Source organism: Passer montanus, unplaced genomic scaffold (assembly GCF_014805655.1).
Source record: "Passer montanus isolate IOZ18808 unplaced genomic scaffold, ASM1480565v1 scaffold305, whole genome shotgun sequence".
Lineage (NCBI taxonomy): Eukaryota > Metazoa > Chordata > Aves > Passeriformes > Passeridae > Passer > Passer montanus.
This window is the reverse complement of record NW_024367764.1, coordinates 13,795-77,547: the sequence shown is the minus strand read 5'-3', so window position 1 is coordinate 77,547 and position 63,753 is coordinate 13,795. Positions and strand designations below refer to the sequence as shown.

The 63,753-nt window shown below is 50.8% G+C and overlaps 3 protein-coding genes, 1 long non-coding RNA gene and 1 pseudogene across 7 annotated transcripts in view; 4 read left to right on the top strand and 1 right to left on the bottom strand.

Moving 5' to 3' along the window:
- Nucleotides 1-3,095: 3,095 nt before the first annotated feature.
- Nucleotides 3,096-5,024, bottom strand: LOC120504848 (zinc finger protein 239-like). The gene is made up of 3 exons (XM_039714729.1): nucleotides 4,893-5,024; nucleotides 4,438-4,510; nucleotides 3,096-4,314 (listed from the first exon to the last, which is right to left on the bottom strand). The coding sequence occupies exons 2-3, from the start codon at nucleotides 4,481-4,483 to the stop codon at nucleotides 3,236-3,238; spliced, it is 1,125 nt and encodes a 374-aa protein (XP_039570663.1). The 5' UTR covers nucleotides 4,484-4,510; nucleotides 4,893-5,024; the 3' UTR covers nucleotides 3,096-3,235.
- On the top strand, nucleotides 5,025-41,860 carry LOC120504849 (annotated as a pseudogene).
- Nucleotides 29,820-30,473, top strand: LOC120504847 (zinc finger protein 239-like). Its single transcript, XM_039714728.1, has one exon. It carries the CDS (start codon nucleotides 29,820-29,822, stop codon nucleotides 30,471-30,473), a length of 654 nt encoding a protein of 217 aa, XP_039570662.1.
- Nucleotides 41,861-52,104: 10,244 nt separating the features above from the next.
- Nucleotides 52,105-63,753, top strand: part of LOC120504851 — a 13,468-nt gene continuing 1,819 nt past the window's right edge. The window contains exons 1-2 of one of the 4 annotated variants that reach the window (XR_005628136.1): nucleotides 52,105-56,543; nucleotides 58,298-58,421. This is a non-coding gene — a long non-coding RNA (uncharacterized LOC120504851). The other 3 variants (XR_005628134.1, XR_005628135.1, XR_005628133.1) reach the window with 3 other exon arrangements.
- Nucleotides 61,535-62,802, top strand: LOC120504850. Its single transcript, XM_039714731.1, has 2 exons — nucleotides 61,535-61,888; nucleotides 62,120-62,802. Exons 1-2 carry the CDS (start codon nucleotides 61,572-61,574, stop codon nucleotides 62,532-62,534), a joined length of 732 nt encoding a protein of 243 aa, XP_039570665.1. The 5' UTR covers nucleotides 61,535-61,571; the 3' UTR covers nucleotides 62,535-62,802.

Here is a 63,753-nt window from a genome sequence, read left to right as displayed (position 1 = left end):
TTCCCCTAATTTGTCCTAAACCAGGTCAGAGGATTAGGAAAAGGAGAAGGAACCACAAGGTCGAGCACTCCCTGAATTTGCAGCCCCCACGCATGGGATCATCACCCCCCGTCCTGCAGGTGCCCTGGGAAGGGGAGCTCGGCCCAGATATCCTGGGGGATCCTTGGGTTTGGGGTTTTTTGGGGGGATGTTTGGAGAATGAAGAACTCCAGAACTGAGCGGAAAAGGCCCCTCGGGGGGACATCGGGGGGTGGCGGTGGCAGCTGCCGGCAGAGGCAGACTGGAGGAGCAGAGCCCTGTGTCCCCCAGGAGCCCAAAGTGGGGAGCCCAGAGAGGGGGGAGTGCCGCCATTGGTGGGACCCTCAACAGCCTGGAGAGGGGCAGGGGGGTCTCCTTGGAGCCCCTGCACCCCAAAGCAGAGAATAAGGGGAGAAGGGACCCAGGGACCCCAAAACCCCCAGCATCCCTAAGTGAGGAGATGGAAAAGGGGGGAGCTTTTTGGATTGTTGGGACTCCCAGCACCTTGGGCAGGGCGGGGACCAAGTAGATGAGGGAGCCCCAATACAAGTGTGACCCCCAGCAGCTGGGACAGGGGGAACACCCCTGAACACCAAGAGCCCCTTCTGGGGGTCCTTGGTGGGTTCCTGGTGCTCAGTCCCAGAGCTTGGAGCCCAGTCTGGGGGGTTCTGCTGTCTAGTCCCAGAGCTTGGAGCTCACTGTGGCTGCTCAGGGAGGGGAAGATTTGGGGTCCCTAGAGTGCCCTGGAGTGGAGAAGGGGCAGATTTGGGATCCTCACATGAGAGGATGAGAAATTTAGGGTCCCCCAAAATCCCCTGGAAATGCTGGGGGTGGAGGGGGAAATTTAGGATCCTCGGGTGAGGGGGGATCAAATTTTGAGGTCCCCAAAGTTCCCTGAGATGGGAAATGGGGGCAGATTTAGGGTTCCCAGGTGAAGGGGAGGGTGGTCAGTCACACACTCTGTGCTGTCCCCAGGAATGTCCCCAACTCTCCACCACTCCCCGAGGCAGCTGAGGGGAGGGGTTCCCCCTTTCTCCCCCTGCCACCTTGGGGACATCCTGGGGTGCTTCCCCTTTGTCCCCCCATCCTGACCCTGGTCCCGGTGCCACATGAGTGCTGATCCCATTAAGAGCCTTTGCTCGAGCGGGGGAGGTGACACCATGGCCACCCCTGGCCCACACTGTCCTTGTCACCAGCATTGGCCTGGCCAAGGCCCTGCTGCTTGTCAGGGACCCCCAAAAGTGACACCTGGGTGAGGGGGGTGTCCCCAAATGTCCCCAAGGCGGGAGGGGACATGGGAAATACCAGGAAAGGGGGCTGGGACATCCCGGGATTGTCCCCAACACGGGGTTTTGGGATCCCTAATGGGTTTTTGGCATCCCTAATGAATTTTTAAGTTTTTTGGGATCGTCAGTCCTGGCCACCAAGCGGGACCTGTCCCAGGAGATTCTCATGGGGTTTTTGGGGTCCCTGATGAATTTTTGGGTTCCCTAATTAATTTTTGGGGTCACCGTACTGGCCACCATGTGAGACCTGTTGCAGCACGCTTGGGTTGGGTCTCTAATGGGGTTTTTGGGATCCCTGATGAATTTTTGGGGTCACTGACTGATTTTTGGGGTTGCAGTCCTGGCCACCATGCAGGACCTGTCATGTTGGGGGCCACTGGAGGTGGCAGCTGGGGACACCCTGCAGATCCTGCAGCTCCATGTCACCAGAGACAGCTCCAAGGCTGAGTGCTGGGGGGTGTGGACATCGTAGGTGAGGAATTTTGGGGGGTTTTGGGGTGGTTTGATATGGGACCCAAAACAGGGTGAATGGACCCAAAATGGAGGGGGAAGGACTCAAAAGGACAAAGGGTGTCATGGCATGTCCCTGCCTGTTATGGGGCAGGCACAGATGTTCAGCACCAGAAGCGGGCACGGGGACATCCTGAGGAACACAGTGACACCTCGAGGGACACAGGGACACCCTGCAGGACACACCCATGGGACCTGAGAGAATTTGGGCCTGCTGGGGGTAGGGGACAGGGACATAGGGGGAGGGAGGGGGACACACAGAAGGGGTCAGGGACACATAGGAGAGATGGGGACAGGCACACACATGGGGGACAGGGACACACAGAGGGGTGACAGAGAGCAATGGCAGGGAATTGAGACAAACAGAGGGAGAGGACACAATGCTATGAGGGCACACATCAGGGAACAATGTCACCACACCTGTGAGGACACTGGCACCAGGACAGCTGCGGTGACACCCAGTGCAGGGCCACGTGACCCCGCGGGTGACATTGACCCTTGCTGTGTCCCCAGGGGCGGCTGGGGTCCCCAGAACACAGTGGCTCTGGAACACCCTGGTGGCTGTCACTCGCTTCTGGGTCACTTGTCACCAGCTGAACAAGTTCCTCGTCCTGGCCTGGAGGGGGGTGACATTTGTCTGGGACACTACAGAGGTGACAGTGGGGATGTGGTGCTGTGGCCGAGTTGAAGGTGCTGGTGGCACTGTGGTAGCACAGGTGGTGGCATTGATGCTGTTCCAGTTCATGTCCCCATCCATGGCCATGTCTCCATATGGCCCCACCCATGTCATTGTCCCCCCACATCTCCCCATCCATGCCTAAGTCCAACATCTTTATTTTTACCCCCATTTCAGGGTCTTAAAGGGATGAAGAGAAACCTTTTCCTTTCACAGCCAAAACAAAAGGATTTTCATGTCCCTACCAGCAGAGCATCCATGTGCTTGGCTGGGTGGGCAGAACCTTTTTTGGAAGGGTTTCTAGCCCACTGTCTCCAAAATTGTGGGTTTTGCCCCAGACCATCCCCATTTGGCTATGGAAGATGCCTGTGGGCCAGAAAGAATTAAAAGGATGGATTTATGTTGGAGAAGACCTCAAAGGCCAGCCAGTGTTGCTTGATGCCACCAGAAGATGCAAAAAGTGAGATTTTTCTGGGGTCAGAAGTCGACAAAGCTGCTCTCTACAATGGTACAATGGATTCCTGAGGTTGGTTTGTGGATGTGTCCAGGTGCCCACAGGGAGCCAGGAGGATGTGGAGCTCCCAGCCAGGTGTTTTCCCAACATGGATCACCAGCACCACAGATCACTGCGGCTCTGCCCACCGAAGTCACTGGGGACCATCCAGTGCGGATCCTCCCATGGGGGATGGAGCTGGAGCAGCGCATGGAGCTCTTCCCACACTGGGGGCACTTGGCAGGGCTGCCCTTACCGGTGCCTCCGTTGGTGCTGGGTCAAGTTAGAACTCTGGGTGAAGCTCTTCCCACACTGGGGGCACTCGTAGGGCTTCTCCCCAGTGTGGATGCGCCGGTGCCTGACGAGGTTGGAGTTGTGCTTGAAGCCCTTCCCGCAGTCGGGGCAGCGGAAGGGCCGCTCATCCGTGTGAACCCGCTGGTGCTTGAGGAGCGTGGAGCTGGTCTGAAACCTCTTGCTGCATTTATCACACTCGTAGGGCCTCTCCCCGGTGTGGATGTGCTGGTGCTTGACGAGGTCAGAGTTGACAATGAAGCCCTTCCCACAGTCTTGGCAGCGGAAGGGCCTCTCCCCTGTGTGAATCTTTTGATGCTTGAGGAGGTCGGAGTTGGTCTGAAACCTCTTCCCACACTGCTCACACTCGTAGGGCCGTTCCCCTGTGTGCATCCTCCGGTGTTTGATGAGGTTGGAGCTTGACCTGAAGCTCCTCCCACATTCCCCACACTCATAGGGCCGTTCCCCTGTGTGGCTCCTCTGGTGGACGATCAGGTTGGAGCTTGATCTGAAGCTCTTCCCACACTGGGGACACTCGTAGGGTGTCTCCCCGGTGTGGATGCGCTGGTGGCTGACACGGGCAGAGTGGTTCTTAAAGCCCTTCCCACAGTCGGGACAGCAGAAGGGCCTCTCGTCTGTGTGAATCCGCTGGTGCCTGAGGAGATGGGAGCTGCTCTGAAACCTCTTCTTGCATTTACCACACTCGTAGGGCCGTTCCCCCGTGTGGATTCTTTGGTGGCGGATCAGGTAGGATCTCTGGCTGAAGCTCTTTCCACATTGTGAGCACCTCTGGGGTTTCTCCCCATCGTGATGCAGCTCATGGACCTCTAGCTCTGAGCTCTGGCTGCATCTGTAGCCCAGGGTGGGTCTTTCCTCCTCTGATCCCTGCAGTCTGTGGTTGCAGACCCTCCTCATGTGGAATGTCTCTGGCTTTTCCTCCCCATTGGATTCCTGCACCATGGAGCCACTCAAAACAGCCTCTTCCACGAGGTTCAGCTGCGGGGATTTGTTCTCACTGGTCTCCATCCTCAGCTCCTTGTCTGGGGGAGGAAGGACAAGGAGAGGATGGCATTTGCCTTCGTGCCAGAGGGCAGCCAGGGGCCATGCTGGGCTGGGAGATGGAGCAGGAGAGAGGGGGAAAGGGGCACTGACTTCCTCCTCACCTGCCTGGGTGTCCTGGGGCATCTTCCTCACAGCCTCCTCCTCCATCCGGCCACGGTTTGGGGATGGGAAATCCTGGTTTGGGGGAAACAAGGGGTGAGCGCGTTGGGTTCGATGGTCCCGCTGCCCAAGTGCAGCTGGAGAAGTCACTGCCCCCTTCAGCCTCGGGGGGCCCGGACCCCGCTCATCCCCAGCCTCCCCCTCCCCTCCGGCTCCGGGCGCTCTCCCACTCCGGGGCTCCCGCGTTCCCCCCCGGCTCTCCCGGGGATCCCCAAACCCAACATCGCTCCTCTGCCTGCCGGTACCGGCCATCGCCTCATGGGACCTCCCAAGATCCCTGCGGGGCCATTTCCGGCTCAGCTTTGGGGTCCTGCGAGACCCAAACATCCCCTGCCCTGCCAAACAACCCTGCCGGAGCCCCCCGATGGATTTGGGGCGAGCTTCCCTCCCCGCTCACCGGCGGTTCCGGGGCGATGCCGGCGGAGCCGGGGCAGCCGCGGCCCGAGCGGGGGAACCGCGTGGGGTTGGTGCTGCTGCTCCTCCCGCTGCTCCTCCTCTTCCTGCTCCTCCTTTCCTCTCGATCCTCTCCCTCCCTTTCCTTTCCCTCCCCTCTCCCTCCTCTCCCTCCCGCTCCTGGTCCGCTCCCAGCCCGGCCCGGGCGGTGCCGACACCCAAAAGCAGCCGCGCTCTGCCCGGGGGGTTCCAAAGCGGCCCCGCCCGCCCGGCACTGGGAGCGATACTGGGAGCACTGGGAACGATGGAGAGAGCGCCGGGCAGGAACTGGGAGCGCCGTCCCTGCCAGCCCCGCTCTTACTGAGAGCACTGGGAGCGATGGAGAGAGCACCGGGCAGGAACTGGGAGCGCCGTCCCTGCCAGCCCCGCTCTTACTGGGAGCGCTGGGAGCGAACTGGGAGCAAACAGCGCCCGGAGGCGGCTGCAGCCGGCGGGGGGCGGGACCAGGCCAAAGGGCGTGGTTATGCAAATACGGGAGCTATCGCGCGCTGGGATTGGTGGGCGGGAGCAGCGCGGGGTTTGCACGGTCACGTGAGGGCCGGGGGGAGCCGGAGCGATGGCGGCGGCGTCCGGTGTCCGGTGAGAGGGGACAGGGAACGGGAATGGGAATGGGAATGGGAACGGGAACGGGGACGGGAACGGGGACAGGGAGAGGGAATGTGAATGGGATTGGGGACAGGGACCGGGAATACAAGTCAGGTACAGAGAATGGGGTCCGGAGTGGGATGGGAGCAGGACGGGAATATGATAGAGGGGATGTGGGAACGGGCAGAGGGAACAGGAGTGACAGCGGGAATGGGGCAGCCGCTGCAGGGGACACGAGGCGTTGGGATGGGGGCAGGTGGGGACAGTTCCAGAGCAGGGGCTCCTTGATCAGCTGCCCCAGAACCTCCAGCAGGGTCTCCCAGTGCAGCCGGAGCCGCTCCTGGGGTGCCCAAAGTCCTGAGCAAGCCCCAGGTCCCTCCCAGGAACCCTCAAGTCCCTCAGACCCAGCATCCCCCACATCCCCTGCAGGACCCCCCATGTCCCCATCCTTGTCTTAGCTCAATGTCTCTGTTTTTACTCAGATTTTAAGGGTTTTGAAAGGGCAAAGAGAAATGAAAAGAAAATCCAGGCCATGGGGAGTCAGGAGGATGTGGAGCCCCCAGCCAGGTGTCTTCCCAACATGGATCATTGGCACCAAGGATCACCAGGGCTCTGCCCACTGAGGGCACTGGGGATCACCCAGCGTGGATCCTTCCTTGGGGAATGGAGCTGGAGCAGTGCACAGAGCTCTTCCCGCACTGGGGGCACTCGCAGGGATTCCCTTGGTGGTACCTCTGTTGGTGTTGGGTCAAGGCTGAGTGCTGGGTGAAGCTCTTCCCACACCAGGGACACTTGTAGGACCTGGCACATCACCAGGAGCAGGGCTGGGATGTGCTCTGGTGCCTGGCACATCACCAGGAGCAGGGCTGGGATGTGCTCTGGTGCCTGGGATATCACCAGGAGCGGGGCTGGGATGTGCTCTGGTGCCTGGCACATCACCAGGAGCGGGGCTGGCTCTGATGCTCTCCAGTGCCTGGGACATGGCAGGAGGTGGTGCTGGCTGGGGTTTCTGTGGTGTCTGTGCAATCCCAAGGCAGTGTCACAGGGGCAGCTCTCGGTGTCCCCCCAGGTCACGCTGTGCAGTGCAGCCCGTGCCAGCGGTCACTGCGCACTTGGGGCAGGCTGGGCTGGACGGGGCTTGGGGCACAAACGCTGCCCCCGGGACTGGGCTCTGCCCCTGCCTCTGTGGCCCTGCCCTGCTGGGAGCACCCTGGGCAGGGCACGGGGCTGCTGCTGGCCCAGGGATCTTGGGATCCTCTGGTCAGGTCTGGTTGGGAAGATCCCGAGGTGTGTCTCTGTTAAAAATCTCTTTTCCCCAACCAGCAGCCGAAGAAGGAGTCAAGAAGTCTTCCGTTCACGTTCTCAAGGTTCTTTATTATTTCTTTATCTCAAACATTTTCTGTCTGGCCTGCCAAAGTCTGTTCTGTAGGTTGGTCTGATGCACACACTCCACCTCTTGGGCTGGTGCTGTCTTTTATACTAAAAACTACATATACTATGTTTACAATTATGTTCCAATACCTATCACCTATGTTAGGCAGTGACTTTCTACTCTAAACCAATCGGTGAATGCCAGCATCATCCTGAACATGGATGGCAGGGAGAAGAAAGAAGGACAGGGCCCGCCCAAATTCCTCCATCTTGGAACGCCTGACCCCCATGTACAGAATCCCAAACCCCCCTGTACAAGGTTCAAAACCCCCCTGTACAGTGCTCCAGAATTTTTCCCTTCACCCTGTGATTGCTACTGCTATGCTGCTTAAACTTTTGTGACCTGTAATTCTTCATATAAAGTGGGCAATTTGCTCCATGGGTTGAGATAGAGTTCCCAGGTGTCTTTGGCTTCCTGCCAGGGTCTCCAAGCCCCTGCCAGGGCTTTGAGACATCCAGGGCATCCAGAGAAATGTCCTGGGTTCTGACACAGGGGGACAGGCCTTGCCCCCTGACAGCTGCCCGGGGCCCTCTGATGCCTGTCCCACATCCCTGTGCCTCCTGTCCCTGCTACTCCCCGCCACCTTCACTCCCTCCATCACAGCCCCTCTCAACCTCTTCATGGTGGCCTCTAGAAGGAAAGAAAGAATGAAGGAAAGAAGTGTTGTCTCTTCACCCTGCCTAGATGCCTGGCACCCACCAAGGCTGCTCTCTCACTCAATTCCAGAGATGGGTAGGAGAGAGAAAAGAGAATGAAGGCTTCATGGCTTGAGTTAAGGACTGGGACAGATCACTCAGCAAATGTCATCATGGGCAAAAAGATTTTTGAAATTACAGATATTAATTGAATTTATTGCTATCATGTGCTCTGGTGCCTGGCACATCACCAGGAGCAGGGCTGGGATGTGCTCTGGTGCCTGGCACATCACCAGGAGCAGGGCTGGGATGTGCTCTGGTGCCTGGGATATCACCAGGAGCGGGGCTGGGATGTGCTCTGGTGCCTGGCACATCACCAGGAGCGGGGCTGGCTCTGATGCTCTCCCGTGCCTGGGACATGGCAGGAGGTGGTGCTGGCTGGGGTTTCTGTGGTGTCTGTGCAATCCCAAGGCAGTGTCACAGGGGCAGCTCTCGGTGTCCCCCCAGGTCACGCTGTGCAGTGCAGCCCGTGCCAGCGGTCACTGCGCACTTGGGGCAGGCTGGGCTGGACGGGGCTTGGGGCACAAACGCTGCCCCCGGGACTGGGCTCTGCCCCTGCCTCTGTGGGCCTGCCCTGCTGGGAGCACCCTGGGCAGGGCACGGGGCTGCTGCTGGCCCAGGGATCTTGGGATCCTCTGGTCAGGTCTGGTTGGGAAGATCCCGAGGTGTGTCTCTGTTAAAAATCTCTTTTCCCCAACCAGCAGCCGAAGAAGGAGTCAAGAAGTCTTCCGTTCACGTTCTCAAGGTTCTTTATTATTTCTTTATCTCAAACATTTTCTGTCTGGCCTGCCAAAGTCTGTTCTGTAGGTTGGTCTGATGCACACACTCCACCTCTTGGGCTGGTGCTGTCTTTTATACTAAAAACTACATATACTATGTTTACAATTATGTTCCAATACCTATCACCTATGTTAGGCAGTGACTTTCTACTCTAAACCAATCGGTGAATGCCAGCATCATCCTGAACATGGATGGCAGGGAGAAGAAAGAAGGACAGGGCCCGCCCAAATTCCTCCATCTTGGAACGCCTGACCCCCATGTACAGAATCCCAAACCCCCCTGTACAAGGTTCAAAACCCCCCTGTACAGTGCTCCAGAATTTTTCCCTTCACCCTGTGATTGCTACTGCTATGCTGCTTAAACTTTTGTGACCTGTAATTCTTCATATAAAGTGGGCAATTTGCTCCATGGGTTGAGATAGAGTTCCCAGGTGTCTTTGGCTTCCTGCCAGGGTCTCCAAGCCCCTGCCAGGGCTTTGAGACATCCAGGGCATCCAGAGAAATGTCCTGGGTTCTGACACAGGGGGACAGGCCTTGCCCCCTGACAGCTGCCCGGGGCCCTCTGATGCCTGTCCCACATCCCTGTGCCTCCTGTCCCTGCTACTCCCCGCCACCTTCACTCCCTCCATCACAGCCCCTCTCAACCTCTTCATGGTGGCCTCTAGAAGGAAAGAAAGAATGAAGGAAAGAAGTGTTGTCTCTTCACCCTGCCTAGATGCCTGGCACCCACCAAGGCTGCTCTCTCACTCAATTCCAGAGATGGGTAGGAGAGAGAAAAGAGAATGAAGGCTTCATGGCTTGAGTTAAGGACTGGGACAGATCACTCAGCAAATGTCATCATGGGCAAAAAGATTTTTGAAATTACAGATATTAATTGAATTTATTGCTATCAAAATCAAAGTAGGATAGTGAGAAGTAAAATAAAGCTTTAAGAACACCTGCCCATCTCTCCCTCCTTCCCAGCTCTGCCTCCTCCCCCAGTGGGTGCAGGGAGATAGGCAATGGGGGTTCTGCTCAGTTCATCACCCCTTATTTCTCCTGCTGCTCGGGGAGAGGAGTCGTTCCCTGCTGTGCCAGGGGTCCCTCCCCCAGACACTTCTCCATGAACTTCTCCCAGGTGAGTTCATCTCACGGACAGCAGCTCTTCACAAACTGCTGCAGCGTGGCTCACTCTCCCACGGGCTCACAAGTCCTGCCAGGCCCCTGCTCCAGCCTGGGCTCCTCTCTCCAGGGGTTTGCAGGTCCCTGCCAGGTCCCTGTTCCAGCACAGATTTCTTGTGGGGTCACAGCCCCACTCAGGCACCCCCTGCTCTGGCATGGGCTCCTCCAGGCGCTGCAGGTGCATCTCTGCTCTCCCTGCCCTCCATGGGCTGCAGGACCCGGCTGCCTCCCCCGGGACTGCTCCAGGGAATCTCAGGCAATCAGCTCCACACCTGGAGCAGCTCCTACCCCTCCTCCTGCCCTGCCCTGCCCTGGGGTGTGCAGAGTTGTTCCTTTCACATGTTCTCACCCTGCTCTTCCCTGCTCACAGTTACAGCTACACAATTGCCCATTTTCTTTTTCTTAAAACTTTTTTCCCAAAGGTGTTACCACCATTTCTAACTGGCCCAGCCTTGGTCAGTGGCTGGTCCATCCTGGAGCCGGCTGGAATTGACTCTGTGGGACATGGAGGAGCAGCTGCCTCCAGCATCCTCTCGCAGAAGGTGCTCCTAGAGCCCCTCTATTACCAAAGCCTGGCCATGCAAACCTAGTGTAAGTATTTTAGGGTTTTTATTACCATTATCAATTCTTATTCAATTATCTCTATTTTTGCTATTAATAGTACAGTTGTTATTACTGGTAGTTTTAGTATTTTTGACTCTATATTAATAGTTCTACTATTAGAACTGGGAACAAAGGTTCTTCATTGCAAGTAGAAGTTACAGTTTTGGCAGCCTCTTGCCCTGCCCTGTTCTGTGTTGTTGATGTGTATGAAGCTGCTGCTACCAGGGCTCCCTATTTCCCTGATTTGGGAAATTCCATGGCATTGCTCACATGTCAGAAAGAGAGGTCTCCTTCCAATCAAATGCATTGTCTGAGCTCTTCTAGTCCCAGTGCTGGAAGCTTGTTTTTTAACATTGTTGACTTTCTCAGCTTCTGTTAATATTTGTGATTTTATAACAAAATGTTCTCAAATTTTTCAAGACTCTGTAGTCAGCTGACTCTTTTGCTCTTGGATTTCTTAATGGTGTGTCAGACCTGAATGTAGCATTTTGGGTGGGAAAGCTTCAGTGGGAGCTAGGACTGCCTCAGCAGCAGCTGGTTGTACACATGTGAGCAGAGATAACAGAGATCCCAGGAACAGAATGTTCTGCCTGGTTGGGAGCCCGCAGTGCCCGGCTGGAGGGAGCTGCGCTGGGAGCTGCAGGTTGTGCCGGGGCGGGCAGTGGCCGGAGCCCTGGCAAGGGCCGGCGATGGACACTGACCCTTGGCTGGGCAGGGCTCGGGGCCCTGCGGGGCTGGGCACTTGGTGCTGGTCACAGCGGGCTCTGTGGGAGCCAGAGCAGCAAGAGAGCCCGGGCCGAGCATCAGCAGCGGGGCTGGGAGGGGGCACAGCCCGGGGGTCCTGCAGAGCCTCCCTGCTCCAGAGCCGCAGCTGCGACAGCGGGGCAGCTGCTGGGCTCTCTGGGGCATGGAGGAGCCTCAGGCGGGCGTTCCAAGGGCCTCCTCCGGGGCAGGATTTTGTCCCGATGCACTGGGGCAATTCCCGCGGGCTGGGGCCGCTGCCAAGCACTACTGCCTTTCCCTGGAATGCCCGGGCAGAGCTCTCTGGGTAGACCTGTTGTTGGGGACTGGTCTTGGCCCATAGCTCTTGGGTAGACCTGTTGTCCGCGATCGTTCTTCGGGCCCCGGGGTAGATCTGTTGTCTGCAACCAGCCTTAGCCTACCGGCTATCTCGCCTGCTGTGGGTAGACCTGCTGTCCCTGGTTGGCCTCCACCTGCTGGCAGCCGATCCCTCGGGTGGACTGGCCGTCCTCAATCAGACGCACAGCCCCCCGTGGCCCGGTCCAGGCCTGTGAGCCTGTGCGAGGCGGGTGGCCCACACATCTGGCAGGGTTGTGCCCGCTCCAGGGGCATACACAGCCACTCGCACCCGCCCTTTGCCCCTGAAAGCTGGGGGGTGAAGGCGGCTGACTTATGCTGCCATCTGGGTGCATGCCCCCGCAGACATCCTGCTGACAGCCCGCTGCCCCAACTGAGAGGGAAGGAGAGAGCCTTTAGGCGCCGGCGGCACTGCCGCCGCCCCGTGCCCTGAGCGATGGCAGCCCGGCTCCCAGCTTGATTTCCGCATTGGTCTCTCCCTTCAGTCGCTCTGCCTGCTGCCGTCCTGCCGCAGGCTGGGCCAGGGGTGAGCAGGAGGGAAGGAAGGAACGCCATCAAACCAAAAGGCTCAGCGAGAGACAAACAGAAAGCTTCTTGGAAAAAGGGACAGTGCGCTATGCATGCCGCCACCACCCCCCCACCCTCCCCCCCACTTCTGGAGCAGGCTCTCACCTGCTGGCCGAAGGTCCTGGCTGCCTTGGTGTCGGCCAGCTCCTCACCTTCCGCCGCTGCTGCTGTGTGAACTGGCTGATGGGAGCCTGGACGGGGTGGGAAAAGTCTGGAGGTGGCGCCAGGGAGGCTGATGGGGGAGGGTGGGGCACCCCCAACCATTGTCGTTGGGCAGGCGTCCGTGATGGACAGGGCAGGGGCAAGGGCAGGCGTGGGGGCGAGGAGAGAGGGCATGCGAGAGCGCGCAAGCACACGGGCAGGCGTGCATGTGTGTGTGGCGGGCGTGGAGGGGGCCAGTTGTCCGTGTGTGTGTGCGTGCGTGCGGGGCGGTGTGGTGGTCTGAGAGAGCGGCGTTGGGGTGTGAGTGCGTGGAGTGGGTGTGTGTCACTATGTCTGTCTCTCACTCTTTGTGCGGACAAGGGGTGCTGGCTTCGTGCCAGTCCCAGGCGCCTTGCCACCGATCCCCCCCCCGCCCTCCAGAGCTATGCTGAGTGCTGAAGACCCCTGTGGACTGTGAAAGAACCTGTCTGAAAGTGGCCCTGCCACCACCGCCTCTACCGGTGGGCAGGGCGGGGCAGGCTGAGTCACGGCGGGGGGCGCGGGCAGGGGGTGTGGCAGAAACACAACCAAACCAAATGATAAAAACCAAAAAATCCCCCCAAAGAAACACCAAAAAAAAACCCAACTCACCAACTGAACCACAAGACCCCACCCACCCCCCCCCAAAAAAACAAACAAAAAAACCAAAAAAACCCCAACCACTACCAAAACCGCCAAAACATCAAAAATATGAATTGGTCTTGAAAGTGGGTGGGGGGGGGGCTTCATTGGGTGGGACAGGACTAATAGAGCCATCTGGCTCCAGGGCATTACGAAGCTATGAGCTTCCCCCAGCTGTGGGCTTGCTGGGGCCAGCGGGGCACCCGGCTGCTGGGCAGCGACCGGGGAACAACAGGTTTTCTCTGGCTCCAGGGGGACACCAGATCTACCCTAGCTCCAGAGAGAGCTACAGGTCTACCATGGCTTCAAGGGTGGACAACAGGTCTACCCTAGCTTCAGGAGTGGACAACAGGTCTAGCCCAGCTTTAGGGAGGGACACCAGGTCTACCCCAGTTCCAGAGGGACAACACGTCTACCCTGGCTCTGGGGGGACAGAGGTCTACCCGACTCCAGGCCTGCCGAGGCTCGGCGCGGCACTCAGGTGGCGGGCGCTGACGGGGGACTACAGGTGTACCTCACTCTGGAGGGACTTAGTCAAATTCCGGCAGGTGCCGGGTTGTCGCAGCCGGCTCTGGAAGTTCACCAAGGGGTCGCTGTTTTTGGCCGCCTCCAGCTACATCATGCTAGGAGGCAGCCTGTGGCGGTGCTCCTTCCCGGTCAATTTCCATCGGTTCTCTTGGAGGCATCCGTGGCCTTGGACTCGTCTGTCTGTACTATGGGAGAGAGGTGACAGGCTGCATCCCCGCAGGCTTGACTCTCTGTGCCTGTGTCCGAGGCGGAGAAGGGCGGCTGTGCATGCGGTCGCCAGGATGAAGAAAGTGCCACCTAACTGGGATGAGTCATGTGGCTTCGTTCCTGGTTCCCGTCCTGCCCAGGGAAGTGAGAACAGTTTGAGAGGTGAAAGACCGATCCTGAGAGGCAAGAGAGACGTGGAGACAAAAGGACAGTCCTGAGAGGCGAGAGAGAGAGGGAGACCAAAAGGACAATCCTGAGAGGTGAGACAGAGGGAGATGAAAGATGATCCTGAGAGGGGACAAGAAAGGGAGACAAAACATGGTCCTTGAGAAGTGAGAGAGAGATGAAAGGTGATACGAGAGCCTGCTCAGCCCCAGGTGCCACCGGGCCGTGATGTCGCCGGCCACTGCCGCTGGCGCCATTGGTGCCATGCCGCCACTGTTGCATCTGCGATGCTGCTCCCGCGGGTCGGAGCGGTGAAAGAGCGGGGGTGGTCAGGGTTGGCAGGGCGTTTGCCGGCGGGCCAGGCATCAGTGCGCTCGCGCACTGACATGACTTGTCCTAAGGACAAGAATCGTAAAGGTTGTTTTCACTGATGTCAGGGTGCAAAAACTGACACGACAAGGGGGTTTTGCAGTAAAAATCAAAACAAATGTACTTATATTGAATAACCACAGCAAAGATGCTTTAGGGAGAAGGGGAATGAAGAGAAGGGAAAGAATAAGGAAGAAGAGGGAAGGAAAAGAAAGGAGGGGTATAGCTACCAGACGTGTGGATGACGGGATCCTTCAAAGTCCAGTCGACGGAGCCTGTCACATGCACGTCAGGGGAGATCTCAAGGGTACAAGTTAGCTCTAACCTCTTTTATAGTCTTTTTTGATTGGGGGAAGGGGACGCATTTCAGGCATCGTACAGAAAGTCCATCAGCAGTAGGCAAGAACCATTGTCTTCTTGGTCCAGTGGTCACTTGCAAACTTGCTTTGGTTACCTGGCCTTCCCCACACACACCTTGCCCCGCCCCCCACCTCCTCCCTGCAGTAGGGATTTCAGTCTCAGTCTTTTGGGGAAGAAGGGGGAGCTTTTCCATATAGGGGTCGCATGTCTCAGTCCTTGAGGTGAGAACCTTCTCCCGTCTCAGTCCATCTGTCATGGTGGTTGATGTATGGTGAACGGAGGATCTTTTTGTGGTGACCATCGAGAAGGTCATTCCAGAGAGAAAGTCCAGCCAAGTCAGGAGGGTGGAGAAATTCCAGGCTCAGCATTGCTAAGTGATGCAGGTGAAGAATGGCACAGTGGCCCTTCTCGGGTGCAGTGTTCCATGGGGTGAGCAAACACACCTGTAGTTTGGCTTGGTGGACCAGTCAGAGCTGGATTTTCAGAACAGGATCTTCTCGTTTGCCCAGTGGTCTCGACTTTCATGGTGATCGAGAGGCAAAGAATGAGGGAAATTTTGGACAGATGCTCACAAGAGGTTCCAGCAAACACCAGATCGGGATAGTGCTGCAGCCAGAACCTGGAAATTTACAAATTTTGGCTTTCTGTGCCAGCAAACCACTGAACCTGGGCTGTGCCGGCATCAGGAAGTTTTCAGATGTAGGTGCTGGAACTGCCAGCAAACACCAGATCTGGGTCGTGTCATTGCCAGTGACAGATATCTGCCAGATTTGGGCTCTGCTGGCACCGGAAAATTTCCAAATCTGGCTATTGACACAGCAAACACAAGATGTGGGAGGTGCCAGACCCAGTACCAGCAAGTTGCTGGGTTTTGGATTTCTGTGCCAGCAAATTGCTGGACTTGGGCTGTGCTGCAACGAGGAAATTGCTGGATCTGGGCACTGGCAGTGCTGGGAAACTCCAGGTCTGGGCAATGACAAAGTCAGCAATGGAAAATTGCCAGATTTTGGTTTTCTTTGCAAGCAAATTGCTGGACTTAGGTTGCACCAGAACAGGGAAACTTCTGGATCTGGGCATGGGCAGTTTCCAGAAACAGCAGACTGTGAGAGCTGAAATGAAGGATATGGGACTCCAGGCGGCTCTTCAAAATGCAGTTTATTACATCCAAGACGTTACAGCAGTCCAGGTCGTGGGTGACAGAGCCTGTGCCTACAGCTGTCAGCTCCAGCTGGAAGCAGGCCTGGGGACCCTTGGTTTAGGTTACAAATGCATGATATACTTTGCTGAGCATCTTAATACAGTAGAACCAATCTATACCTTAAGTTTTACCTATAGCCTATCATAACTACTATACTTGTCATATTTATGTTACTATTCTCCAATCACTAAAAGTAGTACATTACAGTTGAAGCTAGAGGTTCTTGCAGTGGAAAATTCAGAGGCCGTTTTCCTCTTGCAACATCTGCTGACTTGTTTGCCTGTGCAATCTTTTTTTTTTTTGGTAAAAACTTCTTGTTTGAGGTGGGTTTATCCTTTGCTCTAAGTGATAAAAACCCCCTTCTAACTAACATACCCTTTGCCTCCTTGGTTATCCAGTAAGACTGGCTCAGCAATTCTTTTCTTCTATATCAAAACATGCTTTCATTTCTATTCCTTCTTCAGATTCTACATGCCAAAATCTTCCTGCCAAGCATACATATGTGTGAGACTTTCTTGTGAAACTTTCATCCTTCCCAACAGCCCAGTACTCACGTTGCACATTTCACCAACACAACGGCATTTTCAGTGTCAGAACACCTCTGGCTTTCCCCATGGATCTTATCACTCAGAGATGCTCTGGGACAGGTTTGCACCCTGGGATGAAGCTCCCAGCTTGGACTGAAATCTCAGAGGGATTTCCAAGTGTCCTTAGGATGGCATTGGATGAAGGGAGATGCAGCTCCTTGCCTGGCTGCACTGACAGCATTGCCCAGAGCCGGGCGCTGGGCACAGCGTCACCCTGAGCCAGCTGTGCCCCCTCCCAGAGCCCCCAGGGCCGGGCAGCTGCTCTCAGCCAGCGTCACCCTGAGCCAGCTGTGCCCCCTCCCAAAGCCCCCAGGGCCGGGCAGCTGCTCCCAGCCCTGTGCTCTGCAGAGGGAACTGGGCCCGGGGCTGCAGAGCTGCCCCACGGCTCTGCTGCAGCTCTGCCTGCACAGGAGGGGCTTCACGCCTTGGAGCCCCGGCCCTGAGGGCAGAGGTTTGGCTGGGGGGACAGGAGGGAGGGGGCTTGTTCAGAGGGAGGGGCTGCACTGGAAGGGATCTTGTGGAGATCTCTAAGCTCTCCTTGCCACAGCATTTCTGGGTTTTGTTTTCTCTCCTTCCCTGATCTTCTCTCTGCTTTCTGGAGATTTTCCTCCTACAGGTGTTTCCCAGTGCCTCATCTCTCCCTGCCAGCACTCACAGACCCCAAATCTCTGTGCACTCTCCTTGGCCCTACAGAACCCTGCCTGTTTGCAGGGCACTGGCTGGGGCCAGGTTCTGTTTGCAGCTTGGAGAAAGGACAGCTCAGACTGAGCCTGATGGGTCCAGCAAAGGTGATGCTGGTGTTGTCCATGGGCAGAGCAGCTGAAATCATATTAGGGATTTCCTGTGAACCTATTGATCACTAGAAGTAACAGTTCAGATGTCTCAGGCACATGTCAAAATTAGTAATTAATAATTCATAATCAACCTTTTTTATTTATCCTCACTCCATGCCATTCTCCAATAGTAGGAAACAGAATAGAATATCTTAGCAAATTTCCTCATATTTATCAGAACCCCTGTCTTACAAATATTCTATGACTGACCAGAACCCCTCAGCTTGTCAGAGCTTCATGAGAATTTCACCACCCCTGCACCAGAAATACTCAGAGTTGTACTCACAGAGTCTGTGGGCAATGGGATGTCCCAGCTTTAGGAGATGGCTCCAGGAGCTGGAGCAGTCTGTGCAATCATGGCCCCAATTATCTACTTTAACAAGTCCCTTGTGAGCTTTGCACTGACACTCAGTGGGGCTCATTCATACTTTGAGATACTCAAGATTTTTAAAGTACTTTGAATTTTCCTTTCCACCCTGAGTCTTTTAGAAGTTTTTATGCCATCCTGGCCTCTAATTCTCTCCTCCAAGGAGTCCATGAGGAGCCTGTGCTGGGGATGGACCTCAGTGGGACCCATTCATGCTTTGAGACACTTTGGGGTTTTTCTTCTGACTTTGACTCCTGGAAAGGTTTGTGCAATCTCACCTCAGGCCCTGAGGTTCAAGGGCTCAGCTCCAAAAGTACCATGAGGCTCATTAGGATCAAGAAGTCCTGACAAACCATGGCTCTGACTTGATTTCCCTCTGGTCTAGAGCAATTGATCAGGAAGGTTTCCTGCTGCAGTTATGGAGAAATATTTCAAAGACCTTCTATGAAATATGCATTTCTATTTTAAAGGGTGTATTTTATTAGCACTCTCTTTAGAGAAGTGTGATTGAAGCATTCAGTGACTGATATTGATCTAGGGACTCTCCTAAGGAGGTCTGACCTGCTCAGAGAAGCTGTGTCTTGAGCTCTGACCCAGTGTGGACAACTTTGCTCCACATTCCCCAACCGCATTCTCTCTCTCCTCACTCACCTGGGACCTGCTTTGCTTGGAGAACTGGCTGCACTCCAGGAAACCATGTTTTTCTTCTTTTTCTTTTTTTTAAGTAATCTAAAACTCTGAATTTCCCCGTTGAAAACAGACACCCTCCGTGAGCATGTTCCGAGCCCAAGTTGCCTCCAAGGAGGTTCCTCTTCCCCAAGGCAGAGATACACAAGGAATGTTTTATACCTTTGGACTCCCTTGTTTGACGAGGCTTTCTTGTGTCACCATGGATCCTTGGTTCTGTGAGGTTCTGTTGTGTCACAATGGATATTTGGTTCCATGGGGCCCCACAGTGTCACATGGTCTTTTTGGTTGTGTCAGAAAGAATGCTGAATTTCAAAGACTTTAAAATATTTATTAAAACATTGTCAAAATAGAACAGAAAACTGAATAAGGAAAAAAATACAGTGCCAGGAACAAAGGACACAATCACAATGTTCTGCCTTTTATACCTGTGGCCCCTCCCAAAGTCCTGTCAATCAACTCCCTCTTTGCTGTCCAATGGTGGAGATCACTTTCTCACATCTTGATTGGAGGTCAAGTGCTGCCATGGTAACAAGCTCACCCTCCCCAATGCCCTGACTAGGCTATCCCATGACAATAATGCAAGAGGGAGGGGAAACATAACTATACATCTACCAAACTTCTCTTAAAATACTTTTAATATTGGCCCCTTAATTGTGAGAGGCAACCATAGGATTACTCATCTATAACAAACCCCCCTTTTCTTTTTCTAGAAGTCATTTGCTTGAAAAATTAAGTAAAAAAAATTCTCTTTCTCTTGAATGAGTTATACCAGCATCTGTTGATGTGGGCAAAGACAGTGGGAACACGAGAAAAAAATCCCAGGTTTTCCTTAGACTTCTTTGGAATGGACGAAAGGGCATCACAGAGGTCCAGTATGGCTTTGACTCCCATCTACCATGCCTATGGGGTTGCTACCAATAGTTGTTGTATCTTAGGGATGAGTACAGAGGCCAACTCGGTCTTGCCCTCTAGTCCCTGTTGTATTAAAATACAATTGAGGAATTATAGAGGTCTGGTATGGCCTTTTGTCTGTACCTTACCATGCCTATGGGGTTGCTACCCGCAGTAGGGCTATGAGCCTTCTTGGTAGAAAACAAAGGGGCCAACTCAGTCTTGCCCTCCTTCCTTTGTCTTATTTTCTCAAAGAAGCTGCCCCATTACTTTTTATGATCCCTTGTGTACTTCCCCTCAACAGATGCTGGTAATTCTCACCCATTAAACAGGAACACAGTTCTCAAGCTGGTTGGTGGAAGCCTGAACTCTACTTTTTGGGCGTCTTGGTGTTTTTCTGGTTTTCTTTAACTCTCTGCTTGAGAGTCAATCTCGTTTCACCTGGCCTGGATATTAAAGTCCACTCTTTGGAGTCTTCTACTGAGCCTTTGACTCTGTTGGCATGAGTCCGTCCCCGTTCTGCAGTTCCCACAGCTGATTCAGTAGTGAGCCGTACCTGAAAGGGACCTTCCCACTGAGGAGTTAGAGGCTCACCTCTCCATGACTTGATCATCACCCAATCCCCAGGATTAATATTATAGATTCTGAAATCCAGGGTGGTAGTTTGAGGAATTGCCCCTTTGTGTTTTAGCCTTTCTAAGGTTTGTGCTATAGACATACCATATTTCTTGGCATTGGTTTCCCCTTCCTCATAGGTGGCAGCCTTCTGAGGTGAGGTCAGGAAGGGTAACCCAAACATCATTTCATAGGGTGAGACCCCCAGATCTGACTGGGGTTGGGTTCTAATTCTTAATAATGCCAAAGGGAAACATTTCATCCATGACATTTGGGTTTCAATCATTAGCTTAACTACACCTCTTTTAAGAATTTGACTCATTCTCTCAACCCGACTGGAACTCTGTGGATGCCACGGAGTGTGGAATTCCCATTTCATTCCCAGGGCTTGAGCAACTTTCTTTGATGCAAAGCAAGCAATATCTTTGATGTGAATGAGTTCCCCAATCTGAATCAATCCTGTTTACCATCCCATATCAGGGAATGATTGATTCTAGAAGTGTTTTACTCAAAACATTTGCATTGGCTTTAACAATGGGTACCACCTCTACCCAGTGAGTCAAGTGATCTACTATCACTGGCAAAAATTTCCACCATTGTACCTGGGGAAGCTCGGTAAAGTCTACTTGGATGTTTGGAAAGGGCTGTAAGGCTAGTTCTCACCCTTCCCTGGGTGTTTTCCTTATGATTTTCTTATTCACTTGTTGACATATCGTACACCATTCAGTTACTTGCTTAGCAATTCTGAAAATTCATATGCAGCCCCAGTCCCTTAGAAATTGATCACTTAGCGCTTGTGTACCCCAATGTGTTGTTCCATGTATGCCTTCCAGTATTTTCTTGGCAAGGGATTTATTATTATTTGCCTTCCATCTGCTAATTTCCCCTTGCCTTTGTTATCTTTCTTGTCTTTTATTTTAAGGAGTTCTTCCTCTTCTGCCCCACTGAATACAGAGACTTTTTGCATTTCTCTCATGGGTGTTATGTTAATACTATTATTAATTTTCTGTCTCTGATTCAGTTGCATTTTTAGCTCCTAAATCTGCTAAATTGTTCCCTCACGCCTCCTGAGTCGCCCCTTTCTGATGTCCTTTAACATACACTACCACTACTTCCTCTGGTAATTGTAAGGTTTCTAACACTTCTAAAACAATTTTTTTGTGAACCAGTCCCTTTCCCTTTGAATTGAATAGCCCCCTTTCTTCCCAAATTTTTCCAATGGTATGCACCACTCCAAAAGTGTATTTTGAGTCCTGTATATATTGTTCCCCTTTTCTGTGCTAATACTTCCAGAGCTCATTTTAGGGCATATAGCTCACAAGCTTGGGCTGACCAGTTGGAAGCTAACTCTCCCTTTTCTATGGCTTCCAACTCTTCATCCACTATAGCGTACCCCAACACCCTGTGCCCCTTTATTACCTGTGAAGATCCATGGATGTACAATTGTTTTCCACCTTGGAGTGGTTGATCTGTTAGGTCTTCTCTTACTTCACTTTGATAGTTTATAACCTCTAGGAAATTATGTATTAGTTTCTCATCTGGTTCTCCATACAAAAACTGCGCAGGGTTGAGTTGGTTATTCACAATTAGGTCTAAACCATTATGTATTAAGATGGCTTCATACTTTAGCACTTGGGAATCAGTGAGCCATTTCTCAGCCTTTTAGCTCAGGATACTCCTTACTGAGTTTGGGATATATATCTTCAATTTTCTCCCAAAAGGTTATTTTTTTGCTTTCTGCTATGAGTAGGGCACTGCCATCTCCTGAATGCAGATTGGCCACTCCTGGCTGACAGGGTCTAGTAGTTTTGATAAATGGGCCACTGGTTTCCTGGATCCTCCCCAGTCCTGGGCTAACACTCCATGTGCTACCCCTTTTTCTATATCGACAAACAATAGAAGGGTTTGACTAAGGCAGGAAGACTCAGTGTTGGTGCACTGACTAATTTTTGCTTAAAGCTTCGAACTTTTGTTCATCTTTTTCCCACCTAATCTCTTCTTCAACTAACTTTTCATACAAGAACTGGATGGCCTGCGTGTATCCTTCAATCCATAGCCTACAATATCCCAACAGGCCTAAAAACCTTCTGACTTCCCTCTTAGTTCTTGGCTGTGGGAGTGAGACTACCCCTGTAATTCTCTTATGGTTCAGCCACCAGCTGCCTTGACAAATCACATGTGCTAGGTATTTTACTTCCTTCTCTACAAACTGGAGTTTCCCTTTTGTTACCCAAAGTCCCTGGTTCCCCAGGAAATTTAACAACACTATGGTGGATTCCCAAGCTTCTTTTTCTTCCTGTCCTGAAAGAAGCAAATAATTTACATATTGGATGAGCTTTATCTCGGGTTTAATGGAGAAGAGCCTTAGTACTTCTCCTAGGGCTTGACCAAAGATGTTTGGGGATTCGGAAAACTCTTGGGGTACCTAGTGCATCGAAGCTGTTGCTTCCTCCCGGCATCGGGGTCCTCCCTTCAAAGGTAAATATAACCCACTTTCCTCTGTTGGTGGGCATGCCCAAAAACCATCTTTTAGGTCTATCACCCTGAACCACTAGTGTGCTGTATAGAGGTTAGGCACTACTGGTTATCGATTCACAGTTCTTCTGTTCATTCTCTCAAATCTTGGACAAGGCTGTAAGTTCTATCTGACTTCTTTACACTGGTAATATGGGTGTATTATGGGGGAACATTCATGTCTAAGGTCCCCTCCTCAAGTAGGTCCTGGATTACTGGCTGAAGTTCTTGTCTCCCTTCCAGGGAGAGTGGGTATTGTCCTACCTGAACTGGATGGTTCTCATTAACTATTTTTATTACTATAGGTTTCATGTTTAATTTACCTTGGTTTTTCGGTTTTGCCCACACCATCTCATGAATTTTCTCCTCATCTTTTTCCCTTAACTGGAGAAGGTTAACCATCATTTTCCCTTTCTCTGGGAGCCATTGCAATGCTAAATTGCACCTGTGAATCCTGTCCTAATAAATTTCACCCTGCTTCTGGAACTAATATAACATCTCCAATTCCTATTTTATTTGTTCCTTCAAACTTTATTTGGTTCATAACTGGAGTTTTGAAACCTTCCCCTTCTCTTGGTTTGAAAAGACAGGTGTCTGCTAAGGAAGGCAGGAGCCTCCCCTAAAATAGAAAATGTAAATCCCCGCCCTCTGAACTGTTGAAATTAAGGTGGGCTCTCAGGCAAAGATAAGGGAGCAGGAACAGCAGTTCTTAATTAGGGAAGAAAAAAAAACAAACAAAAAACAATGCAGTAATACAAAACAACACTGACAGAGTCTGAAGACTACCTGACACCCTCTGGGTCAGGGTTTTGATAGCAGTCCAATTCAAATGGTGGCTGTAGTCCTCCTGCAGAGAGGTGTGGTTCTGTTGGAGCAATGATCCTGTAGAAGGGTGTAGTCTTCCTCTGAAGATCCAGTGGTGGTGTAGATGGGCCTGGTATTCCTCTGAGAATCCAGTGGAAAAGTATGCCCTGATGTCCTAAAATCTCAGATTATATCCAGGTAGGAATGGCTTGGCTCCTCCCTCTGGGCAGAGCATCTCACAATGGGATGATGTAATTTTTATCAGTCATGGGGGGACATTAAATAGCCCATTAACAGCAGATGTCTCCCCGGAGGGAGGATTGGTTGTGGAAGAGATAAGGAAAACTGCCCATTTAAAAGAAGACAACTGCCATACAGATGGCACATAGAATACAATTTGTTTGGCGATCCAGGACATTATCCACCCCTTATTCTATTTCCATCTGTGTTACAATGAAACCTTACACACAGTTCTCACTTAAGTACAGGTTTCTCTGTGGTACACAACGGGTTTTTCCACCTTTCTGCATTACCCACCCAGTGTAACCAGGTCCTTGAACAAAAACAATACTACGGATGGGTTTGTCTTTGCCTGAGGTGGGATTAATCCAAACAGTCTTTCCTAAAATACCTTTCATATGTACCACAGGGACTTTTTCTCCATCCACTGTGTGCAAGTGTACAGACTGGGCAGGACCAGCTCGATTGATGGACCCTTGGGTGTTGACCATCCAGGTGGCTTTTGCTGAGTTCATTTCCCAATTTGTAAAAGTCCCCCTCCCAAGTGCCTTCAGGGTAATCTTAAGTAGTCCATTGCACTGTTCAACTTTCCTGGCAGCTGGTGCATGATCGGGGATATGATCTACCCATTCAATACCATGTCCCCTGGTCCAGGGGTTGATGAGGCTGTTCTTGAAATGGGTCTCGTTGTCTGACTCAGTCCTCTCAGGGGCACCATGTCTCCAGAGGATTTGCTTTTCCAGGCCCAGGATGGTGTTCCAGGCAGTGGTGTGTAGCACGGGGTGGGTCTCCAACCATCCTGTGGTGGCTTTCACCATGGTCAGCACACAGCGCTTGCCTTGGTGTGTCTGGGGCAGTGTGATGTTGTCAATCTGCCAGGCCTCCCCATACTTGTACTTGGACCACCGCCCACCATGCCATAGGGGCTTCACCCTCTTGACCTGTTTGATGGCAGCATGCATCTCACAGTCATGGATAACCTGCAAAATACTGTCCATGGTTAAATCCACCCCTCGGTCTTGTGCCCATTTATAGGTAACATCTCTACCCTGATGACCTGAGGCATCATGGGCCCGTCAAGCTAGGAACAACTCCCCCTTATGTTGCCAATCTAAGTCTATCTTGGACAGCCCTATCTTTGCAGCCTGGTCTACCTGCTCATTGTTTTGCTGCTCCTCATTGGCTCTACTCTTGGGGACATGGGCATCTACATGGTGGACCTTCCCAGGTAGCCTCCCTACCCTGGTAGTGATGTCTTTCTACTCTTCAGCAGCCCAAACTGGTTTTCCTCTATGCTGCCAGTTAGCCTTCTTCCACCTCTCCAGCCATCCCCACAGAGCGTTGGCTACCGTCCATGAATCAGTGTAGAGGTAGAGCTTTGGCCACTTCTCTCTCAGCAATGTCCAGGGCTAGCTGAACAGCTTTCAGTTCCACGAGTTGGCTTGATTCACTTTCTCTGTCGGTAGCTTTTGCATCCTGTCATGTGGAGCTCCATACAGCTGCTTTCCACTTATGGTTCATCCCTACAATGCGACAGGAACCGTCAGTGAAAAGAGCGTAGCATGTTTCCTCTGGTGGAAGTTGGTTATATGGAGGAGCTTCTTCAGCCCATGTTACTGGTTCTTGTTCTTCATTTGTGACACCAAAATTTTCCCCTTTGGGCCAATTTGTAATTACCTCCAAAATTCTGGGGCAATTCAGTTTACCTATATGAGCGCGTTATGTGATAAGAGCAGTCCACTTGCTCCATGTAGCACTGGTGGCTGGGTGGGTGGAAGGAATCTTTCCTTTGAACATCCATCCCAGCACCAGTAGTCAGGGTGCCAGGAGGAGTTGTGCTTCTGTACCAATCACTTCTGAGGCAGCTTGGACTCCTTCATAGGCAGCCAAGATTTCTTTCTCTGTTGGAGTGTAGTTAGAATCAGACCTCTGTAGCTTCGACTCCAAAATCCCAGTGGTTGACCCTGAGTCTCCCCAGGCACCTTCTGCCAAAGGCTCCAGGACAAGCCATTGTTCCTGGCTACAGAGTAGAGCATGTTCTTCACCTCTGGTCCTGTCCTGACTGGGCCAAGGGCTACTGCATGGGTGATTTCCTGCTTGATCTGGGTAAAAGCTTGTTGCTGTTCAGGGCCCAGTGGAAAGTGTTCTTCTTACGGGTGACCAGGTAGAGAAGGCTCACGATCTGACTGTACTCCGGAATATGCATTTTTCGAAAACCTATGGCGTCTAGGAAAGCTTGTGTTTCCTTCTTGCTGGATGGTGGAGACATTGCTGTGATCTTGTTGATGACATTGGTGGGAATCTGATGCTGTCCATCTTGCCACTTCACTCCCAGAAACTGGATGTCTTGAGCAGGTCCCTTGACTTTTCTTGATGGTGAAGCTGGCTTTCAGGAGAATCTGGATGATTTTCTCTCCTTTCTCAAACACTTCTTCCACTGCCATGTTCCCCCACACAATGATGTCATCAAAGTAGTGCAGATGTTCTGGAGCCTCACCCTTTTCTAGTGCAGTCTGGATCAGTCCATGGCAGAGGGTGGGACTGTGCTTCCACCCCTGGGGCAGTCGGTTCCAAGCGTACTGCACGCCTCTCCACGTGAAGGCAAACTGAGGCCTGCATTCTGCTGCCAGGGAAATGGAGAAAAATGCATTGGCAATGTCAGTAGTGGTATACCATTTTGCTGCCTTGGACTCCAGCTTGTACTGGAGTTCCAGCATGTCTGGCACAGCAGCACTCAGCAGTGGAGTCTCTTCATTCAAGCCACCATAGTCCACAGTCCATCTCCATTCTCTGTCAGACTTGTGCACTGGCCAGGTGGGACTGTTGAAGGGTGAGTGGGTCTTGCTGACCACCCCTTGGCTCTCCAGTTCACAGACCATTTTGTGGATGGGGATCACAGCATCTCAATTAGTTCAATACTGCCAGTGGTGCACCGTCAAGGTGACAATTGGCACTCATTGCTCTTCCACCCTCAGGAGTCCTACTACAGATGGGTTTTCTGACAGTCCAGGCAAGGTGTTCAACTGCTTAATGTCCTCTGCCTCTACAGCAGCTATGCCAAAAGCCCATCGGGGTCCCTTTGGGTCTTTGTAATAGCTGTTCCAGAGGAAGTCTATGCCCAGAATACACGAGGCCTCTGGGCCAGTCACAATAGGATGTTTCTACCACTCCTTCCCAGTCAGGCTCATCTTGGCTCCCAATAGGGTCAATTGCTGTGATCCCCCAGCCACCCCAGCAATGGAAACAGGTTCTGCCCCGACATGTCCTGAATGCATTAGGGTACACTGAGCACCAGTATCAACTAAGACATTGTATTTTTGTGCCTCTCATTTTCCAGGCCATCAGATCCACACTGTGCAGAAGATGTGGTTTTCCTGTGCCTCTTCCTTGCTAGAGGAAGCATACCACAACGTCAGGGTTCTGTTGGAGAGTTCTGGTGGGAGAGTTCAGTGGAGTTGTTGCAAGATTCAGAGGCTGTGCCACAAAAATAAAAACTCTGGATTAAAAACTCTCCATCAGGACCCGCTCCTTACTTCACCTCTCCTTAAGGGTTTCTCCAGCTCAGGGAAGGCCTGAGGAGTGACCCCCTCAGCAGCAAGCTCCAGCCCGCAAGCTCTGGAGCTTGGGGCATGCCCAGACTTGTCCCCACGTGCCCAGCTTGACCACAGGTACTGAATAGCGTCTCTGGGGAGGAAGGACCACAGGTCAGCAGCCGAGGCCAGAGAGACCAAGGCAGTCCCATCAGTAATATTGGTCCACACCAATACTGTTCAATAAAATCCACTTTGGATTTTGTCTTGTTAGCATCTTAATTGGTGCAGAGGCATTTCTCTAACAATTTTCTTAACCAAACAGTGACATTATTGTGGCACGGTGAGTTCAGGGCACTGTTCTCTGACCCCGGGTGCCTTTGACAGCAGCACAGTTCCCTCCTCTGAGGAGGTTGTGGTTCTCTCTTAAGGAACTCTTGGAAACTTGGATGCAGCTTCCTCTGAGGGACTTATGGGAGAACTGATGAGGAAAATGGCTGTTGTGAGTGGCCAGTGTAAAGAAAATTTTTGTTGTCCTTCCTTGAAAACTTTGTTGAAATCACTGGAGGAAAGGGAGCAATGGAGCATCCAGCTGCCCCCCATGTTTGGAGGTGTCTGAGGAGGGCTGGGACAATGCCAGGGACATCCTGCAGTGACATCCCCCCTGTCCTGCTCTGGGTGAGCTCAGTCCCAAACCTGACCCTGATCCTGGTCTCAATCTCACTCCACGTTTAGACACACTCACAGTTCTGTATTTAGTGTCAACCTAGTCCCAGACTCATCTAGCCCCAGACCAATCCCAACCCCAGCCTAAAGTCAATCCCGAGACTAGCCTTAACCCCAATCCCAGCTCTAATCTAAATCTCAGCCCCAATTCCAGCCCCTTCCTAAATCCTCAGCCCAAACCAAATCCCAGGTTCAGCCCTGGGGGTTTGGGGGTGTCTCTGTCCCTCTGACCCCAATGATGTTTGGGTGGGGTCACACCAGGGCTGAGAGGGACAGAGACTCCCCTGGCTCCCCAGGGATGAGAAGGTCGGAGAGCCCCTCCAGCCCCGAGCACCCTCAGGGGTGAGAGGGACACAGAGCCCCTGGTCTCCATCCCTGCACAAGCATTCCCTGAGGCCAGAGGGATGGAGACACCCTGAGCATCCCCCGGGCTGAGTGGGACAGACAGTGCCCCAAGCACCCCCCTGGCACAGGGTGAGAGGGAGGGGGAACTCCCAGGCATTCCCTGGGGTGAGAACGATGGAGACCCCCTGGAGTGAAAGGGACAGGGCAACCCCCCTCAAGCCCCTCCCAAGCATCCCCCAGGGCAAGAGGCATAGAGACCCCTTGAGCATCCCCTGGGCACTGGACAAAATAAACTTGGCAGAAATCAAACTTAACTCTGCATAATTCACTTTGATGAATATTTAATTTTCCCACAAGTTACGTGATGAAAACACAAAGAAATCCCAAGCATTAATAAACCAAGAATAGAAGCAATTGTGTGACAATTCCTAGTTTCATCAGTTCCTTCACAGCTCCAGCTCAGCTGCTGGCAGGTTCTGATAAAGGAAAAGGGAAAATTTGGATGAATACAGATTATAAAAAGGAAGAAAAAATTCTGTATAGCTCTCACAAAGGTGACAGGGACAAAGAGAATAAGGATTTTCACATTTGACAAAGCCCCCAAGCCTGTGAATTTGGGAGTTATTTGGGAATCTAGCTACTTGAGCTGGGCTTCTTGTGGGACTTTTAGCAGCCTTGTGTTCCTCACCGTGGGGTAAATGAACCTTTTCAGCCTCTCTGGTATCATTTGCTCCCTTTCCTCCAGTGATTTCAACAAAGTTTTCAAGGAAGGACAACAAAATATTTTCTTTACACTGGCCACCCACAACAGCCATTTTCCTCATCAGTTCTCCCATACATCTCTCAGAGGAAGCTGCATCCAATTTTCCAAGAGTTCCTCCAGAGAGAACCACAAGCTCCTCAGAGGAGGGAACCATGCTGTTGTCAAAGGCACCCGGGGTCAGCGAACAGTGCCTAAACTCCCTGTGCCAAAAAAATGTCACAATCTAGTTAATAAAATTGTTAGAGAGATGCCTCTTTCCCAGTTAAGGTGCTAACAAGACAAAATCCAAAGTGGATTTTATTGAACAGTAAATGTGAGGTAGAGAGAAATAGATGGAAAGAAAGAGAAAAGTGGGGAGGTCAAGAGAATGACAAGGACAGAGACCTCCCCTTGGGCGGGGCAAGTGTGACATTGTCCCCTGTGTGGGTGGCCTTCCTGGGGTGGGGGTTTTACACCTGAGCCAGTTTGGGTAGGGGGGGTGGTGTTCACCCCCCCGAGCAGGGATTACCCCACTGTTTCAGGTTACACAGTGTAAGATGTAACCAAATGCATGTTTTCCATCACCATCTTGACAAACTGTTCTAAACAGGCGGGGCAGTGTTCTTTATCTCTTCCATGACTCAGCCCTGATAACGCCCTCCAGGGGCTTTCTTCTGTTAATGGGCCATTGAGTGTCACTGCAGGACTGATAAAATGACATCATCCCATTGTGGGATGCTCCTCCCAGGGAGAGGAGCCAAGCATTCCTACCTGGATATAAGCTGAGGCTTGCAGCCCCAGGAGCACCTTGTCTACTGGATTCCCAGTGGACAAGAGCTCCATAAGCACCAGTGGAGCTTCAGAGAAAGACCAGACCCTTCTGCAGGATCACTGCTTTGACAGAATTGCATTCATCACTGCAACAGGACTGCAGCCACCATTTAATGGGACTGCTACCACCACCCTGACCAACAGGGTGCCAGGTTATATCCTAACTCTGTGAGCTTCAGGCAGAGTTTCTGTATCATTGCCTTGAACTTAATTTTCTTGTTAAATTGTAATTCAGGCTTAGAATCTCCCCCTGGTTTACATTCAAATCAGAAGAAAACTCAGTGTGCTCATCCAGTGTTTTCCTCCCAAAACAGAATTTCCTATTCCCAAAACTTCATCATATGGAGGTGAAGACTGCGAGGAAGATGCCCTGGGACACCCAGGCAGGTGAGGAAGATGTCACCGCCCCTTTCCACCTCTCTCCTGCTCCATCTCCCAGCCCAGCACAGCCCCTGGCTGCAGGACAACCCCTCTGCCAACGCCGTCCTGCCGGGGATGCACTGGGAGGATCTCCTTCTCCTTCCCTCTGGCACAGAGGCAAATCCCATCCTCTCCTTGTCCTTCCTCCCCCAGAGAAGGAGCTGAGGATGGAGACCAGAGAGGACAAATCATCACAGCACAACCTCATGGAAGAAGCCGTTTTGAGTGACTCCAGGGCACAGGACTCCAGCTGGGAGGTAAAGCCCGCGAGATCCCACAGGAGGAGGAGCTCCAAACCCAGCCCAGGGTGCTCTGAGGAGGAAAGACCCATCCTGTGCCAGGAAGGTGGACAGAGCTTCAGCCAGAGCTCAGAGCTGGTGGTCCATGAGCAGCTTCATGATGGGGAGAAGCCCTACAAGTGCTTGGAGTGTGGGAAGAGCTTCAGGCGGAGCAGCAATCTGATCCGCCCCCAGATGATCCCCGCTGGGGAATGGGCCTACGGGTGTGGGGAATGTGGGAAGGGCTTCAGCTGCAGCTCAGAACTCGTCAGGCACCAACGCATCCACACTGGGGAGAGGCCCTACAAGTGTCCCCAGTGTCAGAAGGGGTTTCGCACCAGCTCCAATCTCCTCATGCATGAGCGGATTCACACGGATGAGAGGCCCTTCCACTGCCCCGAGTGCAGGAAGGGGTTCAAGCACAACTTCACCCTCGTCACCCACCGGCGCATCCACACTGGGGAGAGACCCTATGAGTGTCCCCAGTGTGGGAAGGGCTTCACCCAGAGATCTCACTTGACCCAACACCAATGGAAGCACTAGTAAGGGAAGCCCTGCAAATGCCCTAACTGCAGGAAGAGCTTCCTGCCTGGCTCCAGCTTCATACCCAATTGGAGGACCCATGTTGGGAAGAGCCCTGGTGATCCATGTTCCCTGTGATCCATGCTGGGAAGACACCTGTCCCTTTTCCTGCCCCTGCCAGTGACATGATGTGGGATCGAAGAACATGAGGTTCTGGCCAGGGCCGTGTCATTGTATTCACTCTCTCCTCAAGTCATTGCCAGGGGCAGGAAAGGGTCTCTCTCTCCCTGAGGAGAAGTGTGTTCTTCCCAGGCAGGAGGAAACTATGGCCAGGATGACCCAGTGAGTTGGTTTGGTTTTCCCTGTAAATAGTTTTTCTTTTCCCTTCTGTTACCAGCATTGTTTCTGTTCCTGTTTGTTCCTTATCTCATTGCTGTTCCCAGTAAATTGTTCTTATCCCAGCCCAGGATCTTTGCCTTTTGTGCTTTCCATGGGAGGTGGGAGGGCAGCTAGTGGCAGCGCAGTTTTAGCAAGAGCAGGAAATTGGGGAATCCCATTCTTGAAGTCCTGTGCAGGGCCAGCAGTTGGACTCCAGGATCCTGATGGGTCCCGCCCAGCTCAGCCAATTCTGTGGATCTGGGATCCCATGACACTGGGGATGGGGCGGCCAATGGTTGCCATGGCAACGGGCTCTGGCTGCAGGTCTGAGCTGGTGTCCATGGCAACCATCCCTGGCATGGGGTGTGCATGGAGCTGCCGATGGACTGAGCATGCTGTCACAGGCACTCACGGGGGCTCCATGGTGACATCCCAGGAGTCCCCAGGCTGCCAAAGAGCCGGGATGTCCCAGACACTCACAGGGGTTCCTGTCATGGGCACAGTGGGAGCTTCAGGAAAAGTTTATTGGAGAAGATCCTGTTGGGTCTCAAGGTACAGAAAGGATCCCCAATAGCCCCCACAGATCCCCAAAAGTCACTGTTGAGTCAGAGATGACATAGACTCAGATCAGTGGGCTAAAAGCCACCCATTTATTCAATCTTCTTCTTTTTTACCTTGGTTTGCTACAGGTGAACCTCAGTGCTCATTTAATCAACACATTTGACATACTTGGCTAATGAAGACAATGCCCTTCACCAGACAACTTTATGGAAAAAACAACTTATTACAAACATTGTTGGGGCATCAGTTATTGATGTTTGTTTTAGGTTTGGCCCTTCTGGGGGCTCCCGGGATAGTGGAAACCCTCCTGTAGCAGTTCTGTGCAGGGAAAAGAAGACTCATGGGAGTTTTTTGGTCTTCAGATTCTTGTTTATTTTATCTTATCTAAGGTTTGGCATGCTATCCACACCAGGTTCAGTGGGCTGGAAAAGCAATGCAAAATGCCCCCAAAATGTACAGTTTCAAGGTCTGTTAAAGTTTCTTCATCCATTGGATGAAGATAGTCTTAAAATGTACATTATTTCTACTTATCTACCAATAATTCATACCTTGACTGTCCATGTAAGCTCTGCACTGTGCTTTTTTTGACTAATCACCCTGTGTCACCAACACTGCAGAAAATGGAGTAGATGAAGAAGAAGAAAAAGACAGGGACTACACCCAAATTCCTGCATATTGCTTCCTATCTGCACCATACTAAAAATCCCAAAACCTAAATTTCTCATCCAAGTGGCATACTATACTACTCTCTGTTATTTATTTCACACTTTGGTGAATTCTAATCTATCTCAAAGTCATGGAAGTCCTCTCCATGGGCAAAGGTTAAAGGCAGTGTTTCTCTGGGGGTCAGGACCCCTAAGAGCAGACAGAGAAATATTCCCTGTGCCCTGGATTCTCACACATTTAACCTAAAATCCTTTAACTCTTAATGCGTTAAGTTACCCAAAAATGTTCCAGGTCAGTAGGATTAGAAGAAATAGAGAACAACAGAAAGACAGAAGATCTATAGAAAGACACACAAATAGGAACCAACCGCTCAGGTTCCAGCATCACTGACAGAGGAATCCCAGCAGAAGGCAGGATCCAGACCACGGGCTGGCCTCGTGCTCCGGCTTTTAACCCCCTGGGCCTTCATGGGCCTGCCCCTGGGGTGGGACTGCCAGTGGCTTGTCCAGTCAGAGTCAGGGTAGGCACCAGCTGCTGGTGTGTGATTGATTGGCAGCTGGACCAATTAGAGGGGGGATAGCACTGCCCCTGCTGTGTGATTGACAGCTCTGCCAGGGCTGGGGGCAGGGCTCTGTCCCACCACAAACCAAGGCCTGACCCAGGCCTGGCCCCACACGGGCATTCCGAACATCCCAAGGTGTCTCGGGACATCGATCTCATCCAGCCTCTGACAGCAACCATGGTGACACTCCAGAACCTTATGGAACCAAGGGGCCATTGTGACACTGTGGTGCCTCATGGAATCAAGGAGACCATTGTGAAACTCAGGGGCCCCAAGGAACCAAGGGTCCATGGTGACCTTGTGGAGCCCAGAGTGTCACGGAGGAGCTGTTGTGACACAGCGAGGGCGCATGGAGCCGAGGGGCCATGGTGACACATCAGGGCTTTGTGGAACCACAAAGTCATTGTGACATTGCAAGGTCTCATGGGGCCATTGTGACACTGCAGAGGCAAGGGGAACATTGTGACACTCCTGGGCCTCATGGAACCAAGGAAACCATTGTGACACTGTGGGGTCCCATGAAACCAAGGGAACATGGAACAGGTCTGGCTGGTTGTGCTTCCTGGGGACCACCTGACAGGTCCAGCTGACCTTGGCATGTCGAAGGCTGCTTCTCATCTGCCCCTGAAGCACTGGGGCTCTGGGCTTTCCTTCCTAGGGGAGACAACTGTCCTTCTCCTCCAGGGGCCCATTGTCAAAATTGGGATTCCTCCTCCAAATTTCTTTATATGCAAAGATTGTTCCCAGATGAACTATACCAGGACAGACAGATCTGGCTGCCTTGGCCATCCAGGGGCCACCTCTCATCTGACTTTGAAACACTGGAACCATGTGTTTTTCTTTCTTATGGGAAAAAAACATCCATCTCTACCAGGTACCCACAGCCAAAATTGGAGATCTGCCTCCAGAATTCCCTATATCCAAGGACAGCTCCCAGAAAAAAGCTGCCAGGACTGACAAGTCTGGCTGGCCTTGGCTTCCTGAGGGCTGGTACTTATCTGCCTCTGAAACACTGGGGCTCGGTGCTTTTCTGTCCTTCTTCTCAAGGTATCCGTGGTCAAAATTGAGATTCCTCCTCCCAAATTCCATATATTCAAGAAATCCTCCATGACAAAAATTTCCAGGTCTGGCTGGCTTGTCGTCCCAGGAGCCACCTCTCTCCCCTTCTGCCTTTGAAACACTTGAGTTCAGTGCTTTCCTTCCTGTGAAAAAGAACCGTTCTTCTTATCTACATAGAAATGGCCAAAATTGGAATTCCACCTCCCAGATTCCCTATATACAAGGGTTGGTTTCAGACAAAAGCTACCAGGACACAGAGGTCTGGCTGGCCTGGGCCTTGGCCTTTCATCTGCCCTTCAAACATCAGTGTTCCATCCTTTCCGTCGTATGGAAAAGAACTATTCTCCTCTGGGTGTCCATGTCTGAAATTAGGATTCCAATTCTCTATATCCAAGAGTTGCTCCCAGGCAAAATCTGCCAGTCCCATCAAGTTTGGCTGGCCTTGGCCTCTGGTGACTGCCCCTGCAACGCTGGGGCTGGGTTCTTTCCTTCCCAGGAAAGGAGATGGGATGGAGATTACTGGGACACTGTGGGGACCTCATGGAACCAAGGGGATCATTGTGGCACCACTGGAGCCCATGGAACCAAGGGGCCATGGTGACACAGCGAGGCTTCATGGAACCCAGAGGCCATTGTGACTCTGTGGGGCCTGATGGAACCATGGAGACCATTCTGACCCTTCAGGGCCTTGTGTCACTAAGGGGGCATTATGGCACCTCAGGGCCTCATGGAAGCAAGGGACCATTTGGATGCTGTGGGGCCCCATGGAACCGGGGGAACATTGAGCATATCTGCCTGGCTTGGCCTCCCAGGGACCACCTGACAGGTCTGGCTGATCTTGGGATGTCAAGGGCTGCCTCTCATCAGCTCCTGCAGCACTGGGGCTCTGGGCTTTCCTTTCTATGGAAAAGAACCATCCCCCTTTTCAGATTTCGGTTGCCAAAACTGGTACTCTCCCTAAAAACTTTCCTATATGCAAGGGTATCTCCCAGAACAAAACCTGCCAGCTCTGGCTGGCCTTGGCCTCTGCTGGTCACCTCTCATGCACCTAGGAAGCAGTGGGGCTCTGTTCCTTCATTCCTATGAAAAAAAATCAGCTTTCATACCTAGGAGCTGTGGCCAAAACTAGGATTTGGCCTCCCAAATTCTGTATATCTAAGGATTGCACCCAGACAAAATTACCCAGGACAAATGTGTCTGCCTGGCCCTGTTCTCTGGTGATTTTCTTAGAGTATGAGCTGAATGTTTGCAATTGAAAACACCTTGGAGAGGGCCCAGAGATCTCCCAAGGATGGCTTTGGAGACCTTGGGCACATGTCCACTACATATGGACAAAGGAGTTCTGTTCTCTCTGCTGTTGCTGTGGGTTTGCATCACGGAAGTGATGTCCTAAGAGAAGCACTAGCAGTTTCCTGCGTCTCTGTCAAAAAACCCCCAGCTCCAGCCGCAGGGACCGAGCCCAGCCGGGGTCACGGAACCATCTGCAGGCTCCGGGAGAGCTATTAACTCTTTCAGTGCTTCCATCCTCCCTCGAGGATGGAACCATCTGCAGGCTCCGGGAGAGCTATTAACTCTTTCAGTGCTTCCATCCAGCCGGGGTCACGGAACCATCTGCAGGCTCCGGGAGAGCTATTAACTCTTTCAGTGCTTCCATCCTCCCTCGAGTGAGAGAAAAGGACAAAGTGCAGGCACATAGAGGAGCCACATGAAGAGACCAAGGTCAGTGAAGAGGAAGTTGGGTCCCAGATGGGAGGGATGAGGAGATGCCTTGATCTTGAGGCTGAAATCCCTTGTAAAGCTATGGAGAAGGATGTAATTGATACATCAGACTCTCTTTTTACTTATAATGCATTGAAAAGTATGGGGAGATGACTTGTTCAGCAAAGGCCTCCCTCCATGCTAAAGTAAGCAAATATTGAAGTAGCTGTGATCCCATGAGAAGTTTGAACAAAGAAAAGTGATGAGACCCTGTGCCCTCAGGGAGAGAAGAAGTTCTCTGTTCCCAGAGATGAAGATGATGAGAACATTTGCTCTTAAACAGCTCCTCTTTAAACTAATACTCCATAGGTTGACATGGCCCATAAACACTGATGTGGGAAAAACTATGAAAAACTGTGAGGGACTTCATGATTTTTAATTTTCTGGGCACCTGCTATGCATGGAAATTGAGAGCCATGAGAGAACTTCTTATGGAGAAGTCTCCATTGCATGAAAGAGAGACTACTCTTCCTAAGGGAACTGAAGAAAGACTATTCTAGAGGCGGTAAACTGAACATTTTAGGTTTTGTCTCTCTATATTCTCAGTAAGAAAGGAAATGTTGTAGGGAGAGGAGAAATGTTCTGCAAATTTTGTTCTGATTTTTATTGCTCTTTCTTTTAGTTACTATTAATAATCTTTTCTTTATACACTTTTAAAGTTTTGAGCCTGCTTTGCCTTTTGCCTAATCCTATCTCACAGCAGGAAATGAGTAAGAATATTGTAGTGAGTGCACTGGTAATTAGGCAACACTGAACCCCCTACAGTAATTGATGCATTGGCTGAAAAATGTCAAATTGGTGAACCAAAAGCACTACAGAAACCTTCCTGATGAACTGCATGAGAGCAGAGGGAAATCAAGACAGAGCCATGGATTGTCAGGACTTGCTTGGTCCTAATAAGCCCCATGGCACATTTGGAGCTGAGCCCTGGAACCTCAAGGCCTGAGAGGAGATTGCACAAACCTTTCCAGGAGTCAAAGTCAGAAGAAAAACCCCAAAGTGTCTCAAAGCATGAATGGGTCCCACTGAGGTCCATCCCCAGCACAGGCTCCTCATGGACTCCTTGGAGGAGAGAATTAGAGGCCAGGATGATACAAAAACCTCTCAGAGACTCAGTGTTGAAAGGAAAATCCAAAGTACCTTAAAAAACTTGAGTACCTCAAAGCATGAATGAGCCCCACTGAATGTCAGTGCAAAGCTCACAAGGGACTTGTTAAAGTAGATAATTGGGGCCATGATTCCACAAACCTCTCCCAGAGTCTGTATCAAAAGTGAAACACCAAGTACCTGAAAATAACTGAAGTACCTTGAAGCATTAAGCACATTTCTCTTGATGAGCAGCACTTCTGCCAGCCCAGCAGGGCTGGGGCACTGCCTGCAGCCAGTCCGGGCACAGCCCAGAGGCACAGAGAGCTTCAATCAGTCAGGGCTGGGAAGGTGCTGAGAAGTGCCTGGGCAGAATCACTGCCAGCCCTTGGCACAGGAACCTCTGGCTGCAGAACAATGCTGCTCCAGCTCCTGGAGTGATCTCCTAAAGCTGGAACATCCCAATGCCTGCAAACTCTGTTGAGTACATTCTCTGATTCTCTCTGGTGCAGAGCAGCCAGGGGTGCCCAGGGCTGTCCTGCAGAGCAGGCTCCTGCAGCCCAGGGCACTGTGCTGGGGCAGGGACTCTGCTGCCTGTCAGGGACAGCTCTCAGCTGGCCCGGGGAGCTGCTCCCAGCGCTGGGGAGAAGCTGTGGGGGGAAGGAGCCAACCTGAGCAGGGCAGGTGCTGCTGCTGAGCGGTGCTGGGTGGGGCAGGGCTGCTCCCAGCTCCAGACCAGTCTGGGCAGAGCCCCGGAGGTCACTTCCCAAAGAAGCCTGGCATTGCTGGAAAGATGAGGAGTTTTCCTCAGAGTGTTTTCAATTTCCTGATGGTAGCAGGATGGGAAAGTTGGGGTAATGACAAAAAGATTTTTGCTTTTAATGCATTTTTTCATATATTCATATCTCTGTAAACTACTGTTATACAGTTATAAAATTATAATCCTTACTTTACTGTTTTAAACTCTTAATTAAGTCTATTAAACTCCTAATATATACTTCTATAACTATAATCCTTAATTATCTCTAGTACATTTCCTAAACTTTCTCTTAGATTTTAGAACAATTATCTGACAGTCAAACTCCATTCCTGAAATACTGTATAGTCTTATTATCAGGAACAGGACTTACAATAAGAACATTTTTATTGTTGACCAGAATATGGGCAGCCATAACAAAAAGTGAAGGCAAAGAAGCCCTTGGACCGACTCCAGTGGGTTGACCCAGGGATGTGTAACTGGGGAAACTGAATCTCCTATTGGATGTTCCTGTTAGATAGCCGGATTAATAAACCCTAATAAATTGTTGAAATCGGGGGCCGGATGTGCCCATCCCCACTGGGACACCTGGAAGCTTACAATAAATGTCTGGTTATTACTTTACTGTTCTAACGCTGCTGCAGGGTTTGTTGATTTTTTTTCTCTTTTGATTATAGACAACAGGAGGATGAGAGAAGCAGAACAGGAATGCTAATCCAAGAATGACAGAACATTCTGAGTTGAAAGGTACAAAGCAGGATCATCAAAGTAATGTTTGAACATTTACAGAGACTCCGGAACTGTAACTTTGGGTGGTCAGTCTCTCTGCTGGGAGCCTCCCAAAGGGTCCTCAGCCACTCCTCAGCCCTGGACAGCAGCAGCATCACCTCTGCAGGGCCCAGCAGGGCTCTCCTGAGCTGCCCTTGCCCACCTGCACACAGAGCCTGCCCCAGCCAGGGCCCTGCACACAGGCAGGTTTCTGTAGGGCCGGGGCCAGGGCACACAGGGTGGGATGGGCTCTGTGAGCACTGGCAGGGACAAGGCTCCTCTCAGGAGGGAATGTCCAGGCCCAGGAAGATGCTCAGGGAAGGAGAGGGGGCTGATCAGAGCAGTGCTGGGGCAGGAGGGCACTGTTGGTGTGTGGGAGGTGCCGGGCACAGCTGGGCACGGGAACACTGTCCTGAGTGCCCGGCTGTCTCTGCCCTGCCCTCTCAGGCACAGCACCACAACATCTCCTCTTGTTTCTGCCCTGCCCTGATATTGTCACTGTTATCTGCTGCTCTCAGGGAGGCTCTGGCATTTGCAGCAGCTGAGTCAGAAACTTGCCTTGGCATTCCTGCCAGGCAGGGGTGTCCATGGGAATGGGGTGTCCAAGCTTCCCTGGGACCTGTGGGGCTGTGGGCAAAGCAGTCCATGGGAAACTGCTTGGAAAAGGATGGGAAATTTGGGGTGATGACAAAAAGATTTTACATTTTATACATTTCTTCATATATTCGTAGCTCTGTAAATTACTATTATACAGTTATAAAACTATAATCCTTATTTAAATCTATTAAACTCTTTATTAACTCTATTAAACTACTATTATATACTTCTATATTTATACTCCTTAATTAACTCTAGTACATTTCCTAACCTTTCTATTAGATTTTAGAACAATAATCTGACTGTCTAAATACAGTCCTGAAATACTGTGTAGTCTTATTATCAGGAAGAAGACCTACAAGAAGAACATTTTGGTTTTTGACCAGAATGTGAACAGTTATAATAAAGCATGAAGGCAAAGAAACCTTTGGACCTACTCCAATGGGTTGATCCAGGGGTGTGTAATTGGGGCAACTGAGTCTCCTATTGGATGTTCCTGTTAAATATCCTAATTAATCAATGTTAATAAATTGTTGAAATCAGAGGCAGGGTGTGCCTCATCCCCACTGGGACACCTGGAAGCTTCCAATAAAGGTCTGGTTTTTATTTTATTGTTCCAACACTGTTGCAAGGGGGGTTTTACTCTTTTGATTATAGACCAACAGAGGAATGAGAGGCAGAGCAGGAATTGTAATCCCAGAATCACAGAACATTCTGAGTTGAATGAGACATACAGGATCATCAAAGGAATGTTTGAACATTTACAGAGACTCCAGAAGTATCTTTGGGGGGTCAGTCTCTCTGCTGGGAGCCTCCCAAAGGGTCCTCAGCCACTCCTCAGCCCTGGACAGCAGCAGCATCCCCTCTGCAGGGCCCAGCAGGGCTCTCCTGAGCTGCCCTTGCCCACCTGCACACAGAGCCTGCCCCAGCCAGGGCCCTGCACACAGGCAGGTTTCTGTAGGGCCGGGGCCAGGGCACACAGGGTGGGATGGGCTCTGTGAGCGCTGGCAGGGACAAGGCTCCTCTCAGGAGGCAATGCCCAGGCCCAGGGAGATGCTCAGGCAAGGAGAGGGGGCTGAAGAGAGCAGTGCTGGGGCAGGAGGGCACTGTTGGTGTGTGGGAGGTGCCGGGCACAGCTGGGCACGGGAACACTGTCCTGAGTGCCCGGCTGTCTCTGCCCTGCCCTCTCAGGCACAGCACCACAGCATCTTCTCTTGTTTCTGCCCTGCCCTGATATTGTCACTGTTATCTGCTGCTCTCAGGGAGGCTCTGGCATTTGCAGCAGCTGAGTCAGGTACTGCCCTTGGCATTCCTGCCAGGCAGGGGTGTCCATGGCAATGGGGTGTCCAAGCTTCCCTGGCACCTGTGGGGCTAAGGGCAAAGCAGTCCATGGGAAAGGGGAATGAGCTGAGCCCACTCCCTGCGATCCCATCATGGGCACAGCCGGATATCTCCTTGTTGTGCCTTCCAAGCTCTGAGCTGCACTCCTGGCAGTCCCCTGAATGTCCCATGGGGAAGGGCAGAGCTGCCACAGCTGAGTAAATGCTGCTGGCTTTGCCAAGGGAGCCGTGAGTGTCCTTGGCACAAGGGGGTGCTGAGACCTTGTCCAGAGACCTTTTTGGAGGGTGAGACATTCAGGGATCCCTCTGCTCTGGGCAGGGTCTGGTTTATCCCAGGCTGACCGAGGAGTGTGACTGTGCTCTGATTGCAGCCAAAGGTGCAAAGCCAGGGAAGCTGGGAACAAGCCCATCCAGCTCCTCACCTTCCCTCAGCCACAGGGAATCCTTTGCCTCTCCCATCTCTCAGTGGCAAACTCTGAGTGCAGCAGGAATGCTGGGGATTTCTGACCTCAGGAAGCCAGCAATGATGTGTGGGTAGGAAAACTATTCTAAAAACCAAGTCCTGCCATTTATTTCCTTTAGAAGTGTGAGTGCAGATGCTACCAAGCTTTCTGCATTAGGAGTGATTCCCCTGACAAATCCTGAATATCCAGCCTTGTCCCTCTGCTACATGGCCACAAACCCAGGGCAGCATGGCTGGGATGACTCCTTGAGAGCTCCCTCTCACAGGCCTGGCTGTTCCTGGCACACTCAGCCAGCACAACTGGAGCTCAGGAAGGGACCTAAGTGAAGGTTTTCCCAGAGCAGGAACAAGGGTGGGTGAGTCACATCAGGACAGTCTGCAGGGAATGGCCCAGGATTGGCTCAAAGCAGCCTCTCCTGACTTGTCACCTTTCTCCATCAACAGGTCCCCATGTGCAGCCCCAGGAAATGTCCAACAAGCTGCTCCATCAGCCACTTCCTCCTGCTGGCACTGGCAGACACGCGGCAGCTGCAGCTCCTGCACTTCTGCCTCTTGCTGGGCATCTCCCTGGCTGCCCTCCTGGGCAACGGCCTCATCATCAGCGCCGTAGCCTGCGGCCACCACCTGCACACGCCCATGTTCTTCTTCCTGCTCAACCTGGCCCTCAGCGACCTGGGCTCCATCTGCACCACTGTCCCCAAAGCCATGCACAATTCCCTCTGGGACACCAGGAACATCTCCTACACAGGATGTGCTGCACAGCTCTTTTTTTTTGGATATTTCATCTCAGCAGAGTTTTTCCTCCTGACCATCATGTGCTACGACCGCTACGTGTCCATCTGCAAACCCCTGCACTACGGGACCCTCCTGGGCAGCAGAGCTTGTGCCCACATGACAGCAGCTGCCTGGGCCAGTGCCTTTCTGTATTCACTGCTGCACACGGCCAATACATTTTCCCTGCCCCTGTGCCATGGCAATGCCCTGGGCCAGTTCTTCTGTGAAATCCCTCAGATCCTCAAGCTCTCCTGCTCCAAATCCCACCTCAGGGAAATGGGGCTTCTTGCTGTCAGTGCCTGTTTGGTATTTGGTTGTTTTGTGTTCATTGTTTTCTCCTATGTGCAGATCTTCAGGGCTGTGCTAAGGATCCCCTCTGAACAGGGACAGCACAAAGCCTTTTCCACCTGCCTCCCTCACCTGGCTGTGGTCTCTCTGTTCCTCAGCACTGCCATGTTTGCCAACCTGAAGCCCCCCTCCATCTCCTCCCCATCCCTAGATCTGGTGGTATCAGTTCTGTACTCGGTGCTGCCTCCAGCCCTGAACCCCCTCATCTACAGCCTGAGGAACCAGGAACTCAAGGCTACAGTGAGGAGACTGATGACTGGATGCTTTCAGAAATATTAAAGTGCTGGCCAATTTCTGAAAATCACATGTAATAAAAGTCATCTTTGACACTTCTTATTAGTTTCATTTTGGTGGTTCTTTCCTTTGTTTCAGATTTTTAATATTGTACACAGGCACAGACACAACAGCACTGGCTCAGGAGCCCCTGTTTGCATTGCACAGAGCAGGGGAGACCACCCCCATGCTGTTGCTGTGGGGATATGAACCTGAGGGAGCACAAATGCCATCAGCCCCTGGGACCAGCAAGGGCTGGGGGACACCAGGGAAACCACTCAGCTTTGTCCTGGCCTCTGCAGTCAGCCTTCTTGGCCACCTGGGCACACTGCTGTCCATCAGTCCCTGCAGGTCCCTTTCTGCCTGGCTGTTGTTCAGCCACTCTGTCCCCAGCCTGTAGCCCTGCAGGGGTTGTTGTGGCCAAAGTGCAGGACCCAGCACTGGGACTTGTTCAACCTCACATTGTTGGATTTGTTCCCTGGATCCAGCCTGTCCAGGGCCCTCTGCAGAGCCCTCCTACCCTCCAGCAGATCAACACTCCCAGACAGCTTGGTGTCAGCACAGTTCCATGAGGCCCTAGAGTGTCCCAATGGTCTCCATGATTTCATGAGGCCTCCCAGTGTCACAATGTCCCTTTAGTTCCATGGGACACCTTGGTGTCACAGAGTCCCTTGGATTCTTGGGCCCCACAATGTCACAATGGCGCCGTGGTCCCCCAAGGCCCTGCAGTGTTACAATGGATCCTTGGTTCCATGAGGTCTGGCAGTGCAGCAATGCTCTCCTTGGTTCCCACTGTCTTTTCCTACTCTCAGAGAATAGAAGGACACCTGGTAGATGAAGGGGAGTGGGAGCAGATATCTACTCAAGGAGGTGATATTAAAAATTCCTGCTGACCCCTACTCCCAAGGCAGGTGCCACTTCAGAATAGGTATGAGCCCCTGGATCTGGAGAGTCAGCCAGATGATTTAGAAGAAAATTATCTGTCCATTGAGCCTCCCAATTATGATACATCTGTGAGAAGGATTACCACCTGTAACATCAAAAAGGAAAGAAGGATAATCGTGGTGAGTGACTCCCTTCTGAAGTGAACATAGGCCCCATAAGTCGACCAGACCCACCCCACACAGAGGTCTGCTGCCTCTCTGGGGCCCGGGTACAGGATATTACTGAGAGACTGCCTGGGCTGATTTAGCCCTGTCATTATTAGCCACTGCTGATACTCCAGGCTGGCAGTGATGAGATTGAAAAGAGGAGTGTCAGGGCAATTAAAAGGGACTTTAGGGCATTGGGTCAGGTGATTCATAGGAGAGGGACTTTTCTTCAGTCCCTTTGGTGACTAAGAAGAACAGTGAAAGAAATAGAAGAGCTCAAATTATTAACAAGTAGCTCAAGGGTTGGTGTTACCGGCAGAATTTTGGATTCTTTGGTCATGGGGCAACTTTTACAGTACCCGGCTTGCTGGAACCAGATGGGCTCCATCTCTCTGTTAAGGGCAGAAGAATTTTAGCTCGTGAAGTGGTAGAACTTTTTGAGAGGCCTTTAAACTAGTTTTGAAGGAGGAAGGGGATGCAGCTGGGCTGTCTGGAAGCAGGCCCAAGGGTGGTAAGCCTGAGTTAGGGGTGAAATCAGCAGCCCAGCTGAGGTGCATGGATACCAGTGCATACAGCATGGGTAACAAACAAGAAGAGCTTGGAGACCATGGTGCAGCAGCAGAGCTGTGATGTAATTGCCATCATAGAAATGTGGTGGGATGTCTCACATGGCTGGAGCATTGCACTGGGTGGCTACAAGCTCTTCAGGAGAGTCAGGAAAGGGAGAAGAGGTGGAGGGTGGCCCTTTATATTAGGGAGGCTTTGGACACCATAGGTATTGAAAGTAATGATGATGGAGTTGAATGCCTATGGGTGAGAATTAGGGGAAGGCCAACAAGGCTGACATCCTACTGGGAGTCTGTTATTGTCCCCACAGCCAGGAAGAAGAGGTGGACAACTAATTCTATAAGCAGTTAGAGAATATTTCTGGATCATCAGCCCTTGTTCTTGTAGGTGACTTCCACCTACCAGACATTTGTTGGGAACTTAATACAGCTGCAAAGAGGCAGTCCAGGAAATTTTTAGAGTGTATGGAGGACAACCTTTTGTCACAACTGGAGAGCCCACCAGGGGAGGTACTGTGTTAGATCTTTTTGTTTGCAAATAGAGATGGGCTGGTGGGAGATGTGGTGGTTGGAGGCAACTTAGGGCAGAGTGTTCCTGAAATTATATAGTTCTTGATATTTGGTGAAATGTGGAGGAACATCTGTAAGACTCTTACACTGGACTTGTGGAGATTTTGGCTTCTTAGGAGACTTATCCAGAGAGTTCCTTGGGAAGCAGCCCTTTAAAAAAAACCAAAGGAGTTCAGGAAAGGTTGGCATGCTTCAAAACAGATCTGGAGGGCACAGGAACAGACTGTTCCTGTGTGCTGAAAGACGAGTTGATGAGGCAAACATCCAGCCTGGAGGTTTTGAAGGAGCTTATGAATAAAAAGAGGATGTATCATCTTTGGAAGGAGCATCAGGTCTGTCAGGAAGAATTTAAGGGGGTTGCTGGAGCATGTAGAAAAAAAATTAGGGAGGCCAAAGCTCAGTACACACACAGTTTTGAGACTTTTCTGAGAAAATAAAACAATGTTTTTACAAATACATCAATGGTAAAAGGAAGGGTAAGACCAATCTTTGTTCTCTCTTAGATGAGGGAGGGAACTTAGTAACTGTAGATGAGGAGAAGGCAGAGGTGCTTAACACCTTCTTTGCCTCACTCTTTAGTAGGAAGATGGCTTGTCCTCAGGATAGCTGTCTTCCTGGGCTGGTAGATGGTGTCAGGGAACAGAATGGTCCTCTTATTATCCAAGAGGAGGCAGTCAGAGAACTTCTGAGCTGCTTGGATGTTCATAATTCATGGCACCAGATGGGATCCACCCCAGGGTGATGAGGGAGCTGGCAGATGAGCTTGCCAAGCTGCTCTCCATCATTTACCAGCAGTCCTGGCTCACTGGGGAGGTTCCAGATGACTGGAAGTTGCCCAATGTGACGCCCATTCACAACAAGGGTGGGAAGGAGGATCCTGGGGATTACAGGCCAGTCAGCCTGACCTCAGTACCCAGTATGGAGATGGAACAGTTTATACTGAGTGTCATCACCCAGCACTTACAGGATGGCCAGGGCATCAGACCCAGCCAGCAGGGGTTTAGGAGGGGTAGATCGTGTTTGACCAACCTGGTCTCCTTTTATGTCCAGGTGACCCTGCTGGTGGATGCAGGGAAGGCTGTGGATGTGTCTATTTGGACTCCAGCAAGGCCTTTGATACTGTCTCCCTCAGCACACCCCTGGAAAAGCTGCAGCGCAGGGCTGGGACAGGAGCACTCTGTGCTGGGTTCAGAACTGGCTGCATGGCCGGCCCAGAGAGTGCTGGTGAGCGCTGCTGCATCCAGCTGGCAGCCAGGCACCAGTGCTGTCCCTCAGGGCTCTGTGCTGGCGCCAGCTCTGTTCAATATTTTTATTGACCACATGGATGAGGTGATTGAGCCTTTCATTAGTAAATCTGCAGATGACACTGAGCTGGGAGTGTGTGTCCATCTGGTGGAAGGTAGGAGAGCTCTGCAGAGAGACATAGAATGGTTGGAGGAATGGGCAGAGTCCACTCAGATGAAGTTTAATAACTCCATGTCCGAAGTCCTGCATTTTGGCCACAATAACCCCCTGCAATGCCAGAGGCTGGGGATGGTGTGGCTGGACAGTGCCCAGGCACAAAGGGACCTGGGGGTCCTGCTCGACAGCCGGCTGAACATGAGCCAGCAGTGTGCCCTGGTGGCCACGAAGGCCAATGGCTCCTGGCCTGGATCAGGAATGGTGTGGCCAGCAGCAGCAGGGAGGTCATTCTTCCCCTGTACTTGGCACTGGTGTACTTGGCATTCTCTTCCTTGGACTAGCACTGTACCTCAAGTGCTGTGTCCAGTTCGGGGTCCCCCAATTTAAGCAGGACATGGAGGGGTTGGAGCGTGTCCAGGGAAGGGCAACAAGGCTGGTGAGGAGCTTGGAACACAAATCCTATGAGGAATGACTGAGGGAATTGGGGGTGTTTAGCCTGGAGAAAAGAAGACTCAGAGATGACCTTATCACTCTCTACAAGTTCCTGAATGATGGTGGTAGTCAGGTGAGGGTTGGACTCTTTCTCGAGGTGACAACTGAAAGAACCAGAGGACACAGTCTTAAGCTCCACCAAGGGAAATATAGGTTGGATTTTAGGAAAAAGTTTTTTGCAGAAAAGTTGATAAATTATTGGATTGTTTTGCCCTGGGAAGTGGTAGAGTCACAATCCCTAGATATGTTTAAAAAAGGACTGGATGTGGCACTCGGGGCCATGGTTTTGTTAAGGTGCTGTTAGGACATGGGTTGGATTCACTGTTCTTGAAGGTCTCTTCCAACACTGCAATTCTGTGATTCTGTGATTCTCAGACTCAATGATCCCAATTGGTCCCTCCCATCTCAGCCCCTTCTGCAATTCTCACCCTCTGGCTCAGCCTTTGTGCCCCCCTGGAGGTGTTGGCAGAACTGTTTGGGGAGAGGGCAGGAGCAGGGCAGCCCCAGCGTTCCCCTGTCTGTGACACCCCAGCAGTGACAGCCCCAGCGTTCCCCGGTGTGTAAAGGCTTGCCCAAAGGCTGAAAGGAAAATTTATTTACAAAAAAAAAAAAAAAAAAAAATTCCCAACAAAAAAACCCCAAAAATAATATTAAAAAAAACCAAACAAAACCATATAAAAAGGGTTCTGGACCACCCTAAATAAATCACTAAATCACCCCAACAAAATAAAACAAAGAAAAGCAAAAAAAAAACCAAAAAAACAAACTAATAAAAAAACAATCCCCAAAACAAGAAAAATAGAACTCCCACCCAGAAGAGCTGTTCCATCCATCATTTTTCATACCTGCATGCACACAAGACCGAGAGCTGGAAAAAATCAGGGTTCATTGAAACACATTTGCAGGAAAAGTAGTTTTAGGACAGGCTCTCAGCAGAACTGTTCTCAGCTCAGCCAAAAAGGCCCCTTTGGCAGCTGCAGGGCCATTGCAAATACAGAGCCTCAGCCCACAGGGCACAAAAGGGCTCTGAGTTCCCCTCCCCTGGCACTAAACCCTGTTGCCAGGCTGCTTCACACACAGGATTCTTCTGGAGTGCTGTGCAAATCTTAGAGTGGGCTCTGGCTTCTCCATGTTGTGTCTCCTAAAGCTGCCTGGGAGAAGAAATTTCGTGTCAGCTCGGCTGGCACAATCCCTCCTGGCACAGGCACAGCGCCAGGAAGGGCTTTGCTGCTGAGGCTTTGCTGCAGGTAAGGAAAGCTCCTGGCTCAGGGTCACCTTTGCTGCTCAGCCAGAGCCCCCAGTGCCCCAGCAGCAGCAACAGCAGCAGCAGCAGCAGCAAATGGCAGCATTGCCACGGGCTGGCACAGGAGGGGAGATTTCCCCCTGGGCAGAGAGGCTCCTGTTGCTGTTTTTGCATTCAGGCAGCTGCGTATTGTGAAATACCAAGCTATGTTTTGTCTCAGGTACATACAGGCAAGGTGTGTATTTGTGATTGTGATATGTGCGGAAACTGACCATGGGACAGTTATAAAGATGAATTTTAATAAATAACTGAGGGAGTAAATCATGGAGGAAGGGTTTTGAACCCATCTTTTGTTTGCAATTAACCTTTATAAGTCTTCAGTGGATTTAGGAGCATTTGAATTAAAGCTTTAAGGATGTTGTTCTTTGACAGGAACTTTCTGCTTGTAGCCAAGCCTCAAAGAGTTTTGCAATAATAATCTTTTGAAGTATAATTTTAGAATATTGCTTGTAGTAAGGATCTTTGAAACTATAGCTTTAGAATACATAAAAAGGAAACCTGCTTATCTCAACGCCTTAACAAAACATTGAAAAGCAGCTTGAGATAGGAAGATGAATATCAACTCAAGGATTACTAGTTTCGACCAAGGGAAGCTGGACATCACTGGTATGAGATTTATAATCCTTGCAATTAAAAGTTGAGCCCTCATCTGGAATCTGGACCTCACCAGCTGGGAGACTTCTTTTGGAAGCTAGACCCCACCATTTGGGAATACTCCTTTCTGGGATACATCCTGAGAAAAACTGAATCTCAATAGTGTGTAGAATTGTGACGTAAAAATTTGGGATAGAAATTGCTGATGAGTAAAAATTGTGAATAGAAATTGCTGAGAAAGCTTATGAGTACCCCTATAAATATTTGTAAGCCCCAACTATTGTCGTGCAGTTGGAGGGAAAATTTCCCCCACTGTACCCAGCACTGTATTGTTCATACTTTACCATATTAATTAATAAATTGATTGCTACCTGAATATTTGCTTTGTCAAGCTTCTCATTTATAAGAGCTCTGCGTGTGGCTGTGGGGTTTTTTGAGGTTGTTTGGTGTCCTGTTGCAGTGGGTTTGAGTATGTTTGGTCTTACCCTGTCTGGTTGGGAAAGCAATTTGAAGATGTTTAGTCTATGTTTGCCTTCTGTCTAGCCATGGCAGTTGGAGTGGTTTTTGCCCCTAGCCTGGAAAGTTCCCTCTCAGTTCAGGGTTTCTCTCTTTGCTATGGGTTTATGCCTTTCCCTTCTTAACTTCTGACCTTCTCCCCCCCTTGATTTCCCACTCTCTCTTACATAAAAGCCGCTGTTTTCTCTTCCTCCCGCTCTCTGCCACTGTCTGTCCTTCGAGCTCCTATATTCTAAAATTATACTTCAAAAGATTATTATTGCAAAACTCTTTGAGGCTTGGCTACAAGCAGAAAGTTCCTGTCAAAGAACAACATCCTTAAAGCTTTAATTCAAATGCTCCTAAATCCACTGAAGACTTATAAAGGTTAATTGCAAACAAAGGATGGGTTCAAAGCCCTTCCTCCATGCTTTACTCCCTCAGTTACTTATTAAAATTCATCTTTATAACTGTCCCATGGTCAGTTTCCGCACATATCACAATCACAAATACACACCTTGCCTGTATGTACCTGAGACAAAACACAGCTTGGTATCTCACAATATACAGCTGCCTGAATGCAAAAACAGCAACAGGAGCCTCTCTCCAGGGGGAAATCTCCCCCTCGTGTGCCAGCCTTTGGCAATGCTGCCATTCTCTGCTGCAGCTGCTGCTGCTGGGGCACTGGGGGCTCTGGCTGAGCAGCAAAGGTGACCCTGAGCCAGGAGCTTTCCTTACCTGCAGCAAAGCCTCAGCAGCAAAGCCCTTCCTGGCGCTGTGCCTGTGCCAGGAGGGATTGTGCCAGCCGAGCTGACACGAAATTTCTTCTCCCAGGCAGCTTTAGGAGACACAACATGGAGAAGCCAGAGCCCACTCTAAGATTTGCACAGCACTCCAGAAGAATCCTGTGTGTGAAGCAGCCTGGCAACAGGGTTTAGTGCCAGGGGAGGGGAACTCAGAGCCCTTTTGTGCCCTGTGGGCTGAGGCTCTGTATTTGCAATGGCCCTGCAGCTGCCAAAGGGGCCTTTTTGGCTGAGCTGAGAACAGTTCTGCTAAAAGCCTGTCCTAAACCCACTTTTTCTGGAAATGTGTCCAATGAATCCTCATTTTTTGCAGGCCCAGGTCTTGTGTGAGTGCAGGTGTGACAGCTGAAGGATGGAACAGCTCTTGTGTGGGGGTGTTCTCCTTTTCTTGTTTTGGTTTTTCTTTTGTTTAATTTGGTTTGGGTATTTTTGTTCTGCTTTGGTTTTTTTGTTTGTTTTTATTGATTTTTTTTTTGTGGTTGGTTGGCTTTCTTTTTGTTTGGGTGGTGGTAAGGTTTTTTTTTTTTTTTGGTTTCGGTATGGTTTTGTTTGGTTATTTGTTGGGGGCTGTCACTGCTGGGGTGTCACAGACAGGGGAATGCTGGGGCTGCCCTGCTCCTGCCCTGTCCCCAACAGCTCTGCCAGTGCCTCAAGGGGACACAAAGTCTGAGTCAAAGGGGTGAGAATTGCAGAAGGGGCTGAGCTGGCAGGGGCCCATTGGGATCATCGAGTCACAGAATCACAGAATGACAGAATCACAGAATTACTGGTTTGCAAGAGATCTTCAAGATCATCAAATCCATCCCAGCTCTAACAGCACCTCAACTAAACCATGGCACCAAGTGCCACATCCAGTCTTTTTGTTAAACATATCCAGGAATGGTGACTCTACCACCTCCCAGGGCAAACCAATCCAATTCCTTACCACACTCTCGGTATAAAACTTTTTCCTAACATCCAATCTATATTTCCCTTGGTTCAGCTTAAGACTGTGTGCTCTGGTTCTGCCAGTTGTTGCCTGGAGAAAGAGACCAACCCCACCTGACTACAACCACCTTTCAGGAAGTTGTAGAGAGTGATAAGGTCACCTCTGAGTCTTCTCTTCCCCATGAGAATGGGTGTTACATTGGGCACCTTCAGTCATCTGGAACCTCCCCAGTGAGGCAGGACTGCTGGTAAATGATGGAGAGCGGCTTGGCAAGCTCATCTGCCAGCTCCCTCATCACCCTGGGGTGGATCCCATGTGGTCCTGTGGATTTATGAATATCCAGTCATCTCAGAAGTTCTTTGACTGCCTCCTCTTTGGTAACAGGTGCCCATTCTGTTCCCTGATACCATTGACCAACCCAAGAGGGCAGTTTTCCTGAAGGCAAGTAATCTTCCCACTAAAAAGTGAGCAAAAAAGGCATTAAGCACCTCTGTCTTCTCATTTGCAATTACCAAGTTCCCTCCTGCATCTAATAAAGAACAAAGACTGATCTTACCTTTCCTTTTATCATCAATATATTTGTAAAAGCATTTTTTATTATCCTTTACTGAAGTCGCTATTCTAAGCTCAAACTGAGCTTTGGCCTCCCTAATTTTCCTTCATGCTTTCATAGCCCCCATAAATAATTTCTGATAGACCTGACCCTCCTTCCAAGGATGATACATCCTCCTTTTATTCTTAAGTTCCTTCAAAACCTCCTTGCCTATCCAGGATGGGCATTTACCTCATTGACTCATCTTTCAGCACACAGGGACAGTCTGTTCCTGTACCCTCCAGATCTCTCTATTGAAGCACATCCACTTTTCCTGAACTCCTTTGTTTTTAAGGACTGCTTCCCAATAAACTCTCTGAAAATAGGCCAAAATCTGCCCTCCAAAAGTCTAGTATAAAAGTCTTATTGATGTTCCTCCTATATTTCACCAAATATTGAGATTTCCATAATTTCACAATCACTCTGCCCCATGTGGCCTCCAACCACCAGATCTCCCACCAGCCCATCTCTATTTACACACAACAGATCTAACACAGTACCTCCCCTGGTGGGCTCACTCGCCAGCTGCAACAAAAATTGTCCTCTACGCACACTAAAAATTTCCTGGACTGCATTTTTTCAGCTGTATTGAGTTCCCAACAAATGTCTGGTAGGTTAAAGTCACCTACAAGAACAAGGGCTGGTGATCCTGAAATAGTATCTAGCTGCTTATAGAATGAGTTGTCCACCTTATCTTCCTGGTTAGGTGTATGATAACAGACACCCAGTAGGATGTCAGCCTTGTTGGCCTTCCCCTAATTCTCACCCATAGGCATTCAACTCCATCATCATTACTTTCAATACCTATGGTGTCCAAAGCCTCCCTAATATAAAGGGCCACCCCTCCACCTCTTCTCCCTTTCCTCTCTCTGCTGACCAGCTTGTAGCCATCCAGTGCAGCATTCCAGCCATGTGAGTCATCCCACCGTATTTCTGTGATGGCAATTACATCACAGCTCTGCTGTTGGACCATGGCCTCCAGCTCTTCCTGTTTGTTACCCATGCTGCGTGCACTGGTATGCATGCACCTCAGCTGGGCTGCATCTGATTTCACCCCTAACTCAGGCTTACCACCCTTGGGCCTGCTTCCAGACAGCCCAGCTGCATCCCCTTCCCCCTTCAGACCTAGTTTAAAGCCCTCTCAACAAGTTCTGCCAGTTCACAAGCTAAAAATCTTCTTCCCTTAACAGAGAGATGAAGCCCATCTGGTTCCAGCAGGCCAGAGGCAGTAAAAGTTGCCCTGTGATCAAAGAATCAAAAATTCTGCCAATGACACCAACCCTTGAGCAACTTATTGATAATGTGAGCTCTCCTATTGCTTTCACCATTTTTCTCAGCCACCAAAGGGACTGAGGAAAAGACAACCTGTATCCCTGTCCTATCACCCACTTGTCCCAGTGTCCTACTGATTTCACCCCTAACTCAGGCTTACCACCCTTGGGCCTGCTTCCAGACAGCCCAGCTGCATCCCCTTCCCCCTTCAGACCTAGTTTAAAGCCCTCTCAACAAGTTCTGCCAGTTCACAAGCTAAAAATCTTCTTCCCTTAACAGAGAGATGAAGCCCATCTGGTTCCAACAGGCCAGGTACAGTAAAAGTTGCCCTGTGATCAAAGAATCAAAAATTCTGCCAATGACACCAACCCTTGAGCAACTTATTGATAATGTGAGCTCTCCTATTGCTTTCACCATTTTTCTCAGCCACCAAAGGGACTGAGGAAAAGACAACCTGTATCCCTGTCCTATCACCCACTTGTCCCAGTGTCCTAAAGTCCCTTTTAATTGCCCTGACACTCCTCTTTTCAATCTCATCACTGCCAGCCTGGGGTATCAGCAGTGGGTAATAATCAGAGGGCTGAATCAGCCCAGGCAGTCTCTCAGTAATATCCTGTACCCGGGCCCCAGAGAGGCAGCAGACAGACCTCTGTGTGGGGTGGGTCTGGTTGACATATGGGGCCTGTGTTCCCATCAGGAGGGAGTCACCCACTATGACTACTCTTCTTCTCTTTTTGATGTTAGAAGTGGTGATCCGTCTTGCAGATGAATCATAACTGGGAGGCCTGACTCTCTAGATCCAGGAGCTCATACCTGTTCTTGATGGCATTTGACTAAGGGATGGGGGTCAGGAGGAGTTTTATTAATACTTCCTCGAGCAGGAACCCATTTCCACTCCCCTTCATCTACCAAGCATTCTTGTATTATGTGAACTTGGGAGGCAGAGGAGTCCTCTGACCCTTGGTGGGCCTCCCTTAAGGATGCAAGGGCTGAGCTCCACCAGTCTATTTCCCTTTCACCTTCCATTATACTCCCTAGTGTTTCAGCTTCCTCTCTAAGCTCAGCTACCAGTGAAAGGAGATCCTTCAGCTGTTCAGACCTCAGGCAAGTTCCCTGTGGAACACCCCCTGAAATCACTGATAAGCTCAAACACTCCACACAAGAATGAGTCTGTACAGACACGTCCTTTTTGGAGGGTTCCATGTGGTTACACAGATTTGCACTAACTGGGGTTTTTGATTGTGTGAAGACCATTACTAACAGAAACCCTGAAACCGAACAACAGAAACACCAAAAGCAACATAAAGCAAACCTTTCGAACAGGGGACACTTGGAAACCTGCAACCCTGCCTGCGTGAACTGCTGTACAAACTGCTGCACCACGCCCTCAAAGCTGTGCCACGCCCCTGTTTTCTCACTCCAGGTCACTGCTCTGCCAGAGGCCTCTTTTAAAGCCCCCGCCTCACACAGCAGCTGAGAGAAACTATGTCATGTGCCTGCGTGGACTAACGAGCACAACACAACCCACCTGCTGAGCGATATTATGGGGGTGCATCCCCATCCTGCCCCTAGGGAGGGAGGTTTAGGAGCTTAGAAATGCTCCTTGGATCTCAGCATTCCAGGTAAGTGAAGGCAAACCTATTCTCTCTTCACATGGCAAAGAGAAAAATGGTTCCCTGGATCCCCGTAACATGGACCACAGAAAGACGTTAACCCCAGATGAATGGTCTTGTGTCCCCACCTCCACAAGAACCACCAGGACCCCAGTGCAGAGAAGTGCAGGGTGACCAAGGACAGATGGGATGCTGCTGGAGCCAAGAGTCTTGTACTGTCCTGTGTTTGATCTCTTCCCCACCCCAGTCCTGATCTTCCCCACACCTGTGCACTCCTTTCCTTCCCCACCCTCTCCTCCATCTTCTCCCTCTTTCCTTCTCGCTCTCCTGTTTCCTGTCACTTTCTATCTGTCTACTGCACATTTATTGTTAAATAAATTCCCTGTTAATGACTTTTGTGGATGATTGCTTGGATTGCTTATCGTTCTCAAAGAACTGTTGTGGTGGCTGCTCCAAGTGTGGGGACACGAGGCTTGACTCTATTTTTCTCAGAAGGGTGATTTATTATGTTATATATTATACTAAAATACTACATTAAAACTATACTAAAAGAACAGAGAGAGAAGAATGATCAGAAGGTTACAGAGAACAAGAATAGAATAGAATGCATAACAATCCTGTGACTGCTCACAGCCTCGGCACAGGTGGCTGTGACTGGTCATCAATTGAAAATAATCCACATGGACCAATGGAAGATGCACCTGTTGCATTCCACAGCAGCAGACAGTTATTGTTTACATGTCTTTCCTGAGGCCTTCAGCTCTCAGGAGGGGAAAAATCCTAGGAAAGGATTTTCCATAAAATACCATAGCTACAAAGAACCCGTAATACAGAGACACAGCTTGACCCACAGGGTGAAGACCCTCAGTTCTTTATTTATGCAAATTGATAAGCATAAATCATAATAAGTATAACTTTAGTTAAATTCCACACCATGCACCACACATCTTCCTCAGATGTGCTTGCAATCTTCTGTAATAGCAATAAATAGGGAAGGCAATGAGGGCGCTTTGACCACTGATAAATAAAAGGTAATTTGGGATTATGACACTCTCTTTGAAAGGGTTTCCAATCTTGGTGACATCTTGTTAATGACACCTATTATCCCACTGAGGGTAAAGACACAGCTTTTCTTTTAACAATACTCTATGCCTTATACCCAATTATTGTGCTGATTAAATCCCAATGGAACTGTCCTCTATCTGTTAGAACATACAAGTGTGAGCCCCAAATGGGAGCAAATGGCCAGCTGCAGATTTGATGCCTGACTGGACAGGAACAGCAAGGATTTATATTTCTGAAAATAATACTATTAACAGCTAAGACATTTGCCTTGACATTTAAGAAAATGTCAATATTGTGTTGAAACCCCAGCGACTGTACTTGCATATATTGGAAATTGATGTATCTGTATGAGAACTCTGTGTGATTCTGTTTACAGAAAACACCACCTGAGAGACGTCTGATCACTCCAATAGCTATATCTGTAGTTTTAGCAAAATCAAGGGATGCAGCTTCAACAATTCAGCTCCCTCACAACTCACCAATTACTACAATCCAGCTGCACACTGTGTCAAGTTTCATGGCCTGTCACGCTGGAGTGAATCTGGCACTGGCAAGAAACTGTTGCAATATGATGATCTGAGTCCATGCTGAAATGGACAACAGCACAACAGACAAAGAACCCGCATTACCACCCATTGTCAGGCAGAGAAGATACTCCATGTCCTGGAAAGAGGGAAGAAAGATAGAGAACATTGCTGGTGGGAAACTATTTTTGGATGGCCACACAGAGCAACTGGAATTTTGAATTTAATGTTGCATCCAATTGTAGTTTTGTTAGCATTGGCTTTATTGTGTTCACTGTTTATAATCATCCTGTATACCCTGTCAGAAGATAAACCAAATTATATCCATCCAACATGTAAACCACCTACAATGAACTCAGTACATGAAATGTTATACAACTGCACTATTTCTGACCCATAAATCAGAAAACCTCTTAATTAATTGTACCCTTACCTCTAATCTGCAATATGCCACATATTTATGACAAAGACACAAGAGATAACTGTATTACCATTCAAGGAGATGGTAATGTTTATTAAATGTAGGCACAGGGTAAAGGGACTCAAAGCTGGGCACAGGATATGAGGTGTGACCTCACCAGTGCCCAGCACAGAGGGACAATCAGAGCCTTGGTCCTGCTGGCCACACTATTGCTGACACAGAATTCCAGGATGCCCCTGGCATCTTCTGGAGCACAATTCCACCCTCCTCCACCCTCCCAACGAAACAAAGAATGGAGATTTTCCTTGGCCCTCCTTTGTCATTAATATTTTCTAAAAAAACACATTTTCTATAATCGTCCATACTAGCCACCAGATTAAATTTAAATGGAGCTTTTAGCTTCCTGATGATCTTTCTACAGGAGCTCAGGGTTGAGGGCTGGGACCCATGCTGGGCTGGGTGGGGAAAGCCCTTTGGCACTTTGGCACAGTGCTTCCTTGGGAATATTTAGAGGCAGAACACAAGGTGGGACAAGAGAGAGCTGCAGAACATTGAGAGAGCAACAAGAGTAGGCAAAGTTGAGGGGCTGTGGGAAGGCAGGGACAGGCAATCGGAAGACCACGTGCTGTACGGGAAGATAGGACCTCCTCTCTCTCCTGGTTTGTTGCGTAAGCAGACGGAAGTGATGTAACCCCAGGTTATATAAGGCTGTGAAACCTGGAAATAAACACCATTTTACCGTCCACCAAATTGGTGTCTGTGAGTGACTGGCCCGAGCAGCCTGAGGTGGCTGCCGTGCCGTTCCCGAACCAGGTTGCCCAGCCTCAGTGGAGGCAACAAGTGGTGCTGAAACCCAGGAATACGGGGGATGGGATTTCGCCTGGACGGGTGAACGGCAGCTGGAGCAGCGGGACCAGCCCGGCAGGGAGGACACTCCCGGACCAGCGAGAAGAATGGAAGCCTTCGCAAAGGTCGTATTACAATTGCATAAGCAATGGAGCATCGATTGTAGGCCTAAGGAATTTACTACTGCTGTTACTAGACTTTTGCAAATAGGTGTCATCGACCGTCCGGTGGACATACTCCACTTGGACACATGGGATAAGTGTACTAAAGCTTTGGCAGAGGACACTATGTCCTCTGGTAGTGGGAAATGTCTCAAGTCATGGGGTAAAGTTGTGTGGGCTCTGCAAACTGCTCTACAAGAGCAGGAAACTTGGAAGGCTGCCCAAGACTGCCTACTTACCATTCCTAAACTCGGGGTTGGCGCAACAGCGCAGACCTCAGAAGGCAATCTTCTGACGGGGGCCAGCATCTCGCTAGAGCGAGACGATCACCTGTTGTTGCCTTGCCCGTCCAGCCCTACTCCCGAGTCACCTGTGACGGGACAGCAAAAATCTTTGTGGGATGGTTTACTTGATGAGGTCAGAAATGTTGCTGTTGACTTGGAACTGGGATAAGTCTGGGAAAGACCCCTACCGTACGCCCCTAAAAATGGGGCTGAGCAATGGGCTGAAGGGCGGGGCACAGACACTGCGGCTAGGCTGAAAGGGGAACCGTTGAGTGTGGTGAGCATGGGCGAGTGGAACAAAGAGGAAGCTCGAGAAGAGGGGGCTAAAGGAAGTGGTTTTGGAAGGGTAGAGACTGCGAATAAAGGCGATAAGCCCAATCAGGACACGTGCCACAAAACATGCCTTTATACAGTTAGGCCCTCCGAACTTAGGGGGCAGAGTGACCATAGGGGGAGGGATCAACCCACCCATCACAAGAAAGAGCGGGGAAGGAGCTCCACAAAAAGGCACTGGAGCCCGGAACTATCTAGTCAGTCGACTTCCACCTCTGAGTCAGATACTAGCTGGGATGGGTGGTTGGGCAGATGGTCTGCCACCGACTCAGACTCGGAACATGAGGAAGTTAACACAAATAAGACTAGAAGCAATAGCTTTTTCGCACCAACAAAAACGGAACAGACGAAGGGTACTCCACTTACAGACTGGAAAAGAATACAAATCGTTTGTGCCGACTGGGTCCAGCCTACCACTTTAGTGTTCCCAGTCCGTGTTACAGACGTGGAACAAAGGGCCTACACTCCTGTGAATCCCAAAGACGTACAAACGATTGTTAAAGCAATCGCAGATAAAGGGATTAACTCCGCTATGGTCTCCATCCTTGTTGACAGTGTCTTTGGAAACGATGATATGCTCTCATTTGATATAAAACAAACATGTAGGATGATTTTTGACGGGGTGGGAATGATCGTTTTTAAACAAGAGTGGGAAGATGAATGCACAAAGCAACTCGCCCAGGTAGCCAGCGCAGACCACCCATTGTATGGTTCTAGTATACAATGACTATTGGGCACCAACCCAACAATGATTACATCCCAATTGCAAGCCCAGCAGTTATGGGCCCCTGAAATCATGGTGACAACCCCACGGCCAGAGAAGCCATCCGCATAGCTTGCAGGGTAGTCATCAAGCCAGTGCCGTGATCCATCATAAAACAAGTCAAAAGTGAAAGCTTTACCCACTTTGTAGACCGTCTCCAAGCGGCAATTGACTCTTCTACCTTGCCTGCAGAAGCGAAGGGCCCAGTGGCGCTAGAATGCCTACGCCAGCAATGCAACTCAGCAACCAAAGAAATTTTATGATCATTACCAGCCAGAGCGAGCCTTGCAACTATGATCAAACATGTCACAAAAGAGGAATATCTAATCCCAATCCAGGTGGCTGTGTGTACCTGATAGCCAATTTGCAACTCCTGGCTCGCTCAAATGCCCCTGCAGCAAAATTGACCAAGAGGACCATGTTGGGCCTGCGGGAAGAGGGGACACTTTGCAAAGGCCTAAGGTAGGTCTAAGGCGCAGGGAAACAGGAGAGGGAGGGGGCAGGTGGGCCGCGTACAGCCCCCTTCCACTTGGGATGCGAGGTGGCCCAGCCATGCCTACCCTGGATGGAACGGGGAATTGCCGAATCTACCATCCCCTCAAACGGCATCTGCTCCAATCACCTACCCAGCAGCCTCATTAAATTCGGGGGTGGGGGCATCCCCCAGTCAACAACCATCGCTCCCAGGGAACGAGACCCCTGGGTGGCCTTGGCCATAGAATGCAACAATACTCCTACAGTGTGGGGAAGTTGCTGCCTTCATGGTGCCTCCCTTCATAAGTTTCCCCAGAATTCCCCTTTGGATAACATCGTCATCAACATCCCCTTTATAATCGACACCAGAGCAGATGTTACGGTTATTCCAGAAACAAACTGGCCTTCACGCTGGAAATTAGAAGAAGCCCCTTCTGTAGGTGGGGTTGGAGGATCATCCCAAGCTCGGAAGAGCACCCAGTTGATAGCCATAACACTCCATACAGAGAAAGGACCCAAGAAAACCATTGTTCTCTTCCCATATGTTATGTTGGGAGTTCCGCCTTTGCTAAGCAGAGATGCCCTAGCTCAAATAAAGGTTAGGGTGACAAATTTAGCCTGAGGGCCACTGCTGTACACTTGCCTTCCCCAATTAAGTTGGCGTGAAAGTCCCACAATCCAGTGTGGGTTGAGCAGTGGCCCTTGCCTGAGCCTCGAATGACCTCCCTTCTTGAGCTTCTCGAATGCCAATTACAACAAGGCCACATAGAACCCTCCATCAGTCCTTGGAACACCCCAGTTTTTGTGATCCCCAAAAGGAGTGGCGAAGGCTACCGATTCCTCCATGATTTGCGTGAAGTGAACAAGAAAATTCAACCAATGGGCTCTGTCCAAACGCTATTACCTGCGAATTCCATGATACCAAAGGGACAGCCATGTGCAGTGCTTGATATGAAAGACTGTTTTTTCTTGATACCACTGCACGGCGAGGACAAGGAACGGTTTGCCTTCTCTGTTGTGTTCCCAAATGGCCAGTGCCCTAACTTGTGCTTCCAGTGGACAGTGCTACCCCAAGGCATGATTAACTTCCCTACTATTTGCCAGATTACGGTGGGTAGAGCATTAGTATCAGTCCGGAATGGAGATCCCACCGCTACCATCATTCAATACATGGACGACATCCTGATTGCTGCGCCAACACCAGGCTGGGTGGACCGATTAGTACAGTCAGCTTCACGAGCTTTACAAATGAATGGGTTCAAAATCACGGATGCCCAAATAAAGAAGGGACCCTGTGTGACCTTTTTGGGGATACAAATTACAGGATCTTATGTAACCCCTGCTCAAATAAAAATTCGTAGGAACATTAGGACACTACATGACACTCAACAACTGATAGGGTCTTTACAGTGGCTTCGTAACATTGTTCTGATTCCTCCTGAAATCATGTCTCTGCTATATCTCCTCTTACAAGGGAAACAGCCATGGGAGAAAAAGTCTTTAACCCCAGAGGCAATAAGCTCACTCGATTTCATCCAGTGTCAGATGTCCTCGAGCTCGCTCTTGAGATGGAACCTGGGCGTATCACTCGATCTATATGTCCATTCCACAGAAGGAGGGGGAGTGGGAGCGTTAGATCAAGGGCCATCCAATGAAGCCAAGCCCATACTGTGGGTCGTTTTGGGAAAGCCATTGTGTGCTTTCTCCCCAGGAGTTGAATGCCTCGGCAACCTCATTATGAAAGGCAGAAAACTCGCCCTGAGCCACTTGGGTGTTGAGCCTGCAAGGATACATCTACCTTTCCGCAAGCAACTTTCTACTCAATCAACAACAATGTTGGAGCACCTAACCGTAGCCCTCCTTGGGTTCGCTAGTGACCTCCAGTACACCACAAAACCTCTGTGGATTAAGTTGCTGAAGACTGTGGACATTGATCTTCCACAGAAAGTGATGGACCGACCTCTGCTGGGACCGACGGCTTTCACCGATGCATCCTCAACAACTTCAACAGCAGTAGCAGTGTGGCAAACCGGGGAGCAATGGCACTGTGTTAAAATGACCGATCACATGCTTTCAGTCCAGCAGCTAGAAGCAGCAGCCCTGGTACTGGCATGCGGACTGTTCACAGCAGAACACCTCAACGTGGTGACTGATTCAATGTTTGTTGCCAAGCTCAGCCTAGCCATGTCCAGGCCCAGTGTGTCGACGTTGGCTACAGCGGCAAAAATTGAGGAGGCACTCTACTCTCGAGAGGGCACCATATCGGTCATTCATATCAACAGTCATGATCCAATCAAAGGGTTCTTTCAACTCAGCAATGGTAAAGTGGATGATACTGCACAAAGGCTATGGACACTCAGAGACGCCCATCAGCTGCATGAAACCCTTCACACTGGGGCCAAAGCGCTAGCAAAGAAATGTGGAGTTCCTATCACCGACGCCAGACACATTGTAGCCACATGTCTGCATTGTCAAAAACCTCCCTTGTGGTCTAGCGGAATCAACCCTAGGGGCCTTAAAGCCTCTGAAGTGTGGCAAACGGATTTCATCCTTTGCCAACTGTTAAAGCCCTGAGCCTGGCTGGCGGTGACTGTAGACACATATAGCGGAATGATTGTAGCCACCCAACACTCAACAACCAATTCCAAGGCGGCTACTCAGCATTGGCTGACGGCTATGGCATGGCTTGGCATTCCAAATCAAATCAAAACAGACAATGGTTCCAATTTTGTCTCCAAGCCCATTCAAGCATTTGTCTCCAGGTGGAATATCGCCTTGGTACATGGCATTCCATACAATAGCACAGGGCAAGCCATAGTCGAGCAAGCGAATCAGACACTGAAAAGCAAGCTAGAAATTTTAGCCAAAGCAGAGGGTTTCACTGGCACTATTCCCCCAGGTGACCAGACCCGCTTGCTAGCCACTGCAATGCTAGCGCTAAATCAATTTTCTAGGGGAGACGAGACAAAAAGCCCAGCTCAAAAACATTGGGCCACCAAAGCTTTGGAGGAGGCCCCGCCAGTCCTCGTCAGAAACTAATTCGGGGAGTGGGCAGTAGGTCACCCTGTGAGCCACTGGGGCAGCCTGCTGGGAGACAGCAGCGGGCTTGGGAGCATCCCGCTCTGGCAGCTGCTGAGGATGTGGCACATGTCCTACACTCCTGCTCTCATCCAAAACAGAGAATTGATGGGAAAGTTGAGACCCAGCTCGGAGCACATCCAGCATGGCCTGGGCATGGGAATAGTGGGGAAAAGCCAACAGGAGCCTTCTCCAACTGTCCAGCAGTTTCTGGTTTCTCTGCCCAGAGTGCCAAGATCAGATCAGGCCAAGTTTATCCATGCTGGACTTGGAAAGGCCCTCATTAGAAGAGGTGTTCTGTCATCCTTGGATGCAGGATATTCATCTGCCCTAGAAGAAAGGAGAGAGCCACAGGCACACTTTGATGCATGGCCCAGGTAAGTTAGAGCTCCACACATGCCTTGGCCATCAGAAGCAAAGGAACCCAGACTTTTTTGTCCTGCCTGTGTCACTGCCCAGGGCTCATCAGATGGGAGCACACAGCCCTTGTGCTGGAGCTGAGCTGCTCTGCCCAGTACTGGTGGCCACCTTTTGAGCTGGCTTTGCTTATCCTGGTTCGCTGACGCTGGGGCCCTGGACAGAACCCTGACAGCCTGGTCTCACCCCAGGGAAGGAGAAGGAGCCCATGGAGAAGCTGTACCAGGTGGGGCTGCTGCTGCTGGAGACAGCGAGGACCACATCAAGGATGGCAACCTCTCCCTGGACCTGTCCACTGGCAAGCTGAAGATGATGGACTTCAATTCTGGCACTTTCTTCAAAGCCAGGCTCCACAGCAAATTTACAGATGAATCCACATGCAGGGGGATGCTCCCAGATTTGGGCATTGCCCAGCCTGGCCGGGAACAAAAGGTTCCCCCTTGGCTGGGGTGGATGCAGCTGATCCTTCAGTCGGCTGCCCAGCTGCTTTTGGCAGGGCTGGGGGCATGGGCTGGGGTGGGTACAAAATGGGAGTGGGCTCCTGGCCCTGCCAACAGCCCCCAGCACCCACCGTGCCCCGGACTGTGTCTGGGGCAGCCAGCCTGACACAAACAAACCCCCATGGTGGGAGCAGAGGTGGGATTCCAGAACCTGTGCAGGGGCTGCTTTGCTGTGCAGGCAAGGAAGGGCTTGGGCTGCTCCACTGCCCTTGTTTGCTTTGGGATCACCCTTATTGTGGGGGGCAGTGCAGGGGGAAGGGAGAAAACCTGGGCTTCCCTCACCCGTGGGTAGAATTTTCCCTGGCATGCAGGGTGACACGATCCATCCTAAGGACGTGATTCTTGAAGGTTCTTTTTCACTGATCTCAGGGTGCAAAAACTGATACGACAAGGGGATTACACATGCCTTGGCCATCAGAAGCAAAGGAACCCAGACTTTTTTGTCCTGCCTGTGTCACTGCCCAGGGCTCATCAGATGGGAGCACACAGCCCTTGTGCTGGAGCTGAGCTGCTCTGCCCAGTACTGGTGGCCACCTTTTGAGCTGGCTTTGCTTATCCTGGTTCGCTGACGCTGGGGCCCTGGACAGAACCCTGACAGCCTGGTCTCACCCCAGGGAAGGAGAAGGAGCCCATGGAGAAGCTGTACCAGGTGGGGCTGCTGCTGCTGGAGACAGCGAGGACCACATCAAGGATGGCAACCTCTCCCTGGACCTGTCCACTGGCAAGCTGAAGATGATGGACTTCAATTCTGGCACTTTCTTCAAAGCCAGGCTCCACAGCAAATTTACAGATGAATCCACATGCAGGGGGATGCTCCCAGATTTGGGCATTGCCCAGCCTGGCCGGGAACAAAAGGTTCCCCCTTGGCTGGGGTGGATGCAGCTGATCCTTCAGTCGGCTGCCCAGCTGCTTTTGGCAGGGCTGGGGGCATGGGCTGGGGTGGGTACAAAATGGGAGTGGGCTCCTGGCCCTGCCAACAGCCCCCAGCACCCACCGTGCCCCGGACTGTGTCTGGGGCAGCCAGCCTGACACAAACAAACCCCCATGGTGGGAGCAGAGGTGGGATTCCAGAACCTGTGCAGGGGCTGCTTTGCTGTGCAGGCAAGGAAGGGCTTAGGCTGCTCCACTGCCCTTGTTTGCTTTGGGATCACCCTTATTGTGGGGGGCAGTGCAGGGGGAAGGGAGAAAACCTGGGCTTCCCTCACCCGTGGGTAGAATTTTCCCTGGCATGCAGGGTGACACGATCCATCCTAAGGACGTGATTCTTGAAGGTTCTTTTTCACTGATCTCAGGGTGCAAAAACTGATACGACAAGGGGATTTGCA

Excerpts from the sequence above, each read along its gene's own strand:
- LOC120504848 (XM_039714729.1), bottom strand. The coding sequence starts at position 4,483 with ATGGAGGAGGAGGCTGTGAGGAAGATGCCCCAGGACACCCAGGCAG. Across the intron at positions 4,315-4,437 it reads GCCCCAGGACACCCAGGCAG|ACAAGGAGCTGAGGATGGAG; the intron begins GTGAGGAGGAAG and ends TTCCTCCCCCAG.
- LOC120504847 (XM_039714728.1), top strand. The coding sequence starts at position 29,820 with ATGGAGACCAGAGAGGACAAATCATCACAGCACAACCTCATGGAAGAA.
- LOC120504850 (XM_039714731.1), top strand. The coding sequence starts at position 61,572 with ATGTGGCACATGTCCTACACTCCTGCTCTCATCCAAAACAGAGAATTG. Across the intron at positions 61,889-62,119 it reads CACTTTGATGCATGGCCCAG|GGAAGGAGAAGGAGCCCATG; the intron begins GTAAGTTAGAGC and ends GTCTCACCCCAG.